Here is a 72,089-nt window from a genome sequence, read left to right as displayed (position 1 = left end):
CTATACTCTGAAGAGTTTTGATCAAGAAAAGATGCTGTACTTTCTCAAATGCTTTTTCTGCATCTATTGAGAGGATCATATGATTCTTGTTCTTTCTTTTGTTAATGTATTGTATCACGTTGATTGATTTGTGGATGTTGAACCAAACTTGCAGCCCAGGGATGAATCCCACTTGGTCATGGTGATTAATCCTTTTAATGTACTGTTGGATCCTTATTGGCTAGTATTTTGGTGAGAATTTTTGCATCCATGTTCATCAAGGATATTGGTCTGTCATTCTCCTTTTTGATGGGGTCTTTGTCTGGTTTTGGGATCAAGGTAATGGTGGCCTCATAAAATGAGTTTGGAAGTTTTCCTTCCATTTCTATTTTTTGGAACAGTTTCAGGAGAATAGGCATTAATTCTTCGTTAAATGTCTGATAGAATTCCCCTGTGAAGCCATCTGGCCCTGATGGCTTTTGTTTGTTGGGAGATTTTTGATGACTGCTTCAATTTCCTTAGTGGGTATAGGTCTGTTCAGGTTTTCTATTTCTTCCTGGTTCAATTTTGGTAGTTGATACATCTCTAGGAATGCATCCATTTCTTCCAGGTTATCTCATTTGCTGGCATATGGTTGCTCATAATATGTTCTTATAATTGTTTATATTTCTTTGGTGTTGGTTGTGATCTCTCCTCTTTCATTCATGATTTTGTTGATTTGGGTCACTTCTCTTTTCTTTTTGATAAGTCTGACCAGGGGTTTATCAATCTTGTTAATTCTTTCAAAGAACCAGCTCCTAGTTTTGTTGATCTGTTCTACTGTTCTTTTGGTTTTTATTTCATTGATTTCTGCCCTGATCTTTATTATTTCTCTTCTCCTGCTGGGTTTAGGCTTTTTTTTGCTGTTTTTTTCTCTAGCTCCTTTAGGTGTAGGGTTAGGTTCGGTATTTGAGAACTTTCTTGTTTCTTGAGAAAGGCTTGTATTGCTATATACTTTCCTCTCAGGACTGCCTTTGCTGTATCCCAAAGATTTTGAACAGTTGTGTTTTCATTTTCATTGGTTTCCATGAATTTTTTAAATTCTTCTTTAATTTCCTGGTTGACCCATTCATTCTTTAGGAGGATGCTCTTTAGCCTCCATGTCTTTGAGTTCTTTCCGACTTTCCTCTTGTGATTGAGTTCTAGTTTCAAAGCATTGTGGTCTGAAAATATGCAGGGAATAATCGCAATCTTTTGGTAGCATTTGAGACCTGATTTGTGATCTAGGATGTGATCAATTCTGGAGAATGTTCCATGGACACTAGAGAAGAATGTGTATTCCGTTGCCTTGGGATGGAATGTTCTGAATATATCTGTGAAGTCCATTTGGTCCAGTGTTTCATTTAAAGTCTTTATTTCCTTGTTGAGTTTTTGCTTAGATGATCTGTCCATTTCAGTCAGGGGGGTGTTAAATTCCCCCAGTATAATTGTATTATTGTCCATGTGTTTCTTTGCTTTTGTTATTAATTGCCTTATATAATTGGCTGCTCCCATGTTAGGGGCATAGATATTTATAATTGTTATATCTTCTTGTTGGATAGACCCTTAAATAGGGTATAGTGTCCTTCCTTGTCTCTTATTACAGTCTTTGTTTTAAAATCTAGTTTGTCTGATATAAGGATTGCCACCCCAGGTTTCTTTTGGTGTCCATTAGTATGCTAAATGGTTTTCCACCCCCTCACTTTCAATGTGGGGGTGTCTTTGAGTCTAAAATGAGTCTCTTGCAGACAGCATATTGATGGGTCTTGTTTTTTAATCCAATCTGATAGCCTGTGTCTTTTGATTGGGGCATTTAGCCCATTTACATTCAGGGTAACTATTGAAAGGTATGAATTTAGTGCCATTGTATTGCCTGTAAGGTGACTGTTACTGTATATTATCTGTGTTCCTTTCTGGTCTATGCTGCTTTTAGGCGCTCTCTTTGCTTAGAGGACCCCTTTCAATATTTCTTGTAGGGCTGGTTTCGTGTTTGCAAATTCCTTTAGTTTTTGTTTGTCCTGGAAGCTTTTTATCTCTCCTTCAATTTTCAATGACAGCCTAGCTGGATATAGTATTCTTGGCTGCATATTTTTCTCGTTTAGTGCTCTGAAGATATCATGCCAGTCCTTTCTGGCCTGCCAGGTCTCTGTGGATAGGTCTGTTGCCAGTCTAATGTTTCTACCTTTATAGGTTACATATCTCTTTTCTCGAGCTGCTTTCATGATTTTCTCTTTGTCTCTGAGACTTGTAAGTTTTACTATTAGATGTCGGGGTGTTGACCTATTTTTATTGATTTTGAGAGGGGTTCTCTGCGCCTCCTGGATTTTGATGCCTGTTTCCTTCCCCACATTAGGGAAGTTCTCTGCTATAATTTGCTCCAATATACCTTCTGCCCCTCTCTCTCTTTCTTCTTCTTCTGGGATCCCAATTATTCTATTGTTGTTTCGTCTTATGGTATCGCTTATTTCTCGAATTCTGCCCTCGTGATCCAGTAGTTGTTTATCTCTCTTTTTCTCAGCTTCTTTATTTTCCATCATTTGGTCTTCTATAATCCTGATTCTCTCTTCTGGCTAATTTATCCTAGCAGTTAGTGCCCCCATTTTTGATTGCACCTCACTAATAGCCTTTTTGATTTCGATTTGGTTAGATTTTAGTTCTTTTATTTCTCCAGGAAGGGTGTCTCTAATAACCTCCATGCTTTTTTCAAGCCCAGCTAGTATCTTTAAAATCATGATTCTGAACCATAGGTGTGACAATCGTACTAATGTCCATATTGAGTAGGTCCCTGGCAGTCGGTACTACCTCTTGTTCTTTTTGCTGAGGTGATTTCTTTCCTCTTGTCATTTTGTCCAGAGGAGAATTGATGAATGAGAGAACAAAATGCTAACAAGTTAACAACGTCCCCAGAAAATATACTCTAAACAAATCAGAAAAGACCTGAAACCAGGGGAAAAGAAACGGAAAGAGAGAAAAAAGAAAGAGAAAAAAAAAAAAGAAAAAGATAAAGATAAAAACAAACAAAAACAGAACAAAACAAAACAAAAAACAGAATATGATCAAATATGATCAGGCTAGTGCATAGATCCGTGCCACACACTAGATTTTGGGTGTATTTTGGTCTGTCAGAAGATAGTGCCTCCTAAAATTGTAAAGAAAGAAAGGCTTATATATGTACAAAATAAGGTTTGATACAATGAAGGGATGGAAGATGATTGTAAAGATGAAAATTATACAAGATTTTATAAAAGGAATTGATAAGTTGTTTGAAAAAAGAAAGAAGATTATTTGATTAAAAAGAGGAGAGAATGTGTTCAGGCGGGAGACTAGAACAAAGCCATACATTAGAGATTTAGGGTATATTTTGATCTGTTATAAGAAACTGTATCTCAAAATTTTAAAGAGTGAACAACTTATATATATATGCCAAAAATAAGGGTAACTACTATGAAGGAATAGAATATGACTCTAAAAATGAAAAATAAAATTTTTTTAAAGGGATTGATAAGATGTTGGTTGAAAAAGGAAAAAAGAAAAATTAAAAAAAAAACAGTTAAAAAATTAACTTTGAAAAACTAATGAATCATGGTAAAAAAGCCATGAATTCTATGTGCAGTAATCCCCTAGTGCTGGAGTTCTCCCGTTCTCCTTGATCGGTAAACTTGGTCTTGGCTTGCTGGCTGTTCGTGCTTATCTTCTGGGGGAGGGGCCTGTTGCTGTGGTTCCCAAATGTCTTTGCTGGAGGCGGAATTGCCCCGCTCTTGTGAGTCCCGGCTAAGCAATCTGCTCAGGTTTGCTCTCGGGAGCTTTTGTTCCCTGCAAGCTCTCAGTGCAGCTTTGGAGGATGAGAGTGAAAATGGTGGTCTCCCAATCTCCGCCGGAGGAGCCGAGAACTTGGGGCCCTGCTCCTCAGTGCACCCCCAGAGAAAAGCAGTCAGTCACTCCCATCTCCCTGGTCTCCGGCTGCACTGCGTGCTCACCAGGCCTGCGACCGAGCGTTTCTATCTCTGGCATCTGACCCTGTGTGGAGTCTCCAAACCCAGCAGATCCCTGCGGTGCGCTCTCGTGCCGCTCCTCCCGGGGGAGGAAGGGGAGTCTCCCCGGCTCTGCCGCTTGTTGGGTCCCTGCTGGAGGAGCAGTGACGCGACTGGGCCGCGGATCACAGTTTATGGCAACCCTGAGCTGAGGGCCCGTGCCTCGGCTCCGTTTCTGCAGCCAGCTTCCCCGCTCCGATACCCGGGAACTCTGCCTCACTCAGGCACCCCCAGTCTTTCTGTGACCCCGAGGGTCCTGAGACCACACTGTCCCGCGAGGATTCCACCTCCTGCTTGGCCACTGGAGCGACGTCCCTCAGCGGAACCGACTTCTCAAAGTTCTGATTTTGTGCTCCGCGGCTCTATCACCTGCCAGAAGAGGCGGGGGCCCTCTCTCCCACCGTCTATCTCCCCGAATATTGCCTCAGATTCACTTCTCCACATGTCCTACCTTCTAGTAAGTGCTCGCTTCTCTGTTCAGAGAGTTGTTGCTACTCTCTTCGATCTCCTGCGTTGAGTTCACAGGTGTTCAGAATGGTTTGATCCCCATTCAGCTGAATTCCTGAGACCAGACGAAATCCAGGTCTCCTACTCCTCCGCCATCTCGCTCCGCCTCCTTATTAAACTTCTTTATGACAAATTTTCTCATACTATGAAAAAAATCACTGATTTACTCTAAAGAGAACGGTGTGACAAAAACAATGATTGTAAAAAGCTTTGAAAATGTTAACCTGAGTATCTTTATGGAAAGAAATCATACCAACTCCCAAAATTTAAAGCAGCCTCCATTATAATTCAAAAACTGCAGATTCCATATTTCTGGTGGTACTGTTAGCCCTGAAGTTGAGGCTGACAAACCTGTCAGTTAAGTTGCCCATGAACAGCTTGTTGTCTTCAAGCAGACAAAACAAAAACAACAACAAAAGCAAACCAACAAAAAACGCTATTTCAGTGTCTTTGTTTTCTGGACTCTAGTAGTCCTTCCAGTAGTCCAAATATTTGAAGCAAGAAAGAAGAATGAGCTCCAAGGGGAAAAGAAGACTCCCCCACCTCCCCACCCCCAGAGAACACCTAATCTCCACTATTTAACTAGTTTTGTCAATAATGAATGTCTCCATACATTTCAAATTATGGCCTCTAAAAGAGTCTCTTGACTTCTTTATAAATATAAACTGTTACAAATATAAAAGAAAAAGAAATAGCCAAAATGGGCAACAAACACTTATTGAGGGTTTGTTATTTTAGTTTAAGAAGGTGCACACAGGATATTTATATATGGAAATTAGGGTATAGTAAGTAGTTGGAAAATTAAGTTGTAAGTGGTTTTCCAAAAACAGTTCCTCCTCTGAATCACTGTAGTGATTGTATAATAGCAGTGCAATATGTTATACTACAGTACAGTGCAGTGTAGGATAATAGCATCTCCGTTTAGATTCCAAACAAGTATTTTGGCCTCCTGATACCAGAGCACTACTACTTCATTAATTTAGTAGAGCCTCCTTGTTAAGCTCTTGGAAGCTTTTATGGCTAGGACTTGTGACAAAGGACAGGATCATCCCCCTCCCCCAATATGGTGATTGTAAATTTGCAATCAGAAAGGGAACTTGTCCAATCTACGATAGACAAAAATATGTTCAGGGACTAAAAGTTAAACAGTATGTTCAACAATACTGAATCCCATACTATGAGAGAATCTGAAGGCAAAATCTTTAGGGGTATGGATATTTCCCATGTAGTGCATATATGGGGAAATAAAATAGTAAAGCATCAAGGTTCTGATACTAATAACATGTACTATTGAGACTGTGATTCAGATGTGATTGTCCAGTTCCTATATCTCTGACTACTAGACTTAGAATCAAGAAGTTGATTTGGATGTTAACAAAATTAAAAATTGGGAGAAAACATTCGGTGAGTTGATTTAAAGGTACTTCTTCTTCCCTTTTTAATGCCCTCCATAACATTGTTACTTTTTGTGTAAAATTCTGAGCCCTTGCACCTTAAACTTTACATTTATTTTTTTTAAGATTTATTTATTTATGAAAGAGAGAGAGCACAAGCGTGCACAAGCAGGGGGAGAGGCAGGGGAGAGAGAATTCCAAGCAGACTCCCTGCTGAACAGGGAGCCCCATGTGCGGCTTGATCTCAAGACCCTGACATCATGACCTGAGCCCAAATCAAGAGTCCAACACTTAACCAAATGATCCACCCAGGCATCCCTTAAACTTTACTTTTAAAACAATATTTATCAAAAGTATTTTTAAGAAAGCTTTTATTCCCTTCCAAATACATGCTGCTGAACACCTGCTAAAAATCTCTTATTTCTTCAGGATTAACTTTTACTTACTAGTTTTTGCTGGGCCCTGAGTCTGTTATGTCTCTGCACATGCACGTAGGTTTCATTTTCTGTCTGTGTACCCTTCAAAGGCTATTACAGTGGGAAAGTCTAGTCTTTTAAATGGTAAGAGTTCTTTTTTTTCTCCCAGGGGAAAAATATTTTAATTTCACAAATACAAAGACTTTTTTTTTAAGATTTTATTTATTTATTTGACAGAGAGAGAGAGCACAAGCGGAGCAGCAGAAGGAGAGGGAGAAACAGGTTCCCTGTTGAGCAGGGAGCCAGATGCGGGGCTCGATCCCAGGACCCTGGGATCATGACCTGAGCTGAAGGCAGACGCTTAACCAACTGAGCCACCCAGGCGCCCCCAAATGCAAAGACTTTTTGACTACAATGCAAACTATCACACATAACCAAATCCATAACACTAGGTAGCTTAAATGAAATTTGCATATAAATTATTTATAACTTCAATAATAACCCTATTATTACCATAGTTCTTTGGGTTATATTCATTAGCTGTATAGTTCATTGGCTCTTTGGGTTATAGTTCATTAGCTGGGTTATAGTTCACAAGTAGTCATACTAATCAAAGTGACACATAATTTTGTGAGTGAAAAGTGAAAAGGGAGGAATAACCTTTGGGATGTTGCTACTGACAGAGATCAAGGGGCCCTAAAACTTTATATACATACATATATATATATATATATATATATAGAGAGAGAGAGAGAGCATGTTTTATATATATATTATAATATATATGCACATTTATATAATATATATACACACATATACATACATATATAAGATATATATAATATATATAACATATCATTATAAGCCACTGTTACTGTCTTTTGTGCTGCTGTCTCTACCTCTAACAAATTAATAAGTATTTAAATGATATGTCCATAGCCCACAGCATCTTTCTGTTGGCTTAACAAGAGCCAATTAATGTTAGAGGAATATTTCACTAGAATACATAGACAAAGGAATTACTCTTGTAATATGTGGGGTATTTAATTATTATTATTACTATTATTATTTTTTTAAAGATTTTAATATTTATTTGACAGAGAGAGACACAGTGAAAGAGGGAACACAAGCAGAGGGAATGGGAGAGGGAGAAACAGGCTTCCCGCAGAGCAGGGAGCCCGATGCGGGGCTCAGTCCCAGGACCCTGGGATCATGACCTGAGCCGAAGGCAGATGCTTAATGACTGAGCCACCCAGGTGCCCCTAATTATTATTTTTATTATGAAAGTGAACTGAAGTTTTCAGTAGAAGTCTTGTCACGGTTTCTCAAGGATCTCTTCTGATTGTAAACAAAGGATTCCTTATTATTGGGGTCCAAGATAAACATAGATTTTTCTAATGAGTAAAAACTTACCAAAATTTCAATATAAACATGACCAAGATGTGAGCTCTGGACATCAGGGACCACATCTGATTTGCTCACCACTGTATCCCCAGTGCCTAGAACAGTGTCCAACTCAAAAAAGGTGCTCAATTAATATTTGTTGACTATTTAATAAGTGAAAGTCAAATGTCTCCATGACTCAGTAAGTCTAGGAATGATTTTTGTTTAACTCTTGTACATCCATAATTGGATAAATTACAACCAATATAGGTTTAGTTCTCATACATATTTGACGTTCATGAACAAATATTTATGAGTGATAGAGCAGGGGACATAATGAGATACAATATAAAATAACTCTTGCTCATGTTGCTGAAATGTTAATATAGAAAACAGACTGTGAAGACAAAGATAAAAAACAGGGCAGGTCAAGAAAGTGATGGGAGGTGTTTTAACTAAAAACAAAACAAAACTTTAACATATGATGTATTATTTGTTTCGGGGTACAGGTCTGTGATTCATCAGTCTTGCACAATTCACAGCGCTCACCATAGCACATACCTCCCCAGGGTCCATCACCCAGCCACCCCATCCCTCCCACCCTCCTCCACTCCAGCAACCCTCAGTTTGTTTCCTGAGATTAAGGGTCTCTTATGGTTTGTCTCCCTCTCTGGTTTTGTCTTGTTTCATTTTTCCCTCCCTTCCTCTATGATCCTCTGTCAAAACAAAACTTGTATTGAGTGAAGAAACGGTACACAAAAATCTGGGGAAAGTTCACAAATATGCAGAAAGAACAGTATGCAAAGCACCTGAGGTAGGAATAAGTTTGGCAAGTCCAAAGAACAGCAAATAGACTAGTGTCATTGAAATATACTGAATGAAAAAGAGAGAGATAGGAGATGACTTTAGAAAGAAACCCAGAGTGAGATCACATAACACTGTTTGGGTTTTGAACACAAGACTGATGCAATATTGGTTGTTTTTGTATGTAAGAAACTGGTAGCTGCATAGAGATAAAAACCAGTGGTAGGGAATGGATGTGAAGGAGATAGATATTTGAAGTTCAACTGTAAGCACTAAGGTGAGCCCTGCATCTGGATCCAAGGCAAAGACAAATGCTCCAGGAACTCGGCCTTAGAATGGTGTGTGGTTTGGAATTTAGCAGGTGTTTCAATGCACTTCAGGCACTTACAGGTCTACTGGTAGTGAAAAAGGCAAAGCTATCTGTAGCTCTGTGTTTTTAATCCTCAGAACTTAAATTCTTTTTTGTGTATTGCAATAACTTCTCTGCCCTGGCCAAGAGTTACTCAAAGCATTCTTACACTGAATCTTCTGGGACTCCAGTTATTGGAACTCAAAGGGAAAATTGCTCTCCCCACACTGAGATACTGCTGTTGGGGTGTAAGTATATGTATGGTCCACCTGATAACTTTGTTACTGCTCCAAACTTTCAATTAGATTTTGCACCAGTCTCTGATTGGAATCACCACTGTAACATGAGCTGCCTAGGTAAAGATTAATGAGCTGCCTGGAAAGTTGATCCTCAGGGATCTCTTTAATCTTATTTTCCTGACTCAATCTATACAAACCTCTCCCACAATGCAGTTAAAATCATTAAATAACACATACCAGGAAAAATAAAGGGGCACACACTACACATGCAGATTTTCAACAAAAGGCAGCATGGGTATCAAGTGTTTTGGCTTCTTTCCCAGCTCAGTAATGATTAGTGAAGTCGTGTGTAGAAAATATTTGCAGCATGCAAAATTTCTGAAGCTGTTGCTAAATCAAAAATGAATGCAAACAATGTGTAGTTTGCAAAGCTTTAATTAGTTCAACCAGAAGGATGACTATTTGCATTGATATGACAGGACATCTGGATGAATACTTTTAAATTGTGATAGGCCAATGCTGTTACATCATTAAATAAATTATCTCAGTCTGTAAAATTTTGAAAAATGGAGGCCTAATGTCAGAATTGCAGCATTCAATCATTTAATTCCACAATCACTGAGTACTTTCCTTGTACAAAACCCTTTCCTAGTAAATTACATGGACTGTATATTGATTTTGGATAAAGTAGCGTTTCTTATTAGTACATCACAAATGATCTCAGGGGTGACATAGCACTGAGTCAATGTTGCTAACATTTTCAAAGTGATTTTTATGCAATATGTATAATTTGACACAATCTCTCTAAATAATTTCCCATTTTTATCAGCTCTTGCCACCAGAAGAGGGACTGAAGAGTACTTTAGGAAGATCATTTCTAAGCTAAGGCACATATGAAGGACACATATGAGTAACATAGAAGAAGGTTTTCATTCATGAAAATAAATATTAAAAATATAGAATGTAAAAATGTAATTTCAAAAATTAATTCAAAGTTTAATATAATTATAAGGAAAATTCTGATGGGATTTTAAAATTAAACTTGTCAAAGTGCTTCAACTGTTCATATAAAAGCATAAATGAATAAGAAGAGCCTCCCAAAAGGTTGAGGAAAAAAAATGATCAATGAGTTCATGCCCTTCCAAGGATTACATGTATTAAACATATGATTATAAGATGCACTCAAAAAAGCCTTGCAACAAAATAGATAGTAGGAAAAATAATCCTGACATTGCAGTAAGTTAAAATAAATTTGTGTCACAAATCAGTGAAGAAGCAATTAGACAGAGTAATTAACTTCTTGCAAAAATATAATCAAATCTTTATTCCCATAGCTTAACAAAATAAATTTTAGATGCATAGAGTTAAATATACAAAAATAGACTCATTTGAAAAAATTTAAAATATATGTGAATATATATCTGCTGTCAGGATAGAAAAAAATATTGTAAGCATAACTGCCATGAAGTAAAGTCTCTGCTAATGAACTTGTAAGTTCAAGGCAATTCAGTTCAGTTGTGCAGAAGTGTCTTCTGAGAACTCAATGAAATGACCCAAAATGTATATGAGAAAATAAAGGTCTTTGATGATCTACAATTTTGAAAATGAAGAGCTAAGGGCTGAGGAAAGATGCTTGACCTTCTAGACTTTATAAAACAAGGCTGATTAAAAGTGTTGTATTAACACATGTGTTGACAAATGGACCTGCTTAACAAAATAGAAAGGCCAAAAAATATGGAATGGTGTTACAAATCAACATAGAAAAAAATGACTATATAGTTGATGGTATTCACAAAATTAGCTTATGACTGAGGAAAGATAAAATTGAACTTCTATATCACTCAATATATATAGAAATACACTTTAAAGGTATTAAATATGAAAGTAATAATATTAGAAAAGCAAAATATGGAAAGAATGTCTTTGTGACCTTTGGGGAGGGGAGAATTTCTTAAGACCCCCCAAAGCATAAGATATAATGGGGAAACATGGGTGGATTTCACTGCAGCAAAAAGAAAGCTGTCTGTTCCACAAACAACAACACACAGCATGAACAAAGATGTAATACATGAGATTAAATGTAAAGAAACAAGAAAGAATCAGCATCTAGAATATAAAAGAGCTTCTGTAAACCAGCAAGAAAATTAGGAAGTTCAAAGGAAAAACTGAGCTAAGGATATAAATAGAAAATTCAGAGTAGACCCCCCTTCAGCTAAGAAGAATAGGAAAGAAAAATGTTTAACTACACTAATAGGTAGAGATATAAAAATCAAATAATAATGAAATACTGCTCGATACCCAGCAGTATGGCAAAAACTAAGAAGTCGCATGATACGAAAAGCTAGTGAGGCTGTGGGGGGAAACAGGGAAGACTTAGACTGTAATGGTGAGTTTATAACTGAGCAGCGATTTTCAAAAGCAGTCTGGAAGTACAAAGTGAAATTACATATTTATATACTCCATGGCTCTCTGTGATACCCTCTATAACTATATAATCCCCTCCTGGGTAACGTAGCCTCCAGAAATCCAGCATAGATGCATAAGGAGATGTAAAATTATGCTGATCACAATGTTTTGTTTGTTCGTTTGTTTATTATCGTAGCAGGATGTTGGAAACCATCTATCAGTCAACCATGAGGAATACAGATAACGAAAGCGTGGCTGCGCACCTGGGGTTGCCTCCAGAGGCTGACCTTCAGACAAAAGCTGAGGAAACCAAAATCCCTTCTGAAACGGAGAGGTAAAACAGGGCAGCCTCTAAAGAGATGCTTTCAAGTCGGCTACTACCGTGGGCAATTGAAGTTTGATCTCACAGACAGGCTCTGGAAAATTGTGGAAAACACATACCTCAGAATACTCTCAGCCCAGGACGAGAGAGCAAAGGTATTTCCGCACACCCAAGAGCAATTAAGTGGTGCCCAAGGGCTGTTAATTTCCAGGCACTCTGGTCTGTACTGCACCTCAGCAAAGTGAATTCCTGTAGCCCAAGGGCAAAACACACCAACGCTGCAAGAGTCAGCCATCTGAAATTTGTCCGGTAAACACAAAAACCGCAAGAAAGTCAGAAGGGATAGGCAGAACACCAGCAAGCATCTGCTACAATGATTGTTGTAAGAGACCTAATACTACACTACAATTATCAATATTTGCACATGGCATCTTGGGTAGATTTCAAAATCAAGGTTGAATGAAAATTAAGAAAAACAATGAATGTTTATAAAAACATACATAAAAAAATACTGTTTGTTTTCTAACTACACATACACCAAATACATACTAGGGAAGAAAGAGAGGGGCAGTATGTAGGTTGATGTTGATAGTCATAAACAGAAGGGCATAATCAATATATTTCTGGGGTTTTGAAAAAACAAAGTTTGCTGTATGACAAAGAAAATCAAGCCATACATAATGAAGTGGGAAAATACCGCAAGTGTAACAGGGATTTTTCTATAATCTGTTGAAGGCATGATGAACTGTATATTAAAAAAGGAATAATCTGAGAGAAAAATGAGTCAAAGACAGCAACAAATAATTTGTAACATATAAAATCATGAGTAGCCTTATAAAAGATAGCAAACATAAAAACAGTGCAGCTATTAATAATTAAAGAAAAACAAATGCCTCAAAAGCAATGAAATTTTCTTCTTTTGGCTTCTCAAGTTAGCAAATACCTAAGGCAATACTTGCTTCCCAGGATATGACCACAAAGATCCTTCCAGACGTGTATAATTTGATACAACCTTTCTAGAAAGCAGACAGTATTCATCAAGAACTTAGTCGGAGGGGGAGACGAACCATGACAGACGATGGACTCTGAAAAACAAACTAAGGGTTCTAGAGGGGAGGGGGGTGGGGGATGGGTTAGCCTGGTGATGGGTGTTAAAGAGGGCACATTCTCTGTGGAGCACTGGGTGTTATGCACAAACAATGAATCATGGAACACTACATCAAGAACTAATGATGTAATGTATGGTGATTAACGTAACAATAAAAAATATATATAAAAAAACTAATGATGTAATGTATGGTGATTAACATAACAATAAAAAATAAAAAAAAGAACTTTACAATGCACTGACCCTTAACTCAATAATTTTATTTCTGGCAATTTAATACAAGGATAAAATCAAAATAAAACCCCACAATTTTGTAAAATGTAGTTCATCACTGTGTTGATTTTGGTAGAAAATACAGGAAGGTAAGACAGTTAATTGAACATGAAACTATAGGGAGATGGTGAAATAAATCACGTATACAGTTGTTGCCAGTTCTGCAGAATCTATGATGTAGGAGTAGAGTTGATCAAAACACTGTCCTACAACCCCCCCACCCCCTACCCCCCCTACCCCCCGCTCCCGTCTGCTCTCTTCTACACAACCACTTCTGGCAAGTGTTTGTTAAACAGTTTATGAATTATCTACCAAATCCAGGTTCTACCTTAGTTGTGGTGATAAAGAAAGTTCCCTGTTTTCAGGAAACTTACATTCTTCTACCTGTGAGACAAGGGAGGTGCATATCAACTGAACAAATATATCAATATGATTATTCATAGAGTGATTGTTCCCACCAGGAGAGAGGATAGCAGGGGGGAACGATTTTTATAAGGGCCAAATTAGGAAATTTATTAGAAGGTAATGGAAAGTGTCTTAGAAGTATTTTTTTAAAGATTTTATTTATTTATTTGACAGAGAGAATGAAAGCACAAGTAGGCAGAGTGGCAGGCAAGGGAGAGGGAGAAGCAGGCTCCTTGCTGAGCAGGGAGCCCGATGCGGGGCTCAATCCCAGGACCCTGGGATCATGACCTGAGCCGAAGGCATAGGTTTAACCTACCGAGCCACATAGGTGCCCCTCTTAGAAGTATTTTAATGTTATACAGGTAAAAATGATATTAGAGAGAACAATAGTGAGTTGGAAATAGGTATTGTGTAACATTCAAGGAGAGTGGAGGAATGGAATGTGTCCATACTTTCTATCTCAGGAATTCCTTAGGATGGTCTCCATGGAACTTTGAATCTGAAGTATTGCTGTAGTCAACCTTGTGCCTAAAACCTGCTACCACCTTCAACAGACATTCTGTCCTAGGACAGTAATCTATTCTCCTAATAAGAATTTAGTCCTATACAGAACAGTGGTTAACTGAACATAATAATAATAATAAAAAAAGAATTTAGTTCAAAAATAAAAAATGAAGATTAAGTCAATAATAAAAAAAATCTTTAGTGGATTAGTAAGAGAGTAGGAGAGGGATTTTTTTTTTTTTTTTTAACCTCTGGGTATAGTTTTTATCTGAATGTGCTATTAGGAACTGCTTCAGCCATGAACTCAAGGATGAAACCAACACTGTTGTTGACACAGTGGAGAAATGGGAAGAACCCGAGAACTCAATTTATTGCTAAGCAAAAGAATCAACCAACCTTGATGTCAACCAACTTCCAGTAATGTCATCTCACAAATGTCCTTGCTATTTGAGCCACAAGTTGCAGCTAAAACCATCCTTATTGATATCACTGCCAAGGCCAGCTGGCTTTTGCATCTGTCCACAGAGCAACTTTCCACAGATTTTCTCTGGCTGCAAATCTGATATCCATATCTGGCAGCAGACTTAGCCAAAGTTTACCGGTTTTACTGTGCAGGTGAGTAAGTGGCACGTGTGGCCTATGATTTTGAGAAACCACTTGAGATGGTCCTAAATATCTGCTGGGAGGCTCAGTCTTGTTTATTGGATGCTTTCATCGGTGGATTTTTAAAATGTTACATCAGTTAAGAAGTTCTTCCAAGATAAATTAGAGAAGGGATGGATCTGGGCATAACAATAACACCTTTATAGCGGTGTTTTGAAGAGCATTTAGAGGGATAGGAAATATGACCTTTTTTATATAGCGTCTGGGTTTGTAATACTGTACATTTTTAGACCCACTTATATCATCATGCCTTTTATGTCCAATGCGAATTCAGCACTTCCCATTCCTGCTTAAATCGACGCTTCATAACCAACAACCATAGCAATGCCAGCCACTTGGGCCAGGTGAGCAGAACCACAGCCAAAAGAGAGAAAAAAGGAAAAAAAAAATTCCCAGCAAGAAATAAAATATATGACAAGAAAAAGAACCTGGATTTTACACAAAAGTATAATTCCTTTTGAAAGCAATCACACACAATCTTAAGTAAAGATATAAATTCAGAGGTAGTAAAAACGGAAAGGGATAAAAGCCTTTTAGTAAGTAAGGGGAGTGATATCCAGATTGAAGATGCCCTCTGAAGTATGATATAGTGCAAGCCCTCTTAGTTTGTACTTTTCTGGTCAAGCTCTAAGCAAACTGGTTTCCAGTGGCAGGTGCAGTGCCCCAGTTTGTATGTATACTGGACTGCTCCAGCTCAGGCAACCATAAAGGTGTGTAGTTGGCAGAACTGTGGTTAGAGGGGCCCCTGGGTGGCTCAGTTGGTTAAGCGACTGCCTTCGGCTCAGGTCATGATCCTGGAGTCCCGGGATCGAGTCCCGCGTCGGGCTCCCTGCTCGGCAGGGAGTCTGCTTCTCCCTCTGACCCTCTTCCCTCTCGTGCTCTCTATCTCTCATTCTCTCTCTCTCAAATAAATAAATAAAATCTTTAAAAAAAAAAAAAAAACTGTGGTTAGAGTTATGCTTGGCATGAACGTCAGTTTGAGCAGGGAGCTCTGATTTGGATACTTATGTTTGGATTTCTCATGTTTTGTGACTGTGATTCACAATATTCCACTGGATGCAGAGAAATTTGACATTCCACGGACTCTCTGGAATAGGTTAGACTCCATGAATTCAGGAAGAGACATTTGTTTTCAAAGAAGTTTCCCCATACTTAAAGCTAGAAGGCCAACCAACACTCAGGGAAATTGGTTAGTTTTTCTTTCCTTTTACATTTATAAAAGTTGCACCCAGCTTCCTCACATCACACTTACCTTTAAAAAGGGCTAGTATCCAAAATCTATAAAGAACTTATCAAACTCAACACCCAAAGAACAAATAATCCAATCAAGAAATGGGCAGAAGACATGAACAGACATTTCTCCAAAGAAGACATCCAAATGGCCAACAGGCACATGAAAAAGTGCTCAACATCGCTTGGCATCAGGGAAATCCAAATCAAAACCTCAATGAGATACCACCTCACACCCGTCAGAATGGCTAAAATTAACAAGTCAGGGAATGACAGATGTTGGCGGGGATGTGGAGAAAGGGGAACCCTCCTACACTGTTGGTGGGAATGCAAGCTGGTGCAACCACTCTGGAAAACAGTATGGAGGTTCCTCAAACAGTTGAAATTAGAGCTACCGTTCGATCCAGCAATTGCACTACTGGGTATTTACCACAAAGATACAAATGTAGGGACCCAAAGGGGTACGTGTACCCCAATGTTTATAGCAGCAATGTCCACCATAGCCAAACTGTGGAAAGAGCCAACATGCCCATTGACAGATGAATGGATAAAGAAGAAGTGGTATATATACACAATGGAATATTATGCAGCCATCAAAAGGAATGAGATCTTGCCATTTGCAACGACGTGGATGGAACTGGAGGGTGTTATGCTGAGTGAAATAAGTCAATCAGAGAAAGACATGTATCACATGACCTCACTGATATGAGGAATTCTTAATCTCAGGAAAGAAACTGAGTGTTACTGGAGTGGTTGGGGGTGGGAGGGATGGGGTGGCTGGGTGATAGATATTGGGGAGGGTATGTGCTACGGTGAGCGCTGTGAATTGTGCAAGACTGTTGAATCACAGATCTGTACTTCTGAAACAAATAATGCAACATATTTTAAGAAAAAAGAAAAAGAAGAAGATAACAGGAGAGGAAGAAAAGGGGAGTATGTCAGAGGGGGAGATGAACCATGAGAGATGATGGACTCTGAAAAACAAACTGAGGGTTCTAGAGGGGAGGGGGGTAGGGGGATGGGTTAGCCTGGTGATGGGCATTGAGGAGGGCACGTTCTGCATGGAGCACTGGGTGTTATGAACAAACAATGAATCATGGAACACTGCACCAAAAACTAATGATGTAATATATGGTGATTAACATAACAATAAAAAATTAAAAAAAAAAGAGATTCAGAAAGTAATAATGAAATACTATCAAGCCTTAATAAAAAAGAAGAGATCTTGCCTTTTGCAACAATATGAATAAGCCTGGATGACAATATGCTAAGTATAAAAACCAGGCACAGAAGAAGAAAACCCCTGCAATTTCATTAGTGTGTGGAATCAAATAAAATTGAATACATAGAAACAGAGAGTAGAAAGGAAGTTGCCGGAGTTTGGGATTGGGGGGTGGGGGGAGATGCGGATATGTTTTTCAAAGTGTACAAAGTTGTTATTATGTAGAAAAAACAAATCCAGAGATCTAATGTACAGCATGAGGGCTACAGCTAACAGTTTTGTATGGAACACTGGAAATTTGTTAAGAAAGTAGATTTTAGGTGCATTCTTCACAAAAAAACCGTAGTAACTATGTGAGAAGATATGTTAATTAGGTTGGCTGTAGTAGTCATTTAACTGTGTATATGTATACCAAATCATTGTATTGTACAACCTAAATATGCACAATTCTTCGTCTAAAAGTAAATGCTTGCAATTGACAAAAGAAAAAATAAATAATAGAAGAAACGTCGGGAACGTGGAACACAGGCTGAATCAAGCCTCCCACCATTTCCTGTGTGTCGCTTCAAGTGTGATCTTGACTTATGCCATGAAGCTGCCCTGACATAGGTATGAGAAAGGGCTATGTCCTATTTTCTCTGCTGCATTCAGGTGGTTTTGTACGTTGAAGTTACCAGCGAACTGGGAGCAATTCAGTCTTTTTGGAAGGTGGAGGAGGAAGTTGGGAGAATGGCACAAGTAGGGCGCACATGTATCCAGAGTCAAGTGCACCCCAAGGGCTGCAAAAGTGAGACTTGAACAGACCATATGGGGAAAGGAGGTCATATTTTCATCAGATACCAGACTTGCTGTCTGCTTCCCTTTCCATGGCCCGAGTTGGGTGTGACCCTGAATTAGGCAGAAGGGGTTAGCTCCCAAGGGATTCTAATCCAGGAACATCAAGGGAGGCCACTCCTGGTCCAAACAGTTCCCGACTCAGTTCACACTCAGGTCATGAACTTCTTCTGAAATTTCTTTGAACTAAATCTCCTTAGGTCTTTGTGCTAGGGCATTTTGCTGCACATGCTAGTGCTTGTGCAATGTGGACTCTGAAACCACACTGCCTGACTCACCACTGCCTGGCTTCGAGACTGGGCAAGTTGCTTAACCGGCTACTGTCTCAGTCCTTCATCTGTAAAATGCAGAAAAAACAGTGGGTATCATCTGGGGTTGGATGAGCATTGGAGATGTAATACCCTCAAAGCAGAGTACTTGGCACACAATAAATTCTCAATAGTCTTTGTATCATCATTCACACAATTTCATGTCACTGAATTTATTCTTCAAGGAGAAGAGAAAGGAGAAGGAAGATTAAGCTTATTTCATGATGTTGCATAAGGCCAGCCTAAAAAGAGCACTTTTTTCCATGCAAGATGATGACAATGAAGACAACAATTATGACAGTTATTTTAAATTTCTTATTGCTGTACTATATTTTTAAACAAAATGGGAAATGTTTTGTCACATAATTCATCATGAGACTGGTGACAAGTGTCTCAGAGCATCTTTATCAAATAAACAGTAATACATAATAAATCCTTTAAGTCACCCGTTAAGGATCTTTGTATTACAGCTCCTGCATTTCTAGATTTGTTTATATTTGTGATAACAGAAATTGCCTTTTCAGGTCAATACTTTGTCTTTCCTTTGTAATTCTACATTTAAACTATTACTTAATACAGTTTTTGAAGTTTTTTTTCTGGGAAATGCTTTTATACTGATTTTTCAGACATGTTTATAACAATTTTACATTTATACTTTGGTCAAAATTAAATTTTATTACTCACTTGTATTCTTTCATTTTTTCATTCATTTATTCTCTTACTTAGCAAAGCTTAAAGGGAAAACATTAACAAATCTTGGTCCAGCCTTCTATGTGCCTATCTGAAATTTAGCACTGGAATTCTAGAAATTCTAGAAATCAAGATCTAGATCCTTAAATCTAAGGATTTAAGGATTTAAATAGTGATGGGCTAATAAGAATATGGAAAGGGTCATCTCTAAAATAAATCTCTCTCAAAAGACAATGGGGTGCAAATGAGAATATTCAGATAAGTTTGTCTCTGAAATTAGAACTGATTCCATAAGTAATCCCAGGGAGCAGTTCTACTTAGGAATATTCAAACGTTATACCTTCCCAGGGTAACAATTTTGAGCTTAGTAAATAAAGTCTGGAATTTTTGCTCAAAACAAGTACTACTTCTTTGCAGTTGTACTTTATACATGCATTACTTCTCTCAAGAAACCTGCATAACTCTAAAGCCCAGGTGATCTTTACACAGCCTCTAGATAGAGAGCAATGCATCATGTTTTCTCCATTTATGTGGAAACACAGTTAAGGGATTTTCCCCAAAAGATAGACAAGTCACTGATGAAACAAAAAATATTACCTACATATCCACCTGCAAAATATTCTAGTTCTTACACCAGAGTTCCCGGTACTTGCACATGAAATGATACTTGAATTCTTCGAGGATTCAGAGGCCACAAGTTAGCAGTTATTCCTATTACAAAGATATCAGGCTTTCTGGATAAACCCAATCCTCATGAATTTGTTAAATGATGTCATACATAGGTAATCTTCTGTGAGCTCTATTGTTTTAAAAAATGGACGCTAAGACTGATGTTTACTGAAAATTAATGTTGCTTAAGTTACGCCGTAAAGAACAAGCAGCAGTAGGTTAGAACAATTGTGAATCTTTGAGAAAGAATTCAAATTATACATTCCAGATAAGATATTCAACCACTTAGGACATCCACTGACCAGGAGCTTCTCATGTTTGAATGTGCTTGTGAATCTTGGGGCACAGGGAATGAGAAGGTGGGTCTCATTAAAATACAGATTCTTATTCTACGGGTGACCGATTGGCTCTGCGTGCTCAAGCCACTCTTCTGTATTCTGTGTTTACCAGGTTGGTCTGTGGTATACTCTGCCAATGGAACACAACACGTAGACTCTACAGATGAAGGAAAAAGAGTACCTTCTTTGTTGTTTCTGTTGGGCTTCTTGCCTCCTCCGTGAAGGTCATTTTAACAATACCATTTCACACTGACAGGGTAGTGCCTTCCTGTAGCAGCAGCTGAATCCAGTTCAGATTTTCTAACATTTGTTGAACCAGCCTCACTTCACCACAGGAAACCAGCCTTCGTCCATAGAGTTTTCATTCAGAGATGTGATTTCAGATTCAAGGGGCCCCTTGTCCCAGCTGAGATGCCAATGCCAGCTGCCCAGTTGCCTCTCCTCAGGACCATGGGTCCCAGCCAATGTGGTCCCTCTTTCTTGTTCAGGGTCACCAGCATCAGTGGACCAGCATGCCACTTTTTTTTAAGTGGGCTCCACACCTAGTGTGGAGCCCAACACAGGGCTTGAACTCACAACCCTGAGGTCAAGACCTGAGCTGAGATCAAGAGTTGGATGCTTAACCAAATGAGCCACCCAGGTGCCCCACCAGCATCCCATTTTCATTGGTCTGGATGTCAGCTTCATGGCGCCTCTCCCTGCTCCCAATATTTAATAATCCAACCAGACCTAGGAGTCAGAGATTCTTTGTAAAACCATTATATCCATAATACCTCTGTGTTTTCTTTTTGCTTTTCTAAGTCATCTATGTAAAAATTTTAATTCTAGTTATTTTTTAATATTAAATTCTATCGGTTTAAATGAAAGGTGTGTCCTTTGTCTGCTTATTGGACCTCGACTGATACAGTAGGTCCAGGATGGGCCTTGATATTCTGCATGTCTAACAAGCTCTCAGTGATGTTAATATTTCTGGTCTAGATGTCACACTTTGGCAAAGCAACATGGCTGGGAAGTTTATGAGAGTTCTTAGTATATGGTATTTACATATACACCAAGTGGTAAATGTAAACACTGAACATTTATAAGTGCAAAGATGAATAATATTTGTAAATATTAATGAGTGCCTTGAAAATGAAGTAACTACCCCCAAACATCTCACCCCAGACATCTTGGGATGAGAACAATATGGGCATATTGAGAAACGTCTTCAGATCTTGAGAGAAGAGGAATCCAGATAAACTCAGAACAGAAGTCACTCTCTGACACGACCCTTGTCTCATATGGAATGTGTGTACAGGTGGGAATATATTTGTAAGTGGAGCATTGTTTTAAAAAGGGACTTAATTTGAAAACTGGGAAAAAGAAACCACTGACTGCCTGTCTTGAGCTGCTGAACTGGATATAATGATTTGAAACACCTGTCAGGATTTAAATGTATATGCCAGTAATGTGTTTGGTACAATCTTTCATACCCAAATACATAGATATTTAACTAATTAAATAGGATTCCAAAATACATACAATATGATATGTTGAGAAATAAGTGCCCAGTTGATAGGGATACGACTTCAGACATGTCTGAAATCCGTTTCTAAGAGGGATCATCAGATTCCAGAAAGATCTATTAAAAGCTTCTGACTCAACCCAGCAAACTGAACAAATTCAGGGATGTTCTAGGAATGCCTTGGACTAGCCATAAAAGCCTTAAGTTCATAGGAGGCATGAGTATGAATGATTCTGTGGCCAAATGCACTCATCATCCAATCTAGTAGACTTACTGTTGTAACCTGCTACACCGAGGCTGTCAGGGCTGCAGACAGGATTGCCAAGTCATCACAGAACACCCAAGAATGGCCACAGAGATATAAAGGGACCCACTATTCTATGATAAAAGGAGTAGGTTTAGTTTCCCAAAAGAACTCAACAGGATTATCATCCTGTTGAGGGGTTTACAGAGCGTGAGGATCTATTTTCTATATGGATGATGCTGCCTTTACAAAGTTACATGGTTATATCCTTAACATATATTAAAAGAACTAATATAACCTGTGACTTTTATCATCTTTCCTTCTATCAGTTATACTTGTGGCAACTATGTAGTATTCAAGAATGTGGGCATTTTTAGAATTTAGATATTTCTTCAGTAGAAGCCTTCAAAAAAGTCATGATAAGGAAAGGCAATTTAAATATTTGCCTAGAGAACCAGATAAGTTATTTTGGAATTTGTATACCTGAGGAGGGTCTGTGAGGATATTGTTCATCCTGTTTACCAAGCCGCTGAACTTAGTACCTGGGAAATAGCAAACTTCCAATAATAAGTCTTGAAGAGTAATGAAATATGTATTTAATGAGTTATGAATCATCTTAACTCAAGAAATTAGTGTTCTATAGTCTTCTATAAGGTAACTAGATATTGGTATTCTTAGGCAGTAAGTACTTTGGAATAATGAAGCCCAGTGAAATAGTTCTGTTGTACCAACTTCCACTGAAATCTGTTAATGATGGTGACCAGGTGGGAAGAGTATGACAATGAAAAAATAATATCTCTTTTAGGAAAGAATACAGAGAGACTAGAAATGAATAAACATGACCCTAGAAGAATAATTTCCAGAAGTTAGAGGATGAAGCATTGTATATTGGGCCTTTTGAAGGAATTGTACTTGTAATCCAGATAGTTGTTCAGTTTCCCAGAACATTTTGAAATATGGAATTGCCGACTTCATAAAATGGCCCATTTCATAGTTGATTGCCTTAAATTCTTTGAAAGGTTTTCCTCATAGAAGTCAAAATATGTCTCCTGGTACTCTTTGGTACTAGTTCGACTTGTTAAAGCAACTCATAAGCTAGTAAGTCTTTCACATGACATCATGTCAATATTTGAATTACTGCTATGAGGTTCTCTGAAAACTTCTGTTCTCTCACTGACTCACTGCTGTAACCCTCTATAAAGAACATGGTTTCTGAATCTTTCTCTACCTTGGGAAACGAATTTTACTTGTCGAGCCTGTTTTCTAAAGTCTAACGTCTTTTCCAGATGGCTTAGAATATTGAACCTCTTAGACATATTAACTGAACGTAAAATGGCTATCTTTCCCCCATGACATAGTTCTATAAAGCTACAACATCCTTGTGTTTATCTTAATTTATTCTGTCATCCAAAATGTGTATTTTGGAAGTAAGGATGGAGGAACAACTTTGCTTTGTTGTCATTACATGAGTTTGGAAACTGTTAGGTGAACTGGACTTATTTTGTGGAAATTATGTGCTTACATGCAGCTCCAATTTTTAATCTACAGATAGTTTTTTATATGCACTCCAGATCTTCAGCATAATTATTCAAATTAGGGAAAAGGGAGGCTTGATTTGAATCCAGAACCCTCTGAAATTTCAAAAGTGAGAATTTTAATAAGAAAATTTTAATTTCTTATTATTATTTCTTATTATTATTAAAGGAGAAGGATTGCTAAGAAGATTTTTACTATTTACTATTTAGTCAAAGTCTTAGCAGTAGAAGATGACAGAGATCTTTCTGAATTATAAGTCCCCAAGAACCACAATCATAAGGAAGTAGCTTAAAAATGCCTCAGAGGCACTGAGCATAAAATCAAAATCTTTCTCTAAAGATTTTATTAAGATTATAACAACTCAAAGGATAAATTTCTTAAATTTCTTAAAAATAATAATAAAGGTGGCCTATAAGACTTTGCTTATTCTATTTCACTGTGTACTTCAAACATCCCATGATTGTCTAACATTAGGCTTTTATTTAGCAACATTCAGATCCTTCTTTTTTAACTACATGAAGTAGGAGACCCATCAAAATTTCTTACACCTGCCAATCAATGAGTTTCTCCAAGGTCTTTTTCATGAATCACATCAGTGGTTGCTGTTATGCCTTAGGTGTTAACACTTTGATTTTGAATATATTTGAACTCAGAAGTCATGACTCTCTCCTTTGTGTAGTGACGAAATGGCAATGAATCTGCGAAACCAGTGAATACGTATTGCTACCTTTATATCTGTTCCTTTGTGTCTGGTCATTTTCTCATTAAGGAGGTTTGGAATGCCTTAATGCATTATAATGATCTCATTTGTACTACTGTCACATCTTCAAGTGCTTAGCAAAAAGAGTTAAGGTTCTAAGATCATTTTTTCAAACTCATACGAAGCATAATGTTGCAAACAGCATTCCAAGGATTGGCAACATAAACTAATGATAAACCTGAAGGGGACCAAGGTCATACCCCAACCTAAACAAAGATAATTCTTCCCATTCTCAAAGCTTTTAGAGGAAATATGAAACCATAGCTGTTACATTTTGATATTTTTGCACTGAACATAAAACCCAAAACTCAGTCATGAAGCTTAAATATCCTCTGGGATTCTAGGAAGCAGACTTTTCCCTTAGGCTAACCCCTAAAATAGAGGCATCAAATTGGTGGCCTACTGCTCTAGCTTGGCTCACGCCAGTGCATCTTTTTGGATGACTTGCACAGAGAGATTAAAAAAAACGTACGTACTTGCAAACATTAAAACACTTGGTATTTCATATATAAATACCAGAATTCTCTTCAAAAATAGGAAGATCTGGCAACACAGAACACTCCTTCCACATGCAACCATCTCCTGGAGCAGAGTAGGTATTATATACTTTAGAGTGGATAAACCATTTAGTTGGCCATTCAATATTCTTCGTTTATCTCACTTCCCTTTCCCTACAGGGTAGAACAAAGGGGAAGATAGCAGAGTCAGTTCCAGACTATAATGACTATGACTATAAGGAGGAAGATTTTGGTTTAACCTTTGAGGAGACCAATTTTAGGACGGACTGCTTTTGTACACACTTGATTTAGAGCTACAGGTAACCTCTATCTGATCTAGAGTAATGTACCTTCAGTATGATTCATCTCACTGCAAGTGTTACTAATTTAACTCTAGTTCCACCTAGGAGAACAGAGTGATCCAGGTGAGAATCCTAAAGACTTTGCCAAGCAAGAGGAACAGTCCAAGTGTGGTTGGAGGCTATGGCCATAGGACAGGAATGTACAACTAATGTAAAGTGGGAGCTGAGATTGCAAAGGAGAAGGCACAGGGTAGAAGCAATATAAGATGATATAACAGGTATATTGTAGCCAACTCAATGATCAAGACAGATGAGAATGAAGGAGTTGTATGAGCTGAGTTGTTTAAGAGTTTGGCTGCAAAAGGAAAGCATTTACTGGTGGCAATTTAAAAGATGCCTGGGTTGGGCTCCAGATGCCCATCTGTATGCTAAGGTCTTCTGCCAGCTGAACAGCTGAGCTAACAGACTGAAACTAGACCAATCTCTTGGGTAGGTGGGAAGAAAGCAGACAGGATAGGAAATAAGCCATCTATCTCTCAATATTCACAGTTGCACTTTTAATCCAATATTGAATCAATAAAAAAAGTCAACATTTTTGAAACCAATTAGAACTTTCTGAAGTGGTGAAAGTCAATCTTAGTTTCCTTTTTTTCCCCATAAATGAATAAAAGCAAATATTTATTTTATTTTGGGAATAATTTTATTTCTGAAATTTACAAACATTAAAATGACATTATGAACACTTACGTTTATGTGGTTGAATTATGGTATGTGGTTGAATTATAGTAAAGAAACCAAAATGAAATCCGAAAATAATAATTGCTATAACTGGTAATATCTGTAATATAAATAATTATATATTGTGAATGAGGCACATGGCTTACATTATATTATTTCATCATTGCAACAAATCTGCATAGTAGATATATATTATTCATATTTTATAGATAAGGGAGTACAAGTTTAGGGGGAGCATTCATACACCTAGTGAGTGGAAAAGTAAGGATTGCAATCAAAGATGATATGATTCTTTCTACCAGATAAAATACATACAGGGAAAATAAAGAGGGAGATCAATGAGACAAGTGCGGCTGGGACATCGATTAATCTCAAAGGTTACTTTCGATTTTCATAGTTTTTTAAATACTATCAGTGTATGGGCATATACTCAAATGTTGTATGGAGAAAGGAATATCCACACTTCCATGAGTAATTCCATGATTTAGTTATTTGCTAAGCCATTTGTTAAATACCAAGTGGAAATATCACTTTATAAAACATTCTAATAAGTAGCCATTAGTGGTATTTTTATAATGATTCTGAAATTAGAATCTATAAGTTATGAGATTTTTTTCTTTTTCCCAACTCTCATATCATGTATTTATTTTTCTTGCCCAACTAAGCTGCAGAGGACCTCCAGTACAATTACAGAAAGAGGCGGTTGAAGTAGACACCTCTGTTTCATTTCTGATTTCAGAACTATAATTTTTTAGCATTTCATCATCAAGCATGATGTCTGCTATAGGTTTTCATACATGCCTTTAATTAGGTTAATGATGTTCACTTCTATTTATTAATGATTTGCTACAGATTTTTCATAAAAAGATGGTCTATTTTTCTCAAATGCTTTTACAGAATCTAATAAAATGATTATATAAAGTACTATTTTACTCAGTATATTATTATACATCTTTAATTCCTAAGGTGAAGTACATTGATAATGATGAATTATATATTTTATATATTGATGCATTTAGTTGACTAAAATTTCATTTAGAATATTTATATCTTATGTCCATAAGTAAGATTCTCCTGTAATTTTTGTTTAAAACTTGTCTTGTTGAGTTTTGCTATCAAAGTTATACAAGTCTGTATAAGCTGGGGTTCTTCTATAGAGAAATAGAACTAATAGGTGATTGTGTGTATGTATATATACACACATATATATATGATTTATTATAGGGAATTGGCTCACATGATTATGGAGGCCAGGAAGTTCCACAATTTACCCTCTGCAGTTGGAAACCTAAGAAAGTCGGTGATGTAGTCCAAAGGGCCGAGAGAATGAGAGCCTAATGTAGATTCTAGGCCAAGCCTGAAGGCTGGAGAACCAGGAGCACTGAAGGCAGGAGAAGATCAGGGTCTTAACTCAGTCAGGCAGAAAGTGAATTCGAATTTCTTCTACCTTTTTGCTCTGTTGAGTCCCTCTATAGATGGGATGATATTCATCTGTAAATGAGGTTTGGAGTTTCTGGCTTTTGGATTCTGACGGAACATCACAACTGTTGAGTAAGTAATCTAAATGGCTTAGCATGGTATTTTTCACAATTTGTGAAGTAGCAGAATTTCTTCTTCAAATGAAACCTCACAAAAATGCCAATCTTGAAAATTGATATATGCACAGCCCTTGTTAAGGTGTGAGGTAGCAGGGTGGCAGCCAAGGGGGTACCCCTGGGTTTTCTTCCTGTTCTTTGTGCTTATTCCAGAGGTACCCTGCAGACATCTGGGCTTTGTGAAAACTACTGGTTGGGTAATCACTCTGAACTGGGAGAGCCCGAGAAACAAAATTGAAATACCTGGACACTGGTAACATCTCAAATGCAATTTATTCAGCCAAATAGGATTTATTTTTCTGTGAAACTCCTCAGTTAAATGACCTTTTAACTTTACAGCAAAGGAGATGTTAAAAGGGGGAAAAGTTGATGAATTTATTCAGTTACAATGAATACAGTATCCATGTTGAAGGTGGGATTCTTGTCATCCCGATGTGCTCATTTTTTCAGGGGTGAGGATGAGGCAGCTCTTGTGCACTCTATTTTACGAGAACTCTTGCAAGCATGCCTTGCTATTTGCATTCTCATACCACATGTACATTTTTTTTGTTGTTGTTAGAGAGAGTGCAAGCGGTGGTGAGGGGCAGAGGAAGAGGGAGAGAGAGAATCTTAAGCAGACTCTATGCCCAATATGGAGCCCGATGTGGGGCTCAATCCCAGGACCCTGAGATCATGACCTGAGCCCAAATCAACAGTCGGACACTTAACCGACTGAGCCATCCAGGCACCCCATCTCATATCACATTCTTCACAACATCATCTTCGTGGTTAAATGAGAGTGAACTACTAGTGAATTCTTGGATTATATCAACCCAAGGTTAAATAATGAACAATGAGTATAGCCAGGAAAATATGATGGATACTGCTAATGATAAATCTATTGGCTTTTGTTTAAATATTCAGTGGAAAAAGTATGCACAGTTCTCTCATAAGCATTTTGATGAAAATGATTGTTTACTTTAGAGAAGCTAAAGTGTATTTTATTATTGGGGGAGCTTTTTCTTGCTTTCGGTCTCTAAAAGGAACTGTGTAGAAAATATGCATTTAAAAATCATAATAGAAAATAGAACTGCCAAAACAATTGATTGGCTTGGCTAGCCCCTAAATTTAATTGTACTTTCAGGTACTCTAAAATAAATTCCTAATTAGTTTGCTTTAATTCACAAAAATATTATCTATCTACCTCCTTCTACATGGTCTAGGGGAGAGTGATACAGAAAACCTAATTTTCTCTCCTCCAATGATATGAACAAAAGTGCATTTATAATTTTGAGAAATATGCCTACTAAGTGATCATATTCTTTGTTTAAAATTATTCTAAAAATTTGAATCACTGGATAAAAGTTCCTTAGTATTGCATGAGTCACCACAGTCCAAACGCAATGTCTCAGATATGTATTCAGGAATCTCTATTTTAGGAGACAGTTTGCATAATGCAAAACATTTCTCATCTTATTTGGCTCTTGTATACCAACAAAGAGGTATATTTTCTAAATGCTTAAATAATCATTAAAGAGAGATTCTTATAACATTTCTGCAAGGCATATAATAGCATCTTTGTCTTAGCAGTAAGGAAACAGAAGTGAAATACAAAGATAGATTAAAGACTTTGTAAGAGACTGAAGCTGGAATTTTCCAGGCCTCCCCACAGAACTGCATCATCATCTTCATTCACTGAAAAAAATATATAGAGAATGTGGAAACATTTGGTAATAATGCTGAATTGAGAATTCTTGTTCTCTTCTTGAGGCTGATGAATTAACTTTCTCAATCACTGGATGGAGTTTGCTTTCTCTGGAAAACTCTACATTTATGTAAATTTAAAGTTAACTTACATCAGAATTTGGCCTGAAAGGTATGTAAGGAAAAACATCAAACAGTGACTTGTTGTAATCCAGGGAAGGCCTAGGTCAATGTGGAGAGTTAAGAGGGAAAAAGATTATTCCAGTTTCACAAGAAGATGTGAAATCAACATTTTATTTAGAGAGGAAGTATTTTTTTCTCTTTTAGGGAAAAAAGTTGACTCAAAAATGTTATCAATCAGTGCTTTTGAAATTAACATTTAATTTAAAATTTACTGTGTGAGTTTCATTGTGAGCAGGACTGACTTTGCCTATCAAAATACAATAAAATGTTTTTCTCAGCAAATTTACACTTGACACTAAAACACAAAATGGAAAGTCTGAATTGATTTTTTTTAGTACATCTTTCAACCCTGATTTTACACAGAACCTGGATCCCATTCCCATGCTCAATTTCTTCTATTAACTCTACCCAGTCCTTCATCATTTTTATTTCATTCCTTGAACAACTCTCAATTCATACCTATGTGGAGCATATGAGGAGATCACAAAACATATGAGCCACAAATCCAAGTCTGGATCAGCAAAATTAGCTTCGAGATGAGCAACAAGGACATTTCCAACTGAAGACAAGAAGCAACGACAGGAGAAAGGATGCCTAAGTAAAGGGAGGTCTTCAGCTGAGCCATAGGCATAATTAGGATTATATTTCCCACATAATATCACAAAAAATCTATTAATCACCTTTCCTTAATCACTTAATCACTTAATGGGCATCCATAAACTTATTTGTCTAATAAGAATATTGCTATTATAGATAACATTTACTGAGTTCTTGCCATGTGCCACATACCAGATACAAACAACTATGTAAATCATAAAGGCAGTAAAATTAGAAATGAAAGGTAATAGAAGCAGAGAGCCTATCTTTAAAGAATGAGATTTCAACCAAGTCCAGGTAGGAAACCTTTCTGTAATTAACAAAATATACCCAAGAGAGGACAGGTGGAATATGAAAGAATGCTGACTTTGGTAAGTTCGGTGGTAGACTCTGAAGCGTGATACAAAGTATCAACACTAGCCAGAAGTTAGAAGTGTGAGGAGAAAATAAGAACTCTATATGTATTTCATTAAATGCTAACTAAAAACAAACAACCAAACAAACAAAAACGCAGGAAGTAATGCCCCCCATTTTACAGATGAGAGCTTAAAGCTAACTTCATAAGGGCCAGAACTAGAATTCACACTTAGCTGAGCGTCATTCTAAAACCCATGTTTGGCTCTTAGAATTTTCTCCCTCTGACACCAACCAGAGCAGGGATAACTGCTTTACCCATTCCTAAATAATGTCTTCAGCCCGGTCCTACTGCAAATGTGTTCTGGTAGATAAATATCCACACCTACACTGTAGTCACCTGTGTTACGCTGGAATATAAGAAGGTCATTTTTCTAATTCCTGTAGACTGGCTTTGGGCCTTTGGGTGGGATTTACTCAAAGGATTATACAACTTCAGGGAGAAAATTTGAAAATCAGGTTTTCTGAGTTGATACAAATTTGAACAAAAGCAGTTCATGCTAATTGTCATCGAAGTACATCCTCCTTAACTGGGTATTATATTAACTGGGTATCCAGGTAGATGAAAGTTTACCATGAAGTTGTATTATTCCGGTAACTCAGACCACAAATCTTGGAATCATCCTTGATGATTTTTTTCTCCCACACCCTTTATTCAGTCTCTTAGGAAATTATTTTGTCTATCTTCAAAATATATCCTGAATGTGACCATTCCGCACCACCTTCACAGCCACCTCCCTGTTTCAAGCCCCCATCACGTCTCACCTGAATTACTGCGACAGCCTTTTCATCGATCCCTCTGCTTCCTCTCCTGACCTTTACTTTCTGTTCTTCACACAATATCCAGCTGATCCTTTTTAATCTCAAGTGCTCCTTAGTTCAAAACCATTGACATTCCATGTTGCTCGGGGTATAAGTCAAAATCCTGATAATGGTTTATGATAATATATCCTGATAATGGCCTGACGTGATCTCCACCCTCACCTCCTTTACTCTCCAGTCTCATCTCCAATTACTTTCCTCTTTGTTGCCTCTGTTCCAGACACACTGCTCTCCTTGCTATCCTCAATACGTGAACTATACTCCCACCTTAGCGACAGGGTAAAAGCTGTTTCCTCTACCTGAAATTCTCTTCCCACCTGAAACCACATGGTTACCCTCCTCATCTCCTTCCCACCCTTGTTCAAATGTCACCTTTTCAATAAGGTCTATCCTTTCTAACTTATCTACAATCTAACATTCCATACAACCCTTTTTATCATGCTCTACTTAGGTATTTTTGGATTATTATCTCAGGTCTCTGTAAGAATGTTTCAGGAGACATCTGAGATAATAATCCATATACTTCAGGGATTTTAAAGAGGAACTTAAAGACCAACCTAACTCTACACCCTGTTCTGCTACCCTTTTTGGCTATAACAGGTAAGCATCTCCTTTAAAAAATGGCACCAGAGGGGAATTGTTCCTTATACTCCATTGGGAAGCCAATTATCTCATTCCTTATAATGCACATCCCTGCCACTCAGTAAATTAATTTTTATTCTGGAACATTCTTGTCAGGAAATGTAAAATGATATTTCCATAACTGAGTATATTGACTCATCAGTATGATAACATAGCTTTCAAAATAGCCTCTTGGAGTCAGAAAAAAATATTTTAATGCTTAGGAATTCTGTAGGTGTTGAGTATGTATCAGTGCTCAATGGATTTATTCAAAATTCTCTTGGCTGAGAGGGTACATATATATATTCTTTCTCCATATATGTTTATATACATATATTTACCATATATATTTACATATATATAGACATGAGTGTGTACTTGTGTGTGTGTATATATATCTCTAACGATGTAAATTAAATAAACTTGATCTGGTTGTTTCCAAGAGTCCAAGCGTTCTGGAAGTATTGCAAGGCAATACTTAGAGAAAAAAATGAAGTATTAACAAAAACGAAGAGGATCAGGTAGCTTTTATTCGACTGGACTATATTTTCATTTTGTATAACAACAGGTGAGCTTTTATCTATGGATGCTTTCTAAACAGACCTCAGCACTGTAAGATAGTTTCACTGATTTTATTTATTTTTTTTTTTAAAGATTTTATTTATTTATTTGACAGAGAGAAACAGCGAGAGCAGGAACACAAGCAGGGGGAGTGAGAGAGGGAGAAGCAGGCTTCCCGCTGAGCAGGGAGCCCGATGTGGGACTCGATCCCAGGACCCCGGAATCATGACCTGAGCTGAAGGCAGACGCTTAACGACTGAGCCACCCAGGCGCCCAGTTTCACTGATTTTAGGTTTTTGATTATATGAAAAACACTTTAAGTATTTCGTTTCCTCCCTCACTGAATTAAATTTAGGTTGCCCTAGATTTGAAGCTAATAGGGAAAAACACATGCGTACTAAATGTGTTTATTCAGTTGCCGCAGCTCCAACTATGCTTTTTGCAGTAAAGCGTAGCGCAGCAGACTACACACAACCACACCAGCACTTTGTCACTCCTGTGAAATAGGCCCTAAGTGGTCATTTCTGTCCTGGAGAAATCAGAATAACCAACAGTACACTCATCAGTGCAATGAATAGATTTTGGTCAAGTCAATAGAATTTGGTATTGATTGGTCTCAGGATCCCATCCCTCATCATAGCCTTTGTTTCCCAGGCAGCTCTTCACCATTCAGGGAGGTGGCTGAGGGGCTCAGAGATTGGGTCCCTCTGCAGGTACGCCATCTCATCTAGGAATCCACTGCTCCAGCAAGGCTCTTCTCTGGGACACACCTTTTGCTTTCAATCTAGTTCTTCTCTTCGATTTCACCCTTTAAGACTTGATTTCAACACACCTTTTGCTTTCAATCTAGTTCTTACCTTTGATTTCACCCTTTAAGATTTGATTTCAACCTGCTCTGAAATTCTTACAATGCCCTCCCCTAAAACAGACTTCAGTATCACCTTGCATCAGACCTTGCAACTGAAAAATACCCAGGAATTTTTCCTTCTTTCTTTCTTTTCTTCCTTCCTTTCTTTCTTTCTTCCTTTCTTTCTTTCTTTCTTTCTTTCTTTCTTTCTTTCTTTCTTTCTTTCTTTCTTTCTTTCTTTCTTTCTTCCTTCCTTCCTTCCTTCCTTCCTTCCTTCCTTCCTTCCTTCCTTTCTTTCTTTCTTTCTTTCTCTTTCTTCTTTCTTTCTTTCTTCCTTTCTCTTTCTTTCTTTCTTTCTTTCTTTCTTTCTTTCTTTCTTTCTTTCTTTCTTTCTTTCTTTCTTTCTTTCTTTCTTTCTTTCTTTCTTTCTCTTTCCTCTACCCACCCCCCCTTTCTTTCCTTCCTTTTTTCTCAACTCAGAGAAAGAGCCCCAGGCCCTCTGCTTTTCCTTAAAGCAAGGGGGAGGGTAGCCAGATCTCGGACCACTCTTGTTAAGATTCAGAGCAAAGGAAAAAGGATTTTTTATTAGAAATGTCTCACCTTATTTGTGGCATAGACTAACTCTATTGGACTTCAGAATTTTGAATCAGTTTCTTCAGTACTAATTTGGCAGAAACATTTCTTACTAATCAGCGATCCATGGCTTACTGGATTTTTTTTTTTTTTTTTAGGTTATAGGCTCCTTGAGCAGTGTTTAACAAAGTGTTTTTCAAGTAATATCAATAAGATTTTATTAGATGTTATACTGGGGTAGGTTCAGTGGACAAATATGTTTAAGAAATGCTAGGTTAAGCCAAATTAATAGCTTTACTTCAGATTTTTTCATATATTTGTTTGTTTTGCTAATATGGTTGATAAATCTATATAAGGTGATACAGTATATAGTAATTCCCAAAGTGATTTAAAGTAGAAAGTATTTTTCAACTAAATGTAAAAAATAATTTGGAAAATACTATTTAGAAGATGTAATAATGTAAATATCCTCCTTTTTTCTTTTTAAAGAAAAAGTACATGTAGTTTTTCTGGAATTTCTTCATTAAGTGATCTGATTTTAAAATATCAGAGTACTGTGAAAAATTGGTTTATGGCAGCAAGGGTATAGTAATTACATCCAGATGTCAATAACACTACAATTTGTCATTAAATAATAATAGTTTCACACAGCCAGCAGACACCAAGCTACATTTTGACAACATTTTCAATGTTAAATCTGTTAAATTGACTGAATCAAGTGAAAATGGAAACAGTTGCCTAGCTGTTTTGGTTGTTCTTCTCCTATCTTTTAAAAATAACTTCTTTACAAAGCACTTATATTATTATTATTACCGTTTTTGTGATAGTTGTGGTGGTAGAAAGAACTTTGAGCTTAGAGTCAGAGACAACTCCAAGTATTGACTATGACTTTTATCAGCTGTGATAAAGGTCAAGTAGAGTTTCCATTTTATCCTTAAAAAAACAATAATAGTAATATAATTCAATGCCACCAGTCGTCATTATTGAGAACTCACAACAGATCAGGCCCCATGCCAGATGCCGGGGATATAAAAGAATAAACTCCAAAATATACAACAAACCAGTAGGAGACTATAAACATACTATAAATATATAATATATAGCATATTATAAATATATATTTATATATATATAATATTGAGTAAAAATAGATGTATGCACCAAAATACAAATATAGTAGAGAAGTGAATGCCTTGAAGGTTGAGAGTAGGGAAAGCTTTACAAGGAAGGCCTTGAATTGGTTTTGAGAAGTTGATATTTTTAAATTCGAGTCAGGGCATCGAGAGGAGAAGTAGCTATGGCAGAGAAAGTTTTGAGGAGACATGGTAGCATGAAAAAGCATGACAAGTGTTGGGAACCATGGATACTCATTTGCTAACTGAGAATAAAGGAAATCTGAAGAGAAATGAGTCTGGAAAGATAGGCAGGGAACAGATCATGAAAATTATCATATGTCAAGACAAGAAACATGGACTTATTTTCCACAGGCAGAAGGGAAGCTTACAGAGTTTATAGCAGTGTGGTGACCATACACATGCTTTGAACAGATTGTGCTGCCCTGGGCTGGAGACAGAGGTGATTATCTGTTCTACTTCCTTATAAGTTTATTTGAAGGCTCAGTTTCCTTATAAAGCATTTTATCATACAGATCTAAGATATTTGTATTATTCTCCCCCGTTTTAACTATATTTTAAGACATTAGAAAACCCTCTACGTTTGACCTTATTCATTAGTCTCTGCCAGGAAATATGGGTCCTTTTTAGATTTTCTATTTCACACTAGAATTCAAGACAAATGCCAGAAAGCCATATACCAAAGTTTATGAGTAGTCCTCATTTGGAAATTTTACAAAAGCTTAGGGTCAGCAAGAGTAGGAAGGACATAGGTCCATGATTCATAATATTCCCATCATCCCTCAGAGGTGTGCTCTCCGGCCAGGGTGTTGAAGGTCCTATAGTGTGGGTGTCTGTTTCAGTGGAGAGACACCCCCCTCTTTTTCCCTTTTTAAAGGTCAAATGAGGAAAGCAGCCTTGCCAATGAGGAGATTAGAAGCTGTTGGAGCAAAGGTGTCTGGATTCGTGTGCTGGCTCTTTACAGACATTATTTACACTATAAGCTGCCCAGCCTCTGGAGACCCAAAGGTGTACGGAATATTGCAGACCTCTGCCATGACACAAAGTCACTGGTCCCACAGAAAGATGAGCTTGGTGGGAGACCCTCCCTCTGAGGAAAATTGGATGCTACAGTCCCAGCTAAACTCTCCAGAAAACCCTAGCTAAATTCCCAGGGTCATTTAAAAATAATCCTGCTCATTTTCTTATATCTGCCTTATTGATGATTTAGATGCTCTGTTACATAATGAAGGAAATTATTGACCTGAAGTTTGAGCATTTCAGAGATGCTCAGTGTAGCGTCCTGACATCCTCATAGGATGCAGTGATACCTCCAACATTTTTTTTTTCCTTTTTGAGGTCCTGAAAGGGTGGGAAACACTAAATTAAGCCTTTAATTAAAGACTGATTTTTAAAATTTTTTTAATTTTATGGAAGTACATTGTATTCTTATTTAATAAACTACTACACTGTTTGGTTTAGATAAGTAGACCACAGTAAATAGCCAAGTGTACGATGAAGTACTAATGATAGTTTTTTTTTATAAAGATTTTTATTTATTTATTGAGAGAGAGAGAGAATGGTAGAGAGAGAGCATGAGAGGGAAGAAGGTCAGAGGGAGAAGCAGACTCCCCGCTGAGCAGGGAGCCCGATGCGGGACTCGATCCTGGGACTCCAGGATCATGACCTGAGCTGAAGGCAGTCGCTTAACCAACTGAGCCACCCAGGCGCCCAGTACTAATGATAGTTTAAAAACAATAATTTCATGAGGGATATGTGAATTGAAGGCCTTGGGAAAGGTTTCATGGTGGGAGGATTTGAGGTATCTTGAAAAAAGTGGAAGATCTGTCAGTGGTTCACAAAGACAAAGATGGTTATGCTACTGGATGTGTAGACAGAAGAGGGAACCATAACAGCAACAGCATTGATACAGGGCTGGGAATGAGAGTGATTTCAGTGTAAAAGCTCTACAGGGTTGACATGAGTCAATGACTAGGCTCATGACACCAAGTCAAGTTTGTTATGAGAACTAGGGTCAAGGAGTACCTACTGGTCAAGTCCCACATTAAGTTGGAAAAGTTCTTCAAGAGGTAAAATGGTCTTCAGTTTTATAAAATTCCTAAATTAAAGCACAAAATAGTGCTGGAACTCATTTACTTGTAACCCATCTTTATATTAGTAGATTTGAGTAAAGTCCTTAAGAAAGCTTTTAATAATTTAACATTTTAAGTTCACAAAGAACTCCCAAATCACTTTGCTGAACATCATATTTACAAAGAACTTATGTAGTTTTGTTGCTGTTATTAACAAGGTAGCTAGGAATCTAGATTTTTTTCATAGCCAAGAACTGTATTAGAATAGTAATATATTTTGTATATTCTCCTAAAGCAGAACTTCAGAGAAGTATGTCAAAGTTCAGTTGTTGAGTATATGAAAACATCTGTCTAATGAGAACAAAGGAAGAAATCAGGAAAACAGAGAAGGATAACTGGACAAGTAGTTGGTTGTCATGCCTCAAATCTCCATGACAAAGGTACACATCAGATAGGCATAGTCCGTTAACATGTGTAAAAATGTAATTCTGTCCAGAGTGTTCTCCACCAAGGCCTCCAAGTCCCACCTGTGGCTTGGATGCTAATCCAGACTTCTCAGGGAGATGAAAACAATGGAGTTAGAGAGAGAAAACTTGTTACTTATTTAACAAGTTATTATTCAACGATTTTAGTAGCTGCAAATGGATAATAATTCCCAAATCTCAAAGGATCAAAAAAGCACTAATGAGAATAGAAACCTAACTACTTTCCTTTGCCATCTCCTATTTTAGCTGCTACTCACACTGACTTTTATTTTTATCTCCATTTATATTCGTAAGTTAAATATGGCACGCAAAGAAATGCAAGATGGATTTGATGGTGCATGCTGAGAACTAGAGAAATCTATGGTACTGATAACTATTAGCGCATCTCGTCCTGATTACTTGTTACTTATTTCACTGTAAAGGTCTGCAGCAAGATGTGACAGTGAGCTAGGAAACAAAGATCAAAGTGAGTTTATATGGTATGGACAATGGGAAGAATGTTGTCATAATCAAACAACCTAGGTTTAATTCCCAGAAACATAATTTCTGATAAGATTCTGCCTTCTGTTTTAAAATACTCTACAAATATGCTCAATTTTCATTTGCTTAGTCTCACATCCACTTTACCCTTCCCCACCCTGCTGAATATTCTGGGTACATGGACTACCTCAACAGCCTTCTTGTCACAGAGCTTCAGTTTGACTCTGACCAATGAAAATCACAAGTGTGAATTTGAAAGGCAAGGAAAGAGCAACTTCAAATAAAAACTAAGACCCTTCCTTTCCAGGTCTTGTATTACAAGTGGCTGCATTCCTTTGCTAAAGTCTGGAAACCCGGTTTTGATGGCTCACGTATTTGAGAAGCACATGAATAATTTCCTTGTCCTGTGGGGAATAAGAAAGTGTTAATCTGGATCATAAAGTCTCATAAAGATCGTTCAGATTATCCGAGGTAACTGTATAGTATGATGCACAAGTGGAAGTCAAGGTATTGCAGAGTAATTGTCTGTGGTGTTTAGTCACTGTGGTGACAGCAGTTACTAAAAACTTTCTGTGACAATGGATGGCTGCTTCTGATAGCCCTGGAAAGCATACAGAAGGAAAATGACACACTGATAACCTTAACACCCAATTCAAAATATGGCTGGGGAAACAAAAATCTCTATGCTATCTTTGAAGGACTCCTTTATGTCCTATAGTGCAAGGATAGATATGGTTGAGGACCAAGCTCAGGGTCTGACTGTAAGGTTATAATTTTAGCACCAATGCTGTGAAGAATGCCAAGTCTTTTATGGTAAAATAAAGTAATTAGAGGAGAAGAAATAGGAGCCTAATATGTATGAGAAGGGCATAAGAATACAACCAGAAAAATTTAAGAATGTTGAACTCCCAGATTCTTCTTAACTGTGGAAGCAGCTTGTCTCTGCTTTCCCTACATGAAAGAACCAGTCTTTCACCAGAACAAGAAAAAAAGTCTTTCACTGATTTTATAATTGTTTCAGAAAGTGATGGTGTGTCCTCTCAGGGCCTTGTTGCTTCTAGGCCTATAGTGAGAGTTAGAGAGAGTTCAATGCAGCCCAGATCAAAAAGCACAAGGTTTGGTCCAGAAGGAGATAGCTTATAAGCTGAAAGAGTTACAGAAGTACATACTGATTTGTCTTCACTGTTCACAACACTCCTGCTAGTACCGCCAGTCAGCAATTTACAAAATTCCTCTTTTATTTCAATGGAAAATTTTATAACAATACAACTTTGCCTCTGACCAGAGAACCCATTTGATGACAAAGAAAGTATATAAAAGGTTCACGCCCATGAGATAAAAACTTACATGTGTGTCATAGAGAGTGGTGGAATGATCTAGTGAGTGTTCACTTAAAAATCCAGCTGGGAGACTACACCCTGTACCGTAGGGGTGCTATTCTATAAAATGTGATATATTCTTTAAATTAACAGTCAGTATATGGTGCTGTCCCCCAAAATAGATGGCAGTGGATTCCACTTAAGGGATTTTTTTTTTTTTAGCTTACCATTCCATTTAATTTGGGGCTCAGTTGGTTTGGAGGGCCTACTGTACAAGGAAAGAATTGTTTCCACCAGGGACCAAAGCTATTGTTTTGTTAATTTGGGAGTTGACACTGGCTATTGACAATTTGTGGCCCTTTGTGCCACTGAACCAATAGGCAGAGAAGGGAGTCAATGGCCATGGAAATTTATTTGAATCACTGAAAGGAAATTGGGTTTGAATTTATATGATGGGTACAAGGGCACTATGTCTAGAATATTCTCTTCTACTATAGTCTTTGTCAATAGAGAACTGCAGTGACCCAATAAAATAAGGAGCTGCAAAGACTCAGATCACAGAATAGAATATTGGGTCACAACTTGTCCAATTTTGGTAGTAGGAAGCAGTGCATAAGGAGAATATAAAATGGTTTGGAAGAATGGAGTTTTGCTTGTTAAAGAAGGCCTTTTGCATACCTACAAGAGTGGAGCCTATTGCAGTTATAGGTTACGTTACCTAGTCTCCTCTCCCCCATTTTTGGTCACTGCCTTGAGTTTCAGGCATGATTTTAATTGAATTGACTTGACTCTGTTATGATCTGGTAACTGATAAGACCATACATACCCCCTGAGTTAGGGACACACATTTTTTCATCTGGACGAATGATGAGGATAAATGCTAAGGGACAAAATCAACAGACTTTGTTCTGTTCTTCCGTATCCATTCTCCGCCCTTGGCACTGCATTCTGTGCTCTGAAATGCAGACCTTTTCTGAGAGACCAATAGGTTATTTTGGCCTCTGGCTTCTGGTTGGCTTGGGTTTATGTGAGCCACCAACAGAAGAAGATCAGAGAGTTGACAGAGTGAAGGGTATTTATTTTCCCATTATTTTTCATGATAAGCCTGCAGCTGGTCATTGATGCACTTGCCTACCAAAGCTCACAACTCCTGTCCAACAACCCCACCCACAGCTGCAGCTTCTGTCTCTGAGTGCTTGTAACTTCTCCCTTTTCTTACCACTCAGAGGTATGGTGGGAGTAGCTCTCTGCCAATTCCAGGGTACCTTACCATCCTTTGTTGATTTTCCTGAATGCTGTCAGCTTCTTTTATAAATTGTTCCTTTCTTTAACTATCCTCATTTGAATGTACCGTGTTTCTTATTGGAACAGTTAATCATTTTCTTTTTACTTGTAAAATACATTTTTGTAAAGAAGGAATTGCCTTTAGCTAATATTTCTAATGTTAAAATTTTTGCACTGTTCTTTTATAGCAATGTAGTTAATTAGAACAATTTCAGGTAGGTCACAGTGAGCTAATTATCAGGTTGGTAGGTAAAATTAACCTCCTTTGACAGAGATAGTTTACGACTGTAAGTGAAAAGTTTCCTTCAGCAAACATTCACACAAATGTGGTTTTCTAAAACAAGCATATTCCAGTTTAAGATTTCAAGTCAGTAAGCCTTGAAACTAGTAAAACGATTACTTTTACAGTAAAGAATAGCTCTTTATTTTTCAAAGAAGTTTAAAAAGCTAACTTTATGATAATAAACAGTAAGTACATATTTAATTTAAATTTTATCATAAAAGGTATGTAAATGTTTGCTAACCTTTTCTTTCTAGCAAGATGAAATGGCCAGCTAGGTGCTTATAAACTCTTAAATCTACATACTCTCATTATTTCCTCCACTTTTCATTAATATCTAAGGCCTATAAATTCTGTAATTCCATTTCATGTTATCACCAAGACACAAATTAAAGAATATGGGGTTTATAACTTTCTGTTTCAACCATCAGTATGTAAACATTGGCAAATTATTTATCAGTTTGGCCTTAGTGTGTTTCTTTATAAAATAAGAATAATAAAATCTATCTCACAAGAATTAGGAAAGTAATATTTATTTTATATATATTTTATATACACTTATTAGATATATGTATTTCATATGTATAAACACCCAAAGCAATCTACAGATAAATATATATCATATATGTGTTTATCTATCTATCTATCTATCTGTCTAAAGAAATCTACAGACTCAGTGCAATTCCTAACAAAATTCCTGTGGCATTTTTCACAGAAATAGAACAAACAATCCTAAAATTCATATGTAACCACAAAAGACCCTGAATAGCCAAAGCAATCTTGAGAAAGAAACAGAGCTGGAGGCATCACATTCTGATTTCAAACTATATTACAAAGCTACAGTAGTCAAAACAGTATGGTATTGGCATAAATTGATGGAACAAAATAGCCCAGAAATAAACCCATGCTTATACAGTCAGTTAATTACAACAAAGGAACTAGGAATATACAAGGGGAAAGGACAGTCTCTTCAACAAACGGTATTGGGAAAACAGGGCAGCCACATGTGAAAGAATGAAACTGGACCACTCTCTTTCATCATACACAAAAATAAACTCAAACTGGATTAAAGACTTGAATGTAAAAGCTGAAACCATAACAAAACAAAACAGAACAAAACAAAACAATTCCTTCTCCAGAAGAAAGCATAGGTGGTAAGCTCCTTGACACTGGTCTTGGTGATATTTTTTTTGGATTTGACACCAAAAAAAAAAAACCCAAAATAAACAAGTGGGACCACATCAAACTAAAAAAAAAATAAAAAAATAAAACTGCACAGCAAAGGAAATCATTAACAAAGTAAAAAGGCAACTTACTAAATGGGAGAAAATATTTGTAAGTCATATATCTGATAGGGAGTTGATACCCCAAAAATATAAAGAACTCACACAACTCAATAGCCAAACAAACAAAAATCTAGTTAAAAAATGGGCAGAGGATCTAAATAGACATTTTTCCAAAGAAGACATACAGATGGCCAACAGTTACACAAAAAGATGCTCAACATCACTAATCATCAGGGAAATGCAAATCAAAAACACAATGAGAGTGACACCTGGGTGGCTTAGTCAGTTAAGTGTCCAATTCTTGATTTCAGCTCAGGTCATGATCTTGGGGTCCTGGAACCGAGCCCCACATCGGGCTCCACACTCAGCAGGGAAACTACTTGAGGATTCTCTCTCTCCCTCTCCTTCTGCCTCCCTCCTTCTCTCTCTCTCAAATAAATAAATAGATTAATCTTAAAAAACAAAAACACAATGAGAAATCACCTCACACCTGTTAACATGATTATTATCAAAAAGACAAGAAAAAACAAGTGTTGGTGAGAATGTGGACAAAGGGAACACTGTGCTAGTGTTGAGAATGGAAATTGGTGCAGCCACTATGGAGAATATGGAAGTTCCTAAAAAAAAAAAGTAGAGGGGCACCTGGGTGGCTCAGTCAATTAAGCATCTGCCTTCGACTCAGGTCATGATCTCGGGGTCCTGAGATCAAGCTCCACATCAGGGTCCCTGCTCAGTGGGGAGCCTACCTCTCCCTCTGCCTGCCTCTCCCTCCTGCCTGTGCTCTCTCTCTCTATCTCTGCCAAACAAAAATAAAATCTTTTAAAAAAATTAAAAATGGAACTACCATATGATCCAGCAAATCCATTTCTAGGAATTTAACTGAAGAAAATGAAAACACTAATTCAAAAAGATATATGAACCCCATGTTCATTGCAATAATCAAGACATGGAAACAACCTAAGTGTCCACAACAGATGAATATATAAAGAAAGTGTGGTACATATATACAATAAAATATTTTTCAGCCATAAAAAGATAAAATATTGCCATTTATTTCAGAGAAATACAAATACTATATGATCTCACTTATATTGGAATTTAATCAAAACAAAACCCAAACTCAGATAACAGAGAACAGATCAGTAGTTACCTGAGGTGGATGAGGAGAGGTAGCCGAAACGGGTGAAGAGGGTCAAAAGGTATAAACCTCCGGTTCTAAAATAAAAAGGTCATGGGGATGTAATGTGAAGAATGGTGACTCCAATGACTACTATATTGCATGTATGAAAGTTGCTAAGAGAATAAATTTTAAAAGTCCTCATCACAAGAAAAAATTGTAACTACGTATGGTGACAGATGTTCACTAGACTTACTGTGGTGATCATTTCATAATGTATATACAACATATTGGATCATTATGTTACATGCCTGAAACAAATATGTTATATGCCAAATATACCTCAATTAAAAAGTACCTTGGAAAATGTTATTCAAATAATGAATTAATAATAGAAAAAGTCCATTTCTGGAGTGGAAAGAAAAACAGGATTAGAATCCTAGCCCTTCTGCATATTACCCTCTATTTTGTGTTGGACAGTTACTTCATTTCTCTTCAGCATCTGGTAGAAGTGCTATCTTGACTACATTTCAAAAGAGTGGCTCTCAAGTCATTGAGAAATACACTCCTGGATTGCAAAACTGGCTAGAGGCTGGGAGAAGACTTATCTGCATTTTAAAGGGGTCAAGAAAGAATTTGCAATTACAAGTTTTCTAAATTAACTGCTCTAAGAAAAGGGAGGTCAGGGGCCTGGAATCTGGAAGAAGCTTGTCTTAAATTTAATCAAGCTGAGGAGAACATTAAGGCCTTCTGGATCAATGATTCTAAGGTTGCATACTCCGAGAATTTTTTTTTTCTGAAATTAGACTTTTATTAATTGAAAGCAATATTTTTAGATACACATTTGTAAGAGGTTTCAGAGAGAAAATTAGGCCTGAGCAGAACTTTATGAATGAGGTACCACCGACAAGGCAAAGGTATTTGCAAGCAGAAGAAACTAGGCATGAAAAGTCAAAGGCATCAAGACACTCATCTGGATGAAGGAAAGTTGGGTTTTATTTGCTTATTTCCTCATCTAAATGTGTGTAATGAATCCACCCCATAGAAGTGGCCTGTGGATTATATAGAGCACATGCCCTAGAACACAGGAGAGAGATGAGAAATTTGTATTTTCTTCCTACTAGTTCCTCCCTCCTTTTTGGGGGGTCTTTTTTCTTGACTGATTTCTTTTGCTTTTATTATTATTTATGTATTTATGTATTTATTTATTTACCTGGAGGCAAAATACTCTTTGCTAGAGGATGGAGCTAATATCTTCACCTAACTTGTGATGTGGAATTTTGGTGGCCAGGCCTTGGCTCCTGGGCCACACTCCTTCTCCAGATGCTGTCTCCTCTGCTCTCCTCACCAGGTTTGACAATGAACACCCTCCCACGGCCCTTCTCCGTTGTTCCCCAGAAGCCTTGGGAGGAATGTACACCACTGAGATGAAATGAACATTGTCTTTCTATCACCCACACTCTATCCTCTATTCTTACTCATCTGCCTTGTTTCTTCTTTGTATTTATAGAAGTTGCCACCTCCTCTTTTCCTTTATTCAGTTGTGCTAGACCATTTTATTTTTCTTTGAATTTCCTGCTTTTTCCTTTTTTTTCTCAAGTCCTATCCAGTGAAACAAGTTAAGAGTTCAACCCTTCAAAACAGTAAGAAAGCTCTCATGATACTTTCAAAATACTTTTTCCATATTTCTTCCTTTGGACAGGAAATGTCTCTTTACAAAACTCTCAAACTCCCTGGTAAATGTAAATTAATTATTCTCAGATTCTAGAGTCTTCATTAACTCACCTCATATTCAGGATATTCAGATATTCCATGCTTCTCTTATGCTACTGGATATGCTTCACTAATTAAAATTTTGCCTATGGCTGCTTTTCCTCAATCCTACTCTCCTTCACGAGCTTTCTAGATGGACTCACTCTTCATTTCTGTTCATAACTGTTTCTCTCCTATTTGTGAAACCAATCCAATCTCTCTACACTCAGGTGCCAAACTCATGTGAGATGGGTATAACTGGAAATTATCTTATGCCAAAAAGCAAATAAGTTAAAGTATGGAAAGTGCAAATATGTTTGTCAGTTTCATCCAATACATTGTGTAAAAGGGGAAAGGATTTGTGTGATGGTTTTGCCTTATTGAAGTGAAAATCCCCTAAGGACAAAAGCAGACTGTTCTTTTGACATATCACATTCAATATTACACCAAGGACAGAGTGGGTGTTACATAGTAAATGCTATTGCTAACAGGCATTATGAAGCCTTTTGAATTTTAACGTTTAAAATATGGACAGAATATTTCCCTTCTATTTTAAAGCATGCAGCCTATTATAAAATTGTACTGTGCACATGTTTATAGACAAAGTGACTGTTGTCCTGGTCCAAATCTCAGGTTAGCAAAGATATGTGTCGGTCACAAGTATGAATCATTACCACTTGTCACATGAGTTATGCTTATTTGCTAGTTATCGTAGCCCAGTAGTAGGATACAAAATTATATCTATTGTTGCATACTAATCATGAAAAAGCTGATGGAAAACAATCCCTAAAACCGAGTTCTAGTTTCTCCCCTCTTTATAGACACAGTGAACTGCCTTTTTTCTCAAGTAGGATCTTTCTATACAGTATTTAGCTTACTCTCAGAATATTTCTGAGGCATTAAAATATACTAAGTGTTCCTCTTACTGCACTACTTAGAGCCAGGAGAGGAGAGAGGGTAAGAGATCTCTTTTAAGACACTCCCTAATGCAGCTCATTTCTCCATTGTTAACTGGTCCCATATTTTATCCCAAATTCCAAAAATCGAAAACAAATGTTTAAATGTTTCTCTTCAAATATATATAGTCTCTCTTACACTAAGCTTCTAGAAGGCAAACTATTTTCCTCATTACTCAGTCTCCCTGCTGACCTAAAATGTATGTTCAATAAAATATTGTGGAACTCAACCAAAAATGAATGTATGATCCCACAGTAGTGTCTCAAATCCATTTTGGGTAATCATGTCCATTCTAAATCATAGAACAGCTGATAATCATATGATAAACATTGCTTAAACAGAAACTAGTGTAATTTATGTTATGAAAAAAGATCACAGAGAAATGAAGGCAAGTCTTTGGGGTTAATCATTAAGAATGTAGTTTCTGGAGTAGACAGATATTCTGCATATCTTAACCCATTGTAAATTAACTGTGTGACATTGGGTAAAATATCTATGTTCTCACTTGAAAATGTGAGCAGTAGTTCATGCTGCATAAGGTTTTAAGGATTAATTGAGATAATATATTAAAACCCATATATAGCTGTGACAAATAGTAGTGAAAACAGGGTTGTCAGATAGGTGTGACACAGAATTTCTAACCTGGTAAAATATTATGGGAAAAACTGAGCTGCCATTGTAAAATTTCTGGAATAGCTGTAGAGGGAGTAGAAATACAATCATAAAGATAATGGGGGCTGGATGATAGAGAATATTGATAGTTGAGGTAAAAATTTAGACTTCAATAACAACTAAGGTAGTATACCAAGTAGTAATAGATATTCAGATATAAGATTTGGAGGTAATCAATTATATAATGTGTTACCTGATACACTCAATAAAGAGAGTGATTAAAGGCAGTAGGATGTGCCAGGAAGTCCCTGCAGTAAGCTTAGGGTGAATGATGAAAGTCTCATGAAGTTTGGAGGCTGCAAAAATGGGGAAACAGGTTTGTATTTAAAAAGCATTGCTAAGAAAGATCCAGGATGGTTTAATAAAATTGGACAAAGCTGGTGTCTGCTCAAAACCATGGATCTCTCTTTCTGAACGCAATTGTCATAGACTGTGCTGACATACATTAGCCATGACCACAGCTCCACATTGTCTTCAGAAATCAAGAGACCGCTCAAGCAAAGTGCTGTTTCCTCCATGGAATGTCCCTGTACATGGAGCCATGATGTCCATAGCTGACAGTGGAAATTTAACCAACCCCTCAGCCATTCTCTCAATAGGACTGAACTTGCTGGAGAAAGAACAGAGCACAACATCTTTTGCAGAGTGTGTAGGAAATCTATGAAAAATCATGAAGAGCTTGAAGACATTTGTGGCAGAACGAAGGTCAATAAGGAGAGAGATCCAGAAATGGAAAATGTGAAGACAAACTTCATCTAAGCACAAGTTATGATAAACCAACATTTCTCTGCTTTCTTAAAATCATTATATCTGAGAAATGCTATTGGCCTAATGCATTTGTTTTAACAATAATTTGATCAATGTCTATGAAATTTCTGACATATATGTATCAGGATAGACATAGGTATATGTACATAGATACAGGACACAATACATACAGATATAAATATGGGTATAGATGGACACATATACATATATTGATATGAACCTGATGGATGATAGAAGATGAAGGTATAGCTATTTAAGCAAACATGCCAGACAACTGTTAATTAACAGTATTTTGAAAATTCAGGGCTATTTCCAGTAGTGTAGTACAGACCTTTGTCTTGGGACATATGCTGTTTAATATTTCTATACACAATTAGTAAAACACAAAGAGGGCTTACAATGTTTGTGGAGGTACAAACATGCAGAAGAGAGATAATATATTTGGTTGAAGGCTAAAATTAACTCAATAGGCTACAGGATAAGCTTAAATATCTATCTTTGTCTATCTAACCGTATCTATAATATTAGTAATACACAGTGAATTTTTCCAGTTTAGTTTCCAAAAATTATCCTATTAGTCCAATATAGGGACATTATTTTCATGTGAAAGAGACCTAGGAAATGTCTTACTCATGACTGGATTGTAAGTAACAGAACACCACTGAAGTTACCTAAGCAAAATTATTAAATGTATTTGATGAAACCTTAGCTGTTTCATGGAAACTGAAGGAAGCTGATCCTTGTAACGACAGCCATGACTGAACTAGTAACTAGAAAGTCATCAGAAACCTAGATAGTCATCATTCTCCATCTCTCATCTCTTCTCTCTCTATTGACTGATTTGTTCTTCCCTTCTTGCATGCTTGTTCACTCTGACTCTTCATGTACATATTAGAAATACCAGCTTCCTGAGTTTACATTTAATTCCTTTTCTTGATCTAAGCAGATTGTCTGCAAATCTCTTAGTCTCTATTCCCAACTCCAGTTAGAAAAATGATAAGAATTGTACCAGCTGGGAGCAGGGGTCCACACTGGTCCAATCAGCTTGCAGCTAAGGCAGTGAGCAAGGTGAGAGTCATGACTGTTGGAGTGTGCAGCTCTTTCAGAAAAAAGCCTCATGAAAACTGAAAAAATATGTCACTGTTTTCTAAATCAGGAAGCCAATTGATTACATAGTCAGCATGAGACAAAGAGAATGCAGTGAAATATTATCTAGATGAAAGCAGAGATTGTTTTTTTTTCCCAACTGATAGAGCCACACCTAGAATCCTGACTTATTTTAAGAGGGGCTGACAAATAAGAAAGTACATCAACACCAGATTAAGAATTTTTCTCCAATAATTTCCTTTAAATTCCCACAGAAATTTGTGGTTTTAAATTGCTTTATTTATCCATCATGGTAAAATGTATAAACAATAATTCAAGTCTCCCAATGAATTTGGTGAATGAATTGATTACAGATGTAATTCCTTAGAATTAAATTATAAATGAACTATGTATATTGATTAAAAGATCAATAAAACATTTAATAAGAAAAACATAAACAAAATTTTTATTTGCTCTATTTTTTACATTCAAATATTTTTTTGGCCTTTAAGACTGAGATAGTCCCACAGATTAAATATTCCATCACTCTTTACTTTTCTCAGGAAATAAACATAAGACAAAGGGATTTTTTGCCTTGATTTATATTCTTGGCTTTATGAAGTCAAGGTTGCATATGATATAGTATCAGAAGAGAGCACTTACAGGAAAGTAACCCCTCCCTAAATGAGAATTTTTATTAGATAAGGCTTGTGTGCTGAAACAAAAGTTCAAACAGAAAAAGAAATGTGAATAAATTCCACTCCTTCATGCATATTAGAGAGGTTCAATTGATGAGCTTTAGACAGAAGCTAAGAGAATTAGTCTTTGATTCTCAATCTGATATGGGCTTACCCTTCTATTTTCCTTTGTAAAGTTGTTGCAGTGTCAGAAATATATAAATCTAGAAACATAGTGGTAAGATTAGGAAATACCTTCTAATTAATTAACAAGGCTTAGACCTCCAATATCTATAAATTGAGTTCAAAATCTTTGAAAGGAAGGAAGAGATGTTTCTATACTACCCTTATCTCCTGCCACAACTCCCAATCATCACATACTCCAGATGTCCCAGGTATCAAAATAATCCTCTGGAAAACTGATGCTTTGTATTCTTATGTACATTTAGAAAGTAGAGTTAAGAGAAAAACCTGTGTGTGTGTGTGTGTGTGTGCGCGCACGCGTGTGTGTGTGTGCACTCACACACATGAATGTTTGGTAGTTGGGAGATCTGGCAGAAGGCTAAAAAAAAAGAAAAAAATGATGAAAAATGCAAATAATGCTGATTTTATGAAATGTTACCTTTCCTTTTTTTTTTAAAGATTTTTTTAATTTATTTTTTAACAGAGAGAGAGACAGCGAGAGAGGGAACACAAGCAGGGGGCGTGGGAGAGGGAGAAGCAGGCTTCCCGCCGAGCAGGGAGCCCGATGTGGGACTCGATCCGAGGACCCTGGGATCATGACCTGAGCTGAAGGCAGACGCTTAACGACTGAGCCACCCAGGTGCCCAGAAATGTTACTTTTCATCACAAGATACAATTCCCTGTTCCCTGCTGCCACAAATGTCCTTCCACAAAGACAAATTACTTATCAATTGGTATTTCTCTTCAGTGTATAGGAGAAATTAATTTCATTTCAATCTTTTCTAAAAATTATTTTTTTAAAGATTTTATTTATTCATTTGAGACAGAGAAATACACAGAGAGAGAGCATGAACAGGGGGAGAGGCAGAAATAGCCTCCCTGCTGAGCCAGGAGCCCGATGTGGGGCTTGATCCTAGGACCTTGGGATCATGACCTGAGTCGAAGGCAGACTTTTAACCATCTGAGCCAGCCAGGTGCCCCCTTTTGATCTTTTTTTTATTTGACATACACCCCAAAGTTTCTTCTCACTCTTCTCTGTCCATTTGACTTTCTTATTCTTCAAGATCTACCCTCACTTTGAAGGCATGCCCGATTTCAGCTAAAACAATCCATCTTTTCTCTGTTCTTTCTTCACTAGAAATTTGCACTAGCTAAATTTTAGGACTTATACTGTTTTTAATTATTATTTGCATACCAGCAAAGTGTGAAATTTTAAATTATTTGCATACCAAGCAAGTGTGAAGATCCTTAAATTACAGACCATATTTATTTCCTTCTATTCCTTTAGCACAGTGTCTTAAACATAGTTAACACCATGATAGATATTTATTACTATGTAACATTAATACTACAAATTTAACAGTTTAAAACAACACATTTATAAGCGCACAGTTTCTTTGGGTAAAGGGAGAAGACACAGCTTAACTGTGTCCTCCAAAAGGTTGCATTCATGGTGTCAGCAAGCACTGAGTTCTCACCTGAAAGTGTGACTGTGGAAGAACCCACTTCCATGCTTATGTGGTTGTTGGTGGTATTCAGTTCCTTGAGGATTGTTGGTTTGAAGGCTTCAGTTTCTTTCTGGCTATCAACCAGAAGCTGCTCTTAGTTTCTTGCCATGTGGACCTCCCCAACATGGCCACTTGTTCCTCACAGCTAACAATGGAAAGGGTCTTTTAACAAGGTAGCTTTCGGACCTTATACAATGTAATCACAACAGGGACATTTTGTAACTTTTGCCATATTCTATTGATTAGAAACAAGTTACAGGTCCCATCCACACTCAACATAGCAGAATACACAAGGGCATAAGTATAAAGAGGTGGGGATACTTGAAGATGTTTTAGAGTCTGTTTACCACAACCACAGAAATATTAGTTGTTTGTTTGTTTTTGTTTATATTTTGATGGAATGTGGAGGAGTGATGTAGCTGGATGCTGAAAAGAACAGAGATAAGATCTCTAGGAGTTGTAAACTTGTTTTACTGTCTTTGTTATTCTTTTTACTCCTTTTTAATGAGACCAACTTTATTGTCTTATCTTTTGCTCTGCTTTATTCTCCTTCCCAGGTATAAGGCAAAATCCAAAAGATAATATTCAAGGGCCAGTCATGTAGAAAATTTTAAAGATAAAATAATAATTTACTAAATTCAGAATGCAAAATCTTACAAAGAAACTGTGAGATTATAAATGTGTTGTTTTAACCTGCCAAATTCGTGGTAATGTTGTTACATCGTAATAGATACTTAATATGGTGTTGTTAACTATGTCTCAAACACAGTGCTAAAATAAACCCAAATAGTTTGTTATAGGAAAAGATTAGAAGATTATAAACATATTTTTAGCAGGTATTTTTGAAGTGTAGGGCCATGGATGATTTTTATTGCTATTGGTGTTAATTTTTCATATTTTCTATTATATGTATGTATAATTTTTATGACAGGAAAAGAAAAGATGAGATTTATTTACAAATAAAAGGTTTTCCATGTTCTATGCTGACTATTAATATTAGTCTGATGAGAATAAGGTAGAAATAAACCAGAATGTCTTTCCTAGTTATCCCTTTCTTTTCATGTGATCATGCACAACACTTCTTATAAAATACCAGGATTTCTAATGCATATATGATGGATATTAGTCTTGAACATAAGGCTTTACTCTTGAGGACTATTACTCCAGGGTTACTGGCTTTCTGAAGATATATACAATTCTTCCAAACTTCAGGCAAAAAGAAATGCAACACATCTCTTGGGCCCAATGAACCACCTGATAACTCTGAGAGTTACATTAAAAAAATAAAGTTATTCAAATACATCATGTTAGCATAAAGGTGGAAAACATTAAGAGGGTTTTGATTCCTGAGAAGTTGTCTAAATTCTCTACAAAAACACACAGGATACTACAATTATTTCTCTAAAGTGGGAGAATTATATCTGATAATAAAAATGTTGATTACAGACACACTGTCAGTCATTTTATAGAGGTTTTTTAATCCTGGAACATATCTATAGAATTTATTGTGGCTTTAGGCAACATGAAATGAAGCTATGGCTGTCATGTTCTAACCCCAGAATTATTGCAGGAAACAAGTGTCATGACAAAAAATTATTGTTATTTTTTTGGTAGGTCTTGGAAAAAATCAAAAGTGAAGAATAAAAAATTCCACATGGACAATTATTCACCAATTTTTTAAATTCAAAGAAAATGTGCTTTGTTACAATAGCAAATATAACTGCTATTGTATTCCTTATCTCAATTTAGTAAGTGGAGAAAGAAATCAAGTCCTAAGGTGGGTTTTCCCTCTTTTTAAAAATAATGAAAGATAACTCTCTTATATGCTGATGTCACAAGTTCTTTGACATCAAAATATCTTTAAAGTTTAAAAGATTTGGTCTTTAATGGAAATAATCATGTGACTTATCTTGCTGTATTCTGTACCATTTTGGTACTGAAGATTTATAACATCACAAGGTAAAGTAATAAAAAAATATATATATTGATTTCTGTCCCCTCGCCCAGTTCCAGATACAAAGTCCTAAAACCTTTGTAATTAGGGGTGCTAGGATAATCTTTTTTTCTAACATTTAATCTTTGACCCTGGTTTCTGACACAGAGCTTCTAAGACATTTGTAATTTCCTGAGTGATAGGACCATCTGACACCAACCTCCTAAATCCCTTGGAATTTCCTGGGTGATAGGGATGTCTTTTGTTCAAACAAGGTGGCTCTTGGTGGGCTTCTGGATGGGGGCTGGTCACTAGAAAGACCAAGCCATGTTAAGAAACTTGGAACTTTCAGCCTCACCCCCTATCTTCCAGGAAGAGGAGGGGGGCTGGAGATGAACTTAATGATTACTTATGCCTATGTGAGGGAGCTTTCAAAACATTTCAATACTGCAGAGTTTGGAGAGCTTTCAGGTTGGTGAACATATCCACATACTGGTAGGGTGGTATGCCCACAGAAGTTCCTGTGTTCAAGACCCTTCCGGATCTAGCCCTATTTACTTCTTCATCTGGCTGTTTAACTGCATCCTTTATCATATTCTTTATTATATAATAAACTGGTAAGCATAAAGTGCTTTCCTGAGTTCCATGAGCTGTTCTAGCAAATGATTGAATCCAAGCAGGGAGATCACAAGAAACTTCAATTTATAGCCAATTTAGACAGAAGTTGTAGGTAACTAGGAAACTTACTACTTGCAACTGGTGTCTGAAGTGGGGGAAAGCCTTATGGAACTAGTCCTTAACCTGTGGGGCCTGCACTAACTCTGGTTTGTGTGAGAATCGAATTGAATTGTAGGACACCCTGCTGGTGTCACAGAGAATTGTTCGGTGTGTGGGGAAAACATGGTGATGGAGAGTGTCAGAAGTGTTCTGAGTAGTAGAGAAGTAATATACAAGGATATTTTTCTTGTTATAACAGCCATTGCTCCATTTTAGAATTTTTTCTTCATTATATTTTATGAACTAATTTGAGCACTGAGCCAACCAACATTTCTCTAATTCAATTAAACCTTTCCTTAATTGAATCAAATCAGAACTACGTTACCATTTTTATGAACTAGGAAGAATGCCTAGAACCTCTGAAATTTTCATGGGTCCAAGAAAGATAAAGAGAAAAAAATTATACCGCAATTAAATAAATATATAGAAATATTAGTATAAAGTTTATATATAAAATATAATTATATGTAATTTATATTTACATAAGTTTATAATTTTATACATAAATATATAGCATATGCATGTGCATATATACATGTATCTATATATGCTTTAAAATGCTAAAAGAAAATGGCAAAACTGAAATGAATAAATGTTTAAACATCTGCAAAATGATTAGTTAACATTTTGTCAACTGCCATAATTGGTTAGTATTCATCAAAATTTAATTACACTTGAAAAGAATTCTATTCACTAGAATAAAAACTCAATGATTGCAGATTTCTGTTTGTTTTATTGCCTGATGTAAACAGCTTCAATATGTGGCACAGAGTAGGATATCAATAAAATTTTGAAATTAATGAATAAATGGATTTGAAGTAATAACTTTTCTTATTTACATGTATCCCTGTCTACTCACAGTAATTCTTGAGAAATCGCAGGCCATGATACACTAAAGGGGGAACTTGGAGACTAATAATTTCTAAAGCAACATATAAAAAATTGTCTCAAAACATTTCTCAAGACTTCTGGGGAAGAAAGTGGAGTAGGAGAACCCTAACCTCACCTCATCCCATGAATACAATCACATCAGTGTAAGTAACCCAGAAAACAACCCGAAGACTGGCAGAACAAATTCTGCACAGCTAAATGCAAAGAGGCCCACATGGAAGAGGGTAAAAAGGCAGAGACAGGTCAGGACCTAAACAGACCTGTGGGAATGTCTGTGGGAGGGAGGGATGCCACAGGCACAGAGAGGGGACAGAAAACAGCCTCCACAGCAAGTATCCCAGGTATGGGGAAGACAACACCCAATAACATCTGGGTTTGAAAACCAGAGGGGCATAATTTCATGGATTCTTACAGTCAGTAGAGCCTAACACCTGGAATATTAAAAATCAGCAGGCTTAGCTCTGGGAAAGCTGGGAAGGTAAAAGGAAACTGAATACGCACCCTTAAAGAGACAGCACCACAAAGTGTCCCACTGAGATACAGAAGAAACCGTTTAAAAAACACTTGAGGTATGTGGGAGAGAGATTTGTTTAGTAACCTCAGAGCATGTGCTGGAGTAGTAGAGAAGAAATTTACAAGGATATTTTCTATTGGGAGACTTGTCCAGGTACAAGAGAGCTGGCAGGTGCCATTTCCCTACCCCACACCCCAGCCTATACACACAAACACCCGCAGAAATCAACACAGTGCCAATACTTGCTACCTAGCTTGCTAACAGCACACCCTGCCCCTGTGTGCTCATGCTGACCGCCCTTTTCAGCCAGTCAGACCGGGCTGACTTTCCTAACAAATAGACACAGACACAGAAAGTTAGACAAAATGAGGACATAGAGGAATACGTTTCAAATGAAAGAACAGGACAAAAATCACAGCAAGAGAGCTAAATGAGATGGAGATAAGTAGCATGCTTAATAGAGACTTTAAAGTGATGGTCATAAAGATATTCACTGGACTTGAGAAAAGAGTGGAAGGCCTCACTGAGACCCTCAACAAAGGGATAAAAAGCATAAAAAAGGACCAATCAGAGATGACAAATTCAATAACCGCAATGAAAAATGCACTAGCGGGAATATATTGCAGACTAGATGAAGGAGAAAAAAGGATCAGTGACTTGGAGGACAGAGTAAAGGAAAGAAATCAAGCTGAACAGGAGAGACAATAATAATAATAATAATAATAAATGAGAATAGACTAAGGGAATTCAGTGACATCATCAAGCATAATAACATTCGCATTATAGGGATCCAAAAAAAAAAAAAGAAAGAAAAAGGGGGTAGAAAATATATTTGAAGATGTAAGAGCTGAACACTTCATCTGAATCTGGGGAAGAAAACAGAAATCCTATCCAGGAGGCACAAAGAGCCCCCAACAAAATCAACCCAGGGAGGTCCATACCAAGACACATAATAATTAAAATGGCAAAAAGTAATAATAAAGAGAATTTTAAAAGCAGCAAGATAAAAGGAAATCATTACATAACAAAGAAATGCCACACAGCTATCAGCTGATTTTTTTAGCAGAAACTTTGCAGGCCAGAAAGGAGTGGCATGATACATTCAAAGTGCTGGGAAAAAACAAACAAAAAAACAAAAACAAAACTCATAATCAAGAATACTCTATCCAGCAAGGTTACATGCAGAGTAGAAGACATAAAGAGTTTCCCAGATAAATAAAAGTTGAAGGAATTCATCACCACTAAACCAGTCCTACAAGAAATATTAAAGTGGACTCCTTGAGTGGAAAGGAAAGACTTTAAGCAGGAGTAAGAAAAATAGAAAGCACAGAAGAAGTAAAATAAGGTCTATCTATTCTGTATCTATAAGGGTCATTCAAAGCGTTCATAAAATAAAAGGATGTAAAGTACGACACCATATACCTAAAACATGGTGGGGAGGAGAGTAAGAATGGGTCAGACTTTAGTGACTATCCCCTTAGTATAGACTGCTATATGCATAAGATGTTATATATAAACCTAATGGTAACCACAAATCAAAAACCAGTAATACATGTGCAAAAAAATAAAGTGAAAGGAATCCAAGTAGATTACTAAAGAAAGTCAGCAAACCATGAGAGAAGAGAGCAAGAGAAGAACCATAAAAACAACCATAAAACAAGTAACAAAATGGTAATAAGTGCACAGCTATCATTAACTACTTTGAATATAAGCACTCCCAATCAAAACACATAAAGTGACGATAGAATGGATAAAAAAGCAAAACCCAACTTTATGCTGCCTGTAAGAGACTCATTTCAGACCTAAAGACTTGCAGATTGAAAGTGAAGGGATGCAAAAGCATTTATTGTGCAAATGAAGTGAAAAGAAAGCTGGAGTAGTAATAAAAAATATTGGGCAATCTAGACATTAAAACAAAGATGGAAGAAAGACACTACATAATCATAAAGAGAACAATCCAACAAGAAGATATAACAATTTTAAGTGCACCCAACATGGAAGCGTCCAACTACATAAAGCTGCTAATAACACACGTAAAGGAAGTAATTCATAGTAATACAATAATAGTAGGACACCTCACTTACATCAATGGATAGATCATCTAAAAAGAAAATCAACAAGGAAACAGTGGCTTTGAATGACACATTGAACCAGATGGATCTAATAGATACATTCGGAAAATTCCACCCTAAAACAGTAGAATACATGTTATTTTCAAGGGCACATGTAAAATTCTCCAGAACGGATCAATGTTAGGCCACAAAACAAGTCTCAACAAATTCAAAAACATGGAAGTTTTCTTTTCCAACAACAATGCTGTGAAACTAGAAATTAACCACGAGAAAAAATCTGAAAAGAATACAAATTCATGGAAGTTAAGTAACATGCTACTAAACAAAGAATGAATCAACCAAAAAATCATACGGACATACAGTTGGTCAACAGACACATGAAAAGATGCTCAACATTACTCATCAGCAGGGACATGGAAATCAAAACCACAATGAGATATCACCTCACACCTGTCAGAATAGCTAAAATAAAAAACACAAGAAACAAGTGTTGGCAAGGATGTGAAGAAAACAGAACCCTCTTACACGTAATGTTAGTGGGAATGCAAACTGGTGCAGACACTCTGGAAAACAGTATGAAGGTTTCTCAAAAAATTAAAAGTGGAAATACCATATGACCCAGTAATTCCACTAGTGGGTATGAAAGAATATGAAAACACTAATTTGAAAAGATGTGTGCACCTCTATGTGTTTATAGCCTCATTATTTATAATGGCCAAATTATGGAAGCAGCCCAAGTGTCCATCGATTGATGAATGTATAAAGATGCAGTATATGTATACAATGGAATATTACTCATGCATAATAAAGAATGAAATCAGGGCCCCCGGGTGACTCAGTCAGTTAAGCATCTGCCTTTGTCTCAGGTCATGATCTCAGAGTTCTGAGATGCAGCCTCAGGTCCTGCTCCCTGCTCAGTGGGGAGCCTGCTTGTCTCTCTGTCTGTGCCCCTCCCCCTTGTGCTCTCTCTCTCTCTCTCTCAAATAAATAAAGTCTTTTTTAAAAAAAGAATGAAATCTTGCCATTTGCAACAACATGGATGGATGTAAAGGATATTTTGCTAAGTGAAATACGTCAGAGAAAGACAAATACCATATGATTCCACTCGTATGTAGAATTTAAGAAACAAAACAAACAGAAAAAAAGGACAAACCAGAAAATAGACTCTTAACTACAGAGAACAAACTGGTGGTTACCAGAGGGGAGGTGGATGAGGGGATGGGTTTAATAATTGAAGGGAATTAAAAGTACACTTATAATGATGAACCATGAGTAATGTATAGAATTGTTGAATCACTATATTTTACATCATAAACGAATATAACACTGTATGTTAACTATACTGGAATTAAAATTAAAAAAATAAAATAAGCCTGCAAGCAATAGTAGGTAAAAAATAAAAAAAAAATTTCTTGGAAATAAAATGTGTATATGATAAAGCCACCACTAATATTAGTGTGCTTAGAGTGGAGGTACACTTCCTAGGTTTCAGCAGGCCATGTGAGACTACTACAACAGTGTCCATTCGTTCTGAAGGGATCATGTTTTGAATGCAGAAGAAACCAGCCATATACTTTTTTTAAAATTTTTTTATTTTTTTGAAATTTATTTTATTTTATTTTTATTATTATGTTATGTTAGTCACCATACATTACATCATTAGTTTTTGATGTAGTGTTCCATGATTCATTGTTTGCATATAACACCCAGTGCTCCATGCGGTGCATGCCCTCCTTAATAGCCGTCACTGGGCTAAACCATCCCCCTGTGCCCCTCCCCTCTGGAACCCTCAGTTTGTTTCTCAGAGTCCATAGTCTCTCATGGTTCATCTCCCCATACACTTCTATATACTTATATCTACCCAGGGAGAGACTACACCTTATAATTATTTTGCATAATACAAAATGCAGAATTAAGTGTGATCCTAGGTACGTGTGATGTGTCCAACATGGTATAAGCACTATGAATTACACCAAAATAGATGAAAGCATACTTCCTGTATTCAGTCTTACATTGTATTTGAGAAGATCGCAAACTGTTCTCCTGCAATTGCTTTGTCTTCTTGGGGAACCACATAAAGAAACCTTTAAAGGATGTCATCATACATTGGTATCTAATTATCAACACCTCATATTATATTTAAAGACATAAAATTCCATAAAACCAGCTAATAAATAGTAATTTGTGTCCACACTTATTGTGTGAGCTTTTATAGTAGCTGACTGATCCTGCATTAGTGAGTGATTTGCCTTCAGTAGGCATAGAAGAGCCAAAAAATAAACAATTTCCTCCCACCCTAACCAGACCTCCACTGAGACAGAGACTAGAAATAAAAATGGCCCCTCGCCAGGCAATTAATGGAATTCTTAAGAAAGGCAATTGCAATTTTTGGATGGGTCTTTATGTAGTAGCCATTAGGAAATATCTGGCTCAGCAATGGGCCTGCATATTATTCCCTACAGGACTAAAGAAGCACAGTTGACAAATAAAAGGAGATGTGGATTTAAAAAGTGAAGGAACTAACACTTCTATGCCTAATAATGTGATAGAAAAATTTCACTGTGGGACAAAAGGAAAGTGGTTTTGTAAGTATGAATCAGGAAATTAGGTCTAGACCTAAAGGTCATAAAAATTGACCAAGGTTCCTGTTTGTTTGACCAGGCCAGTGATTTTTTTTTTTTTTTTTATGATCATGACACATTCTCTCTGATCACTATGGGCTTCACCACTTCTTACTGTTTTACACAGATTTGATTCTGAAATGTATATTACTTGCTTGGTCCTTAAGACGTTCTACGCAGATGCTATGGTCTCTGAGATTTAATGTTGTTCTGAGAAGGGGTGTGTGTGTGTGTGTGTGTGTGTGTGTGTGTGTGCGCGCGCGCGCGCATGTATGCACATGTGTGTGCGTGTGTGCACGTGTGTGCATGTGCCTGTAATATTTACCCATTTGATTTATACAATGTTCATCCGTTGGAAAATCTGAAAAATATAGAAATATTTTTGCAATCCATGCTGATTGGTGCCTGTGGTTAGTGGAGAAATCTCAGAGGATATTTGCTTTTTGTCCCCATGTATAAGATGAACTATATTATGGGATCCCGAGCAGCAAAATCACTCCCTATTTCAGGAATTGGATTGCCAAAGACAACTACCATCTATTTTTCTGCTAAACTACCATCCAGCTTTGTCTCATTCCCAAGTCATTATTTGTCACTTGGGAAATTTGAAGCCTGAGGTCAAAGCAGTCACAGTGAGTGGGGGTTTGTTTTCAGAAAGGCTTTCTTTCAAACAAAGAATCATGGAACACTACCTCAAAAACTAATGATGTAATGTATGGTGATTAACATAACATAATAAAAGAAAAAAAAGTGCGTGGAGATTCCTACAGACTACTAACGCTGTTTTTCAACCTGTCCGTACCTTATCACCTGGGAGGTTTTTAAAAATCTACAGTTGCTTGGTGACCTCAAAGGCCTCCTCAAAGACATGGATTTCATTGGTCTGGGTGCAATTCAGGCATTTGTATTAAAACAAAAACAAAAACAAAAACAATACAAAACAAAACCTCCCCAAATAATTCTAATCTTCAATTGGAGCTAGAAACCTTTGGGTTTGACAACGCAACCAAGTAGCACTTGAGACCAGGACATTCCCTAAAAAGATGCTTCAAGAACATTTTATTTTAGGAAGCTTTTCCCTTGAACCAAGGGAAAAGTCACAAATATGTGGTTATAATCCTCCCCCCATACTGTAATTCCCTTGAGTCACATCATCTCCCGATGCTGATGTGCCCATTCAGATTTGTTCATTGGAACTGGAGACTTCCAGCTTGCTCTGTACTCACAGCCTACTGACACCGCCATGGAGGAGGTAGCCTCTACAAACAAAGCAATGTCCAGAAGTTCGGGAGAGTAACCTCTTATAAGGGTAAAGGGTTGTCTGTAGAGAAGGTAGGTTTGCGTATATACAATCCTGAGAAGAAAGTTCTCCCTGGAAAATTTAGAAGTGGCATTGCTTTAACCTCCTTGTTCCCAATACATGACAAAGAAATATGACCTTCCTTGGAGGCACAAATGTGTGATACTTATCAGAGCCATAATATCTTAGGAAAAATTTATTTAAAAATAAACACCATATAGAATGAGAAGGAAAACTGACACTATCACATTGCCTAATGCCCAGTTAATATTTCCCAATAGGCTATCTTACTAGCCACTGAAATTTAATATACCCAATAATGAATTAACTTTCTTTTCCCACATCTACACTTTCAAGCCTCAGCTACTGGAGATCCATTTCCTCATCTGCAAAATGAGAGGTTTGAGCGAAGGACCCTTCCAGCTCTGAAGCTATAATCTGCAGGGCAATTCTCAGTTCATGATTAATGTCTGCACAGTTCTCTAGAACTTAATTCTCTGAAACTAAATGCTTTCAAATTGTTTAAAATCATTATATTTTTACTGTGTTCATTATATATTGTTCACATTTTTTTTCTCTAACCAAATGAAGCAAATTGAGCATTGTTGTAAATCACTGTAAGATCAGAGAATGAGGAGAGGTGAGGCAAGCTCCAGAGGAGGGTTCCCACTCCAGGCCACAGTCAGAACTCTGGGTATTGCTACGCTGCCTGAGTCCACTGAGAACAGCAGCAGCTGCCCACAGACCCAGGCAGCAGAAATGAAGCATCCTTTCTAAACCTTCTACTCCACCGTATGCTTCCTGGAACACTTCTGATTTCCTTAGAGCTGTTTCTCTGATGAAAACTGCTTCCAGAGCCCTCAGTTCAGAAGGAAATCACAGTGGTCTCCAGGGGAGTGCAGCCCCGGGTTCTGTATCAGATGCACAGCAGGGGGGCTGTCGCAGGGCAGGGCTGAGCTGGGGAGAAGGAAGAAACCTCCTAGCTCCCACCTGCTCAGCGGTAGAGAAATTCTTGCCACAACCCCCACTCCTGTTCTCTGTGAGATCACATTATTTGTACATCAGAGCTTGAAATAAACCTTAAATACAGGTCTAATGGGAGAACTCCTTTTAGTTCTGGAGTTCTCTCTGAACTGGCTCAGCTTACTAACCACTTACTTACCACTAACATTACGTGTAAGAGGGTTCTGTTTTCTTCACATCCTTGCCAACTCCTCTCAGGAGAGGAGAGTTCCAGAACTCTCACGTTTACTTTTCAAACACCTACTTCTGGGATAGGCATCAAAATAAGAATCAACAGCTTTTATGTCCTGTTTACTCTTTCCTAGATAAAGTGCCTCTTTACTACTAGACCATTTTCTTCCTGTCCTTCTAGTTAACACAAAGGATATCAGAATGGGTTGCAGTTTCTTTTAGGTGGCTGTCAATTTGCCATTTTTTGTGGCCAAATGTGAAAGAAATGTTACTATTTTTTAAGAACCATAAGTTACAAGTTGTCCTCTATGTTTATCACTGAACTGTAACTGCCTTGAAGTTAGCATGCATGAAATATGAAATATTCCTGAAGAATTTTTAAAAAGATGACATATGACTTTATAAAGAGAAATATAACTGTCAAGAACTCTAACTGCCTCATACCGACTTGATTGAGACTCTCTTTTTATAGGCAGCTATTGTGAGGTCAAATTAAAAGCGTTCTTGGTGAATGTGGAACAAGAATAAAGAGGGCTACTTGTACATTTGAATTCTTGCATGTTTTGAATGCTTAACAGCATAGTCTTTTCATGCCTCACTCTCTACAATGACATCAGACCTGCACAACCCACTTAATACTTTGGTTGTTCCTTGAACCATTCTTGCTTGGTTACTGTCTCCCTGTCCTATCCTTCCACTTGTATATATATATGTTCATTCACCTTTCATCCAGAGAGCAAACCCAATGATCAAAACCATTTTCTTTTTTGGTAATGTTTGTTATTTTATCTCATCTTTTTATCTTTTAAGGAAAGAAACTGATTTTTCTCATTTCCAAATTCATAGGCTGCAACCTACTGTTCTCATCTTCTGCTCATATTTTACCAATTTTTTATATCTAATATTTGAAATACATAATTAAATGATTGTGACAGGTGCACAGCTTATCGCTTCAATCCCGATGGACTATGAAGACATTTTGTGTTTCCTTGAGTAAAACAAATTCCCAGCTCATCTTTTTTCTCCCAATAGCCTCTAGTTTTGTTTTTTCTTATAGCCAAATATGCACTGTGATATAATTTTCTCCAGAAGATATATTTTATTCTAAAATGTAGAGTCTTAAAAGAGTCCTGAAATTTTATAATCCCATTTTGGTGTTAGACATGTCCAACATCATATCATCCTTGACAGAAAACTGCACTATGGCAAGAGTATTTTTTTTATTCTCATGTCACGATGTTCAGATTACTGATTTTAGTTATGAGTACAATGGCAATCTAAGAGTTGTGCATTAAATTGTTGGGCAATGACCTGACAGCCTTGTTGTTTGGTCTGTTCCAATCTCTTCTCCTCATCCCACCTTGTAACCATACCCGTTTTCTCCCACATCTCTGTTTTCATAGTATTGAACATCCATCCCCAGTAGAGCATGTATTATACCGTGGTCTTTCCGTTCCTGACCCAGTTTTGAGCTCTTCAATGATAATACCCATGTGTTGTCCATTTTTGAATACTCAGTATCCAAATATTTGTTTTTGAACTGAATTAGTTTACTGTTTCATTTAGTATCTTCATAACTTAAGCTGAAAGTGTCTTGCCACTTCTGATCTATAGAAGCACCTCAGAGATGACTTTATTTATTTTGGAAGATTCTGATATAGTCTGGATGGACTGCATTAGAACAAACACATTTCCGTAGTTCCGTGGTCTGTTCTTATCATAGACCTCTGGAGCTTGCAGATTCCAGCTATAGAGTGGCAATAGGTATATGTATTATTTCTGGTTTTCTTTTTTTTTTAAGATTTTATTTATTTATTTGAGAGAGGGAGTGAGAGAGAGAAAGCACAAAAGGACTGAGGGTCAGGGAGAAGCAGACTCCCCGCTGAGCACAGAGTCCTATGTGGGACTCGATTCTGGGACTCCAGGATCATGACCTGAGCAGAAGGCAGATGCCTAACCAACTGAGCCACCCATATTTCCTTATTTCAGGTTTTCAATGTCAAAGGTATCCTGAGCAAACATGTGAAACTATGTTTTAATATAAAACATAACTTGGACAAAACATTTAGGTTGTCATTGAGACTTTTATCAAACAATTTAAAGTAATTATACTTTCCTCAGAGCTATCAATAGGTGAACTTTTCAAAACAACTATTGCTGTGATGTAATTTAGATATGGCATTTTCTAGTTATTTGTATGATGATTGTGTGTGTGTGTGTGTGTGTGTGTAGAATCTCTTCTTAACTCTGCCTAAAGGTATCCATTTCAAAATCCTTGTCACTGTTTCATGTGCACTAGTTTAGTCATTCCTGTTTTCATGAATATCTGAAACTCTTCTACTGGGATTGACTAACTCCCTGGAGTTACATATAGACTCTACTCTCCCAGCATGCTAATTCTAGACTCACACAATGAAAACAAAGAATTCTTTCAACTGATGATTCCTTTCTTCTATTAACAAGTATTTTCTCTTTTAATGCTTCTTACTTTTCATTATCAAGTTTGTCATTTATCTTTAGAATCACTTAGTATACCCAGAACTATAGCCACTCAGCTGTAAATACCATTCAGTTTAATAATCAAAATACAAAAGGTCATGTACAAAGTGTTAAGCTTTTCACTGAGCACTCCTGAAGTATTAAGAAGGAAACGATAAAATCCCTACTTTCTCAGAGGCTACAATCTTCTTGGGAAGGAAAAAAAAAACAATGGAAGAGTTAAATTAGGTAGATTTATCTGAAGAATGGTCTACTGTATCTGAATATCTCTGGAAAAATTGTTTAGGATGGTCTAGGTTATGCTGTGGTAACCAATGACTCCAAAATCTTAGTGGTTTATATCTATTAATGTGTATTTTTTGCTCATGTAACATGTCTAATACATTGTAGGCAAGCTGTGCTATTCTTAGTCTTACAGGAATCCACACTGATGGAGGCTCCACCTTTCATATGGTTCCAAAATTGTCAAAGCAATAAAAAAGATGGGGAAGTAAATCTTCTGTAGCTCTGAAAATCCAGAAATGATATATGATATTTACTCTCACTTTCTTTGTCCAAATTAGGAGGTATGCATGATGATTATCACAAGTGAAAATGGTGGCAATGTGAGAGAAAAACATTGGTTGAAGCAGCAAGTAAAGAAAGGGAAAATCCATATCACGGAAACAAATATATTTGCTCAGATGCAAAAGCCATAGGGATGTTAGACATCCCCATGGACTTTAGAAGAGTAAGGACTTAATATAAACCTGTTCAGGCATTCAACTTATCAGTTAGTTTATATAATCTAAACTGCCCTTTTATAAGGCAACTTTAATTGCTTAGTCCTTGTTCCTCAGTTACTTTCTTGCTATAAAGGATACCTTAAATAATATGAGCACATTCTATTCATATGGAAAACATAGGAATTTGTGTATAGTGATGATTTTCTGGAAATGTGCTCATAAGCTAAAATTGAAATAATGCATTTCAAAGTGACTGAAACCTAACAGAAATTGTCATTTATTAATTGTTTATTAAATAAACAAAAGCAAAATGATAATTTCATGCTTGTCTTCCCTTAAGGGAAGGAAGAACTGCAAAGTCACTCAGGATTTCACTGCCTCAAACCAAAAGTGAAGTTTGTCACTGCAAAGGTGCTGGGACATATGGCCTTCCTTGAGCCCCAGCAGAAGTAAAGGAATGAATATCAGTGAATATGTGTATTCTACTACACACAAACATTATGGGCTTAACATGGACGGAGGTTGCTGATAAGAAGCAGTATCCTGGGTGAGAGCAGGATCTTTCCTGCTTATTTCTAGAAAAGCTCTGTTTTCAGGTCAATTTTAAATGCCTCTAAAATGAAATTCCCTAATCTTTTGATGTCAGACTATACTCCACACTTTAGTTTTTTTTTAAATTTATTATATGAAAGATTTAAAATATATACTTACAAAATTCCCTTACAAATACACTATATTGAAGTGTGGAAAACAGTTCCATAGATATGATATAGCTTTACATTTATTTTTATTACAGCTCAGTTTCCCAAGCAGAGCTCCAAAATATAAGGAGAATGTACTGATTGAGTGCCTAGCCATAATAAGGGCTTTGTAGATGTATTAATGAATGCATAGCCAGCTAACATGAGGATACTGACAAGTTTTTATTGTTTTGCAGTAGGCTGCAACATAAATAGACTGTATCTAAAGATTTAAAAGCAAAATGGATTTTAAATAGCACCCAGTCCAATTTTCTTAGTCTAAAATAAAGAACTTGAGGAATTGGGAAATTAAAGGATTTTCTAAGGTTATACCAGCTACTTTCCCGGTGTGCAGCCTGAGGACAAGATTCTTCTTTCATGTCCTGAAGAGAGGCCACAGACAACCTTCCTCCCTCTGGTAGCATTGCAGTCCACACCACCACTGGTGGCTCTCTCTAGGCTCTCAGCAGCTCTCACTCTTTCTCTTTAATGCTAGATCCTAACTGCAATCAAAAGGTACTTTAAAATGTATCAGTCTTTCACAACATTAATAAAGATGGTCATTTTGCTTCTCATCTACAAAGAGAGAGATCACCATTAAAGTGGTCCACTACTTTGTTAAAAAGCCCTTATTATGCGTTATCATAGAATATTGAATATAGAATTGTTTCCCTCTCTATAGTTCTTGGTTCTGCCCTACATAGTTACTCAAAATGTTTATTTCTCTTCCATCTGATAGGCCCTTAAGTTTATGAGTATATTTTCCATCCCCTGTCAAATGTTTAATTCCAGGTTGCCTTAAATGGCACATTTTTAGAAGTTTTTTATTATTCAAATCACATCATTCTAATCATGTTTCCATTTATTAAGATCCCTTTTATAACATTGTGCTCAGAACCTAGCACCATGCTCCAATATCTTCTGACATGTGGCACATACAATGGCATCATGTTTCATCTTCTGAAAACTCTGCTGGGTTTGTATCAAATGACATACTCTAGATTTGCATTCATTTTCGAGGTAGCCATGTCCCATTGTCAGCTCACAAGAAATGTTATTACTGCAGAGCTCCTCCACTCTATTCTTTTGAAGTTGCCTTGTGAGTTTTTTAAAAAGTTATTGTTGCTGCTTATTTTTATTGCTATCATCTCTTTTGGGTAAAAAAAAATCTTGAACAGAAGAATTGGTTTGGCATAGGTAGTTAACATCATTCCTGATTAGGTGGACTGCAGCCCTTGAGTCAGGATCTCAAATATAATCTAATGAACAGTGGTCGGGAAGAGAAGGCAGCCCTCTCAGAAAACATATGGTGGGAGAGTCAGAGGAGTCAGAGAGAGGTAACTTTTCCTTATAAGGCCACTATATGTATGACAAACATGTTTTTTCAACTGGTCGTGGCACTATTGGGTAGTCTCTGCAGATCACATGTCCCCTTCCCTGATGCCTGCTCCATCTCTTATGGACACCAACCTCTGATCTACACTGATGGACAGCAAGTTCACACAGGGATTCACAATCACCATGTTTTTAGTCATCATAACCATACTCATTGATCCACAGTTGCTTAGTCAAACTTTGCATATCCAACACCAGTGGCCCAATCAGAATCCCTTCTCTGAGAATCTGGAATTGGTTTGAAAAGAAAACTTTCATCTCCCACTATGTAGCTGGACCTGTAATATGTAAAACTGAAAGCTGATGGTGGCCATACTTTTTACTTTATTATGATGACTGAGAAACAGAGAGAGCTGGTGGATCCAAGAACAGAGATTGAATGAGATGCAATGAAAAAAATAAGGATTGAGGCAGAGAAAAATATCCTCATGTCATTTAAGTTCCTCTATGTACAGTCCTCTATGTGAATTTGGCTACATTCCTGGCTTGGGATGAGACACTTATGTAGCCTTATAATTAACCTTTTCCCTTTTTTTCTAGAGCTAAGTCCAGTTGACTTCTGTTACTGCAATCAAAACAGATGTGAATAAAAAAGGGATACTCCTGTCTTGTTTGATTTTGTCTTCCTGAAAACATATTACAAGTATCACACCACTGTTTTATATTTATCTTTCATGATTTTCTTCTTTCCAGTTCTTATACATATATTTTTAAAAATTAGGGGTACCTGGGTGGCTCAGTCGCTTACGTATCCAACTCTTGATTTCGGCTCAGGTGATGATCTCAGGGTCATGGGAGCAAGCCCTGCATCAGTCTTCTCACTCAGCGGGGACTCCGCTTAAGATTCTCTCTCCCTCTTCCTCTGTCCCTGCCCTCCTTGCACTCTCTCTCTCTCTCTCACAAATAAATAAATCTTTAAAAAAATTGATCTCAACAGAGGGGCTTTTTTTCTAGCATTGTCCTGCTGTTATTTTATTCTTCTTTAGAATTACTTGTTATTGAATGGTCAGTTTCATTCTTTTTGTTCTCTCTTTTATTATCTCAGTCCTCATGAATCATCACTATTTTATCTTTCTCTAATTATAAAGTGACTCTCAGTTTTTGGAGCATTTGTGATATTCTTAGCATCTACAATATGAGTGATTGTGTTTATCATTCCTAGGCTACTACAGGCTCTAAGATGAAGATATAGCTCCAATGTTAATCAATTTCCCTCACTGTTTCTTATTGCTTCTAGTAGGTGAATAAATTCCTGTATCATATTTTAGTAACATATATTTGGGTAAAGGGGATCATCACCTTAGAGCTAAATCATACAAAGTAGTAGGGCATCTCCAAAATTATGATGCCAATTGAAAAATAAAACTTGATTTTTATTTAACTGGCATAATTATAAAATTTGTATACATGCTTCTAACAAACGTTTATAACTATATGTTGAACAGGGATATAAAAGAAGGAAAGGAAGGAAGGAAGGAAGGAAGGAAGGAAGGAAGGAAGGAAGGAAGGAAGGAAGAAAGAGGATGAAAGAAAGATCTCATACATTTATTTTTTAAACATATTTTGTCATCCACTGCCCTTTACAAGTTATTCTTATGGACCATCTGTATGTCATCTTTGGAGAAATGTCTATTCATGTCTTCTGCCCATTTTTTTATTTGGATCATTTGTTCTTTTGGGGTTTGAGTCGTATTAGTTCTTTATATATTTTGGATACTAACCCTTTATTGGACATGCCATTTGCAAATACAGAACAAACAGATGGTTACCAGAGGGGAGGTGGTTGGGGGAATGGGTGAAATAGGTGAGGAGAATTAAGAATACACTTATTTTCATGAGCACTGAGTAAAATATGGAATTGTTGAATCCCTATATTGTACACCCAAAACTAATATTACACTGTATGTTAAATACAGTGGAATTAAAATAAAATTAAAAAAAAAATAAGAAAACAGGAGTGCCTGGGTGGCTCAGTCAGTTAAGTATCTGCTTTTGGCTCAGTCATGATTCCAAGGTACTGGGACCGAGCCCCATGTCGGGCTCTCTGCTCAGCAGGGAGCCTGCTTCTCCTTCTCCCTCTGTTTGCCACTCCACCTGCTTGTGCTCTCTTTCTCTGTCTCTGTCAAATAAATAAAAACTTAAAAAAAAGAAGAAAAGTGAGCAAGACATTTAAAAAAGTTATTCTTATGGAGTAATCTTTTTTTTAATTTTTTTAAAGATTTTATTTATTTACTCGACAGAGAGAGAGAGAGACAGCGAGAGAGGGAATACAAGCGAGGGTAGTGGGAGAGGGAGAAGCAGGCTTCCCGCCGAGCAGTGAGCCCGATGTGGGGCTCGATCCCAGGACCCTGGGATCATGACCTGAGCCAAAGGCAGCTGTTTAACGACTGAGCCACTCAGGTGCCCCTCTTATGGGATAATCTTCACCTATGGTTGGGTAAAAACTCCAGCAGGCTTATGACTCCTCTATTGTCTTTTAGGTTATGAACATGCATATTGTCAACTGGTTGCAAATACAACCCCAATTCAGAAATTAAAATGTTTGATCCAATTTATTCATCAATCTTCAATCTTGTTTCAAAGGCTAATTGCAGTGCAGTTACCTCTATACTGTGGCCACAGACAACGTTGGTTTTCTTTCTTGCTGGTCTTCTCAATATCCCAACTATGGAAATCATATTTCATATTTTTCTAATGTGTCACACAGGCACACCCATCACAAGAGGTACACACACTCACGCTCACCTTTACCTGCCTGAGGAATAAAGACACAGCTCAGCAACACCTTTTCAGAGAAATCTTTTAACCACTCTCTTCAGTCTCTATAGTTTCTTTATCCAACATAACTAACATATTCACACCCTTTTTCTGGCTAAAAGACCCAAGAACCATGAAAATGTTTTGGCATATAAAAGTTTTGTTGAAGTCATTTTGATCTCTGTTATCTATTGTATTGCTACCAAAGTAAAAAATAGAAGAGAAACAATGCATTTTGTCATTTGACTTTACCAAGAACTCTAACTAATTTTAAAAATAAAAAGAATCAAAATATAATTTTTAGAAAAGTACTTTTATTTAAACACTTGATATGAAGAATAGTTTATAATATATTAATTATTCTCTGGTTCCTAAATATGCTTAGTCCCAAAGCCTGATACTGGCCCTTGTTCTCCTCTGGTTATCTTATTTCTTTGGTAAACTAATCCTATTTATGACCCGTCAATTGGCTAAGTTACTTATACTAGAAAATAATAATTAGTCTACACCTCAGATTTAATTTCATTTCTGTCTATTACCTCAGCTCTGGTCTTTATTTGGTCATATTTTGAAGAACATCTCCTAATAATAACCTTTTCTTTCCAAGTAACAAAAAGATGACACTTATGATTTATGTGACACTTCATATTAGTTCTTATTAATTCTCAGATTTTTTTTCCTATTTTGACTTCACTCAATATGTAATGCAATTATTTATAGAAGGTAAGTTTAGATTGTGCACCACTTTTCCTAGAAAGACTAAAATTTGTGAGACAGGATGACCTAAACTTTGGAGAGTAGAACTGAAAAAGGGAGCCATGATTTTTTGTTCACTCATTTGTATTTTACCTGTAATTCTTTACATTGATTCAAGTGCACACTAGAAGCTTTAAGACAAATTGATTTCCTCTCAAAAGCTTAAAGCTCAAAATAAGAAGCTTTAACACTTTAAACCTCACCTAATGAGACTAAAGAACAGTGTCTAGAACTATTAGCCTCCCATGGCCTTTGACTTTAGCCAACCAGAGATTGAGAAATCTGGTATTTAGCTGACAGACTGTGCTTCATAGGAAAACTATCCTTATTCAAATGACATGATCATTTGTGTAAAACACTCTGGAGAATTTACAAAAATAAAAATCACCCACTTGAGCTAATAAACAAAAATAACAAGGTCACAGGATATAAGGTTAATGTGCAAAGTCCATTACTTTCATATATAGCGGCCATGATCAATTAGAATTAAAAAAAATTTAAGCATATCACTTACTATAGTATCCAATAAAATTAAGTATTTAGGGATAAATCTTACAAATATACAGTACCTTTATGTGGTAAACTACAAAACACTGAGAACACTTAGAATTATTTGCATTCTGAGATGTAAATAATTGGAGAGATTGTGTTCATAGATTCACCATTTTTAAAATGTCAATTCTTCCCAACTTGATTAATAGATATAAAGATACAACAGAATTCCAAATGAAACTCTTACTGGTTTCTTTTGTAGATATCAAAACACTGATTCTAAACTTCATGTGGAAATACAAAGAATATAGAATAGCCCACACTATATTGGAAAAGAACAACACTAGAAAGCCAGCATTATCCAATATCACTTCTTTCTATAAAGCTTCATTATTCAAAAGAGTGGTATTGGTGAAGAATAAACACATAGATCAATGGAAAGTATAGATGGCCAAGAAATAGACTCACACAAATATAGCCAACTTATTTCAACAAAGATACAAAGACAATTTGATAGAGAAAGCATAGTCTTTTCAATAAATGGTGTTGAAATTATTAGATGTTTATATGCAGAAAAATGAACTTAGAGTTTATATTTTATACAAAATCAACTCTAAATGGATCATAGACTTAACCGTAAAATGCAAACTACGAAACTGCCTGATGGAAGTCTCAGAGAAAGTCTATGTGAATTTCGTTAAATTGATAAACACATCCATACAATGAGGTCCTATTCAGCTGTGAAAAGAACTGTGAAGTCATGCAAACACCTGGATTGACCTTAAATGAATAATT

This window comes from Eumetopias jubatus, unplaced genomic scaffold (genome assembly GCF_037043125.1).
Source record: "Eumetopias jubatus isolate StellerSeaLion01/CBP00866 unplaced genomic scaffold, mEumJub1_p1.0 scaffold_6, whole genome shotgun sequence".
NCBI classification, from domain to species: domain Eukaryota; kingdom Metazoa; phylum Chordata; class Mammalia; order Carnivora; family Otariidae; genus Eumetopias; species Eumetopias jubatus.
The sequence above is the reverse complement of the archived record's forward strand: the minus strand, read 5'-3'. Positions refer to the sequence as shown.